The following is a 62,681-nucleotide window of genomic DNA, read 5'->3' as shown; positions in this document are numbered from 1 at the left end:
CCTAACTCTACATGGTACAAGGTTTTTCGCCTTACTACAAGACCTACAACAAATTTCTCCGGAGTGTAAATGGTCAAATTAGCACCAAACCCACCCAAAGAGCCTAGACAATATTGTAAGACAAAGTGACCTTAGAACTTATCCGGGAAGATTTTCCTAAGCAATGTGGGACTAGGTGCTTTAACATGAAACATCCATTTCACATAATGTACACTTATACAGATATCTGATGTAGCTGTATTAATTTCTTATTTCCTAACTGGCATTGCGATGTTGTCGTTTACTTGTTTTTACGTTTAGACCGAAACTCTGGTCAACCATTTTGGCATAAATTGTCTATTTGATGGAAAGCTCGCTAAATTTATATCATGTTTGTTCAGGGCCGTGCCTGGGAATTTAAGGGCCCAGTGCGAAATTTGAATTTGGGGCTTTTTGAAAAAAAAAACTACAAACAAAATTTGGACAAGCTATAATTTCTTTGTTAAGATGTATTCTTTCTTTATACAAGATATAATTTAAAATCTAAAAGTAGATTTTCGAATGTAGCATTTTGTATCATGATTTTCACATACATACCTTCGAATTTTTTTTTTTTACAAATTTTAGACATCTATTTCTAAAAGTACTTCAAAAGATGAAAGAAATGCACCCAAATACATAACAAAATGTAAAAAAAAAAAGTGTAACAAAGTAAAAAATAAAGAGTCAATTAGCAATGTACAAGGAACCTTAATTACAAAATTAGCTAAAGGAGTAAAATTAATTTTGCTGTCAGTGGGTGTCGAATCCTCGCCAAACGGATGGAATAAGAAACTTCCAACCATTCCAGCTAACATATGGTTTTGTACACATCTTTTTCTTTATTTTATATACAGTAGGTATTAGGATATTATTGCAAACGGGCCCTTGTCGGTGGGGGCCCTGTGCGGCCGCCCTGCCGGCACGAGCCCAAGCACGGCCCTGTGTTTGTTACACGCAAATGATTTTCGAGCAATCGTCAAGTTTGGTGGAGCTTAGCTCTGGCTGTTGGAGTTTATACATGCATAATAAGTAAAGAAGAGCTCAAGAAGGCACGAAAGTGTTTAATTTGATTGTAATATTTTAACAAGAACACAATTGGAATTCAAGTTGTAGTTAAGTGGTTAGAATGTGATTTGTATGTAAGCGGTTTAAGGTGTGTCATTTTTAAAACGTGACTTATGGCGTGTTTGGTTGCAGGATTACGATCAAAAGTAAGATTTGGTAGGATTCAAGAATTCTTTGTCTATTTGGCTACCAAGAATCTTGGGACTCTTGAATCTTAAATATTCTTAATTTCAAAATTTCTATTGGATTAAAAATCCTACTCTACCTCCTGTAATTTGCTAGGATTTTGGATCAATAAATCTAGATTTCAAACTTAAAATCAAAAAAAAAAAAAAAAAAAATTCCTTCTACAAAATAATTATTTTAAAATGATTTTTTTTTGTCAAAAAATGTGTTTCCCGAAAATCATTTTTTCATTCAAAAAAATAGTTTTTTTCCTTAAAAAAAATGTATTTTTCCTTCAAAAAAATTGTTTTTTTTTTTTTCCGAAAACATATTTTTTCCTTGAAATAGTTCTTTTTTTAGCCGAAAATCGTTTTTTTTTTTCAAAATCAGTTTTTTAGGTAACTGAAATTTCCTGGAAATTTTTTTTACTTCATGAAGACCGGTTTCCCCTAATTATTTTTGTAAAGAAAAAAACGGCTATCGAAAAATACAAGTGATTTTCGAAAAAAAAATGATTTTCGTGAAAAAAATGTTTTTGAAAAAACATTTTCATGAAATCTCAGTTACCGGAAAAAATGATTTTGAAAAAAAATCGTTTTGAGAAAAAAATATTTTTCGGTAGAGAGGGTTTTCGAGGAAAAAATAGCTTTCGGGAAAAATTTGTTTACAAAAAAAAATTGAAACAACGGTTTTCGAAAAAAGAATTATGAAAAAAACTGAGGGTTCTTGAATGCAACGATATTTGAAAAAACGAATTTCGAGAATTAGATTTTATTCAGTATTTTTTTTAAAGAAGCGTTTAAAAATACTAAAATAATAATGATTGATAGGATTCTTATTAGGTGGAAATAAACTAAAAATATTACTTGGATTCATGAATCCACGCATTTATGAGTCCTTCGGGTTCATGATTCTTTCATCCAAACACAACATTAGATTTTAGCTCCACTTTGTGCACCCCTAATACCTAGGCCGAGCTTGATGACAGGAGGATCTCCAATGCAATACTCAAGAAAAACTCAAAAGTCTTAGGTGTAAAATGTGAAAAATAGATCTCTAAATTTTCTCTTTCCTACTTAATCATTTAGTGATACTCGATTAGAAAGAGTTCTCAACCAAAACATTAAACACTCAAGGAAAACTATAAAACTTATTTTTTGACGATAGAACTATTTGGAGATGGTTTCCAGAAAAAAAAAAATTCTACCTGATAGTAATAAAATTCGAGTGGTGTATCCCAGACGCTCCAAGTGCTACACTCATTATGTTGATTTCAACAATAAAAGTAAATCATGTTTAGAGTGATTTAGGTGAACGTTTCCTAAGACTTCGGTCACCGCAGGGAACTAAGAGCATCTCCAATGCAACGCTCAATCTAAGAAACTCCGAGTGCCACTTAGGAGTTTTTCTTAAAAATCATCCCCAATGCAACACTCTATTTGGATCTCTAAGATGACGTGTCGAGGGTGGAATAGAGATATTTCAAGAGGAAATAGAGTGTCCTCTTGAGATATCTGTAATTGTCCAACCCATCAATATTTTATTTTCAACCAATAGAAATCGAGTATCCTATATTTTCTAAAATAACTAATTACTTATTTACAAAAATAACTATGCTAAATAAGTAAATAAAATAAGTTTAGAGTTTTGCATTGGAGACAAAAAAAATTGAGGATCTCTATTAACGCCATCTAGGAGTGAGAGTCTCAATTGGAACTTGACACATAGGATGAATAGAGATTTTTTTGAGTTTTGCTTTGGAGATGCTCTAAATTTGCACAGTATCTCAAAATATGTGGTAAATATGAAGCAACTATTTATACATATATATATATATATATATATATGTAATATTTAAAACAACTTATTCACAAAATCTCTCTACTAAGTTGGGAAATTTAATAGAGTTAATTCCTATATGGCCCCCTACTTTGTGACCACCTTCCTTTATGGCCCCCAAATTTCTGTAACCCTATTTTCATGGAAATGTCATAACTAACCTTCCCATTAATATATTTTCAAAATAAAATTAAAAATAAAAACCTAAATATCACCTCACTTCCCTCTCCACCACTCATCTCTCTCCACGTCACCTCTCTCTCCAACTCACCTCTCTCTCTCCAAGTCAGCACTCTCATGAAGGTCGCCGGCCGGAAAATTTTCCGGCCGGCGACCTTCAAACTTAATTTTTTTTTTCACTCATCTCTCTCTCTCTCTAAAAATTTCGGCGGAGGGAAACCCCCTTCGACAGAATTTTTAGAGAGAGAGAGAGATGAGTGAAAAAAAAATTCTTTTTCTTTTAAGTTTGAAGGTGACCGGCCGGCGACCTTCATGAGAGTGTTGACTTGGAGAGAGAGAGAGAGGTGAGTGAATTTTTTTTTTTTTTTTCTTAAGTTTGGAGGTCGTCGACCGGAAAAATTTCCGGCCGGCGACCTTCATGAGAGTGCTGACTTGGGGAGAGAGAGGTGAGTTGGAGAGAGATGAGTGGTGGAGAGGGAAGTGAGGTGGAATTTAGGTTTTTGTTTTTAATTTTATTTTGAAAATATATTAATGGGAAGGGTAGTTATGACATTTTCATGAAAATAGGGGGCCGTATTTGAATTTACAGAAATTTGGGGGTCATAAAGGAAGCTGGTCACAAAGTAGGGGACTCTCTCCAATGCAACACTCAATTTGGATCTCAAAAAGATGTGGCATCATTTAATATTGAGATATCTCAAGAAGAAACTCAATATTTGAGATTTCTTTTGAGGATCTCAATTGGTCACTCAACATTAAAAGCAAATCTAACCATTTAGGAAATGACACCTAAGTTATTTTTAGATTTTTAGAATGTTGCATTGGAGAGATGTCTTTTGAATTGAGGATCTCAACATTGACATCTAGGAAAGAGAAACTCACTTGAGCCTTGACACATAGGATTATTTGAATTTTGCATTGGAGATGCTCTTAGGGATTTCAAAAAAAAAAACGGGATCTTAGGGATTTTGGATCCTAACCAGTAATATATATAGTAAAACTTTCAATTTTTGTCATGGGCTACTTAAATATTATTACGAAGTGATTTGTCAAAAGTGCAGATCAACAAAATAGTAGAAAGAATACAGGTCTAAATGCTATACAATCTTTGTAAAGATGTTGAAAATCTTGATTTAAATTTAAATATGCTAAAATATATAGTCCCTAGAGACCTTATTTATAATAGTAGAAGCCATTAGTATCAAACTGTACTCAAAATCTTAGATTGATCAAACCAACACAACTAGGAGCAAAGATGAAGGTTACTACTATTAGTCTTGTTTTTCTTTTGGCTCTCATGGCTTTGTCCACGGACGTGGTTCGTAGCGGTTCACCACGTCTTCCTTATGTTGTTAATCTGATTCAGTCTGATGATTTAATCAACCCTGAACGATATGGCGGTACTACTCTCTATTCCTCTTATTATGTTTACCTTTTTATTAATTCTTTTCATTTTTCAATTTTTTTTCTCACTTGAATTTCGACAGCTTGCGGTGATTGTAATAGATGCTGTATATGCCTTTCGAAACTTGGAGAACGTCGTTGGTGTGCCTCCTGCTGCGAAGAGCCAAAGTCTTCGACTTCATCACAAGACGAGAAGAAACCACTCCCATAGTCTTGGTTTACATATGTCTATCAGCAATATACTGAATCAACGACTACATTAACTGCAACTTTACTTTGTCCTTTCATCAACATTATAATAAAATAGAGTTTTGGGTGATGATTGTGTTTGGGGTAAAATAAATAAATAAATCATTTATGAGAGCTTCGTTTTTGAGTTAAACAAATGTTTATTCTTGTTAGAGCATTTTACACTTACTAAGTCTTATTTAAAGCTCCAATTGCATCTAGGACCTTAAATATATTGACAAGAGGAAACCATAACAAATCTTAGTTTGATTGAACCAAGAGAGTAAGAATGAGATTGAAGATGAAAGTTGTTGCTCTTACTCTTGTTTTTACGATGGTAATGATTGCAATATCTGTCGATATGACCCAAAGTAGCTCGTTTTGTTTAGTCAAAAAAGTATGCCAGGTCAGTCTCTCGGTTGAATCCCAGGTGACGTGGCCGGACAAGATCTAGCGAGAGACTGACTGGGCATAGCATCACGACTGTATTCCATAAATGAAAGCGAAATTCTTGGCAATCTCAAAATACATATCTACAAGGATACTTCGAGGCTCAAGTTAGTTGAGTGTTGCAGGTTGAAAGGAAAAGTAATTGGAGGATAATAATCAAATTCATTTTCAAGACAAACCAGTTTTGTTTATATAGGTTTAGATAACGGTGGTGAATTATCTACTCAGAAAGTCACAAGGCAGGGCCGAGATTAGAACCTTTCGGATCGTAGCTGATACAATCATATTTTGTCCGGACTATATCCCGCTCCCAAACTAGACCTGATTTTGAGTCTGACGGACCAATTTGGCCTGTCCCTGCAATGATTTCGAGTTGGAGCAAAATGCACCAGCTAAGAAAATAGGTAAGTTTCTTTTGCTTCTAGAAAAATCATTAATAGACATACTTATTAGGTTATTCATATCAGTGATAATCATGAATTCTTTCTACTTTTAGTAAGTAAAAATATTCAACTTTCCCTGATGACAATACCATGCCTATGACTTATAACTTTTCCACTTTTAACTTGTCAAAATTCAACCCACATTAGTTGTACCGTCCCCAATATCTTTTAAGTTAAGGAAGAAAAATTACTTTTACCATATGCTCTTAGAATACATATTACAAAACCATTTTTGACATTCAATTTACGTTCCATCTCCAACTACTTACTGCATATATAATATATAGAAGAGGAACCATTAGAAGACGTTCAAGACAATCTTAGATTGAGCAAAAACCAGAAGAGAAAGAGCAAGATGAAGATTGCTATTAGTCTTGTTTTTGTGTTGGTCTTGATGACTTTGTACACTGATTTTGTTTGCAGCGGCTCACCTCGCCTTTCCTTTGTTGCGGATCTATCCGAATTCAACAATTCAACCACACCAAATGATCGAATTGAACGTAATGCTCTTCTTCATTCCTCTTACATTACATCTATATTACATGTTTTTCGAAACGGTTCGAATTAATTTGTTTTAGATAATTTAACTTGTTATATTTTTTTTTGGTGTGTGATTTGTGCAGCTTGTGGGAATTGTAGTAGATGTTGTTTATGCGAGTCTCGACCTCCTGGAGAACGCCAAATTTGCCTAAACTGTTGTGACAACCGACCACCAACATCAGCAGCCGATGGGAGGAAATCACTCTAGGTTCATTTTAGCCCAATCAACTTACGAAAAGTAATGGAATTGTACTAGTAATGTTCACAAACTTTAATGAAATAAGTTCTCTTTAAACTCTTTTTTTTTTGTTTAAATAAGTTCTTTTCAAACTTGAAGAAGGGAAATTATTTTTCGAACTAATTGGGTAACCATATGATTAAGTTATTTTAGACAAGTGGAGAGAGATGTTATTCAAAGGATAAAATAACTGTGTGTTTTGAATGCGTAATATTTACAGTCTGATGAGCTCTCCCTATTTATGTCTTGATCTCCTAAAATTCCTCCCAAAAAGAAGAATATGGTCTTGGTCTGGAGTTTTACAATATTACTGACATTACACTATATAAATTATGCAAATGCACCATTTGGGTTTATATAATAATAAATGTGTTTTTGGTGTACACATGTGGTACAGAGGTTACCAACGTCGTGTGTCGTCTCGAAATAGACTGGTACAATCTGTTTATTTTTTTATTTTTTTTTAGAAGACGACTACGATCTACGTACGTCGTGATATTTGACATTCGATACATCATAGATGTGATAAGCTCGCTAACCGCCCACTTAAACACTAACAAGACCGGGCCTATAACCCAACAAGATAATGGCTTGAAGTCCAACAACATTATTTATACCCTCGTAATCCCAATTCAAATAACTCAAAGATTCCCCACCTTCTCTAAGATTCGAACCTGGGATCTCAAGGACTTTCTGGAGTTTATGTCAACACCTTGGAACCACTTGGACTACATGCACTCATGCTTGCCACACCCCGTTTGAGAACTGGCCATGACCTGACACGACTTGTTCGTATTTCGTATGCGGCCCCATTTCGAAACAGGACATAGGTCATGAGCCATTACATATTTAGTACACAACCCTAGTTTGAAATGGGATAAAACTCTAAGTTGGCACATAATGTATGTACTTCGTACGCGTCCCCTATTTGAAACGATCATGACCCGACGCGACCTGAATTTATTTCGTACACAACCTGATTCGAAATGGGGCATGGGCCATGACCCTACAGGGCGTGTATGTATTTCTCATGCCGTTTCATTTCAAAATGGGTCGCCCGTACGTATTTCTTACAAGACCCCGGTAAAAATGACATGGTTGTACGGATTTAGTACGCTTATCCTAAATCAACCGTTGGAGGCTTGGGGTTGATTTTTTTTTTTTTTTTGAGACTTCAACTACGATCTACGTTAGTCGTTACAAGACATTGATACGTCATGAAGATGGAATAAACACTCTAACTGCCTAATTTAAACCAAGAATGAAAGAAGTCTAAAGCCCAACAACAAAGAGGCCTAAAGCCTGACAAATTATTTATAACCTAAATTACATGAGATAAATATTGATGGCAAACTACTTCCACCAAAACTCGATCCCACAACTTCATGGACTTAAGAGGGTGTCCAACCACTGCACCAAAAATTGGTGGACAATGTTCTAAATTACGAGGAATTGGAATTCTCTTCCAAATCTAAGTAATATGGGGGAGTTGGTTTTAAAGGCACTCCGTATAAGTGTTATAGGCATTTCCTTCCAGGTAAATATGAGGGGGAATTTGTGAGCTTATCACATCTATGATGTATCAAGTGCCAAATGTAACGACATACGTAGTCGACTTCCAAAAAAAGAACACTTACAAAAGGCGCCTTTAGAAGTGGTGGCCACTATATGGACAACATAATTTTTTATGTGGCCAACAGAATTGGGTGCAACTAAATTTATTAGGTTGACAATAGAATACATGATCTAAAGTAAAATAATCATTTTGTTTTTTCTTCTTCCTTCATCGTCTTCTCATTCGCTGCCACAAGTCACCCCGGCCAGCCTCATTTTCTGAAACGACCACCATTGTTAAGTGTTCATCACCAAAAATTTATCTTTTTTTCTCATGCTACCAACACATCCTCTTGTATTTCCCTTTTTTTCTCTGAAGGGTTTCTTCTTTGCAGGGCGGGCTTTTTCCCCTTCATCTCCCTCTGTGTTAAAAAAATCCTAAGTGTTTTTATTGTTTTTGTTTTGCATTTAAATCATTTTTTTTCTGTAAGGGTTCCAACAAATTGTAAACCAAGGTGGTTTCAGTAAAACATTGACATGAGAAGGTTTTGGAGAAGATTTGATATTCATTCCTTCTCAATTAAATTAATTCATCTATTCTTAGAGAGAAAAAGTGAAGAATTACATTCTTAGAGAGAGAAAGTGAAGAAGTAGCTGATATTGTTAGGGTTTCCTTGAATTCGGTTGAATGAGATGGGATGTTGTTGAAGCTCTTACTTATTAAAAATCCAATTCTCAGAATTGTTCATTAAAGAAGAAGATATTGAATTGAATATTCGCCCACATACCCTCGCACAGGAAGCAATGACATGTTTCTCCATTATCGAAGCAACTCTGTCGGGATCATGGTTTAACAAACCCGTTAATAGCCTATTTTTTAATATGAAACTCAATTAAAACTTAACTAATCCTAAAAGTAAATTAAAAAGTAATATTACAAATATTAAACTATTTGTAATAGAACTTACTTAAAAGAAAATAAAACTTATCACGTAGTATTAAAGTAATGACTATTTACCTAAAAAAATCGAACTTACCTAAAGTAAATTAAAACAAAATGGAACTTACTTAAAAATTTTATAGTATTTACTAAAAATTTCTTCTCTTACTCGAAAAGAAAAGATTTTCTAAAACTTACACAAAAATTGTTTAATGAAACTTACCTATATTCTTTTTATATTCTCTAACTTAAAAGGGAAAAGATTTTCTAAACTTACATAAGGATATGAATCATTAACATAAATATAAATATTTCTTTCTAACTCAACAACTTACCTAAATTTATTTTTAGATAAGATTTTTTAAAGCTTACCAAAAATTTCTTCTCCAACTTAAGTTTGTTATACTTTCTAAATAGGAATAAATGATTAGGAGGAATAGAAATATTTAAAGAAAGAAAGAAAAATAGAATAAGGAAAAAAATAAAAACAAGTTGCCGGGCTCAATCCGGGCTTTTCCGGGCCGGGCCTAGCCCGTCGAATCCAAAATAGAAGCCCAGCCCGGGCCCGGGACAGAACCCGGGTTGACCTGGCCCGTTTTCCGTACGGGCCAGGCCGGTCCGGGCATGTACGGAACGGGCCGGCCCGGCCTTTTGAGCACCTCTATCAATAGGTGGTGATCTCGGCTGAAAACAAGTTAACCTAGTCAACTATGGAGACGAAGATGAAGAAGTATAAGAAAAATAGGTCTTTATTGTTAGACCCTTGAATTTTGTTGTCCCCAACTTTATTATGGTGGCCAATATATGAACAACTAAATTTCTTAGACGGACAACAAAATTAGGTGGAAGTAAATTTTGTTGGAGGCCACTAAATCTAAGGATCTAAACTGAAATATCCAACCTTGTTATTTGTTCTTTATGATCATCATCTTTTTCGATTACAAACGACCACCATTTTATCCGGCAAGACCACCACTAAATCTAGCAAGGGCCATTTTCTCCGACCATTACACGTGTTGAGATTCTTCAATCTTCATCAGCCCCTTCTCATGTTGTTTATAATGTTCTTTTTTTTACATTACAGTAAACCTTTTTGGGGGAGTTCCAGTCATGGGAAAGTATGTGATTTTCAGGTAAAAGTGACCCTTTATAAATTGTGGAAACAGAAGATCACAATTGCATTCCTATGCAATCCAATTAATTGTGAGAAGAAGAAGAACAGATAGTACTAATCTTTTCATTTTGAAGTTTGATTAAAGGTTTATAGTCAAAGAAGGGGATGAATCCTTTCTTCGACTGGAGTCTCTGAAGCCCACACTGGATTAGAATGACTAATTCATAGAATAAAATCATTGTAGAAGATATTGGATTGAAGAACCCGATCTTCCAGACCTTTGGATAGAATCAAGAATAAAAATTTGAGATTCACCATGAGAGTTGGATTATGTACAATCCAACAAACCCTAACAACATAAGCAATAACATGTTGAAACCCACTCCATTGCTGAAGCAATTTGCGGGAATCATGGTCAAACAAACCCTCAATAGGTGAAACCAGGTAGTGGTGGTGGTGGGAGGTGAAACCAGGTAGTGGTGGTGGGGGCGGCTGAAAATAGGATGAAGATGGTGTGATGAAGATTAGGAAGAAAAAGAGAAATGAGTATTTAGTTTTAGATCCTTCCATTTGATGGTCTCAAACTTAGTTTACTTACCCCCAAAATGTGTTTGTCCACCTAAAAAAAGTGGTTGTCCATATATTGGTGGCCTTTATTATAAGTACACCCGACCAGTGGTTGTCCACCTAAAAGATTTGGTTGTCCATATATTGACTACCTTAGAAGTTCCCAATAATAAACAGGTGGACTCCCACAGTCCCACTCTACTTGAATCTTCTTCAATCTGCAATTCAAAGATAGAGAGAAATGGAGAGCGATAAGAAGAGAGTGCTAGTAACATTTGATATAGATGCAGGGCCGGCCTTGGGCCCAAAGCAGACAAAGCGTCGCTTTGGGCCCCCAGATTTAGGGGTCACATTGAGGAAGAATTAGTTAGGGGGTGCTTTTATAATTTCACGCCAGGGACAAAAATTTGTAGAATGAGGGCCACACTAATGTTATTTAAGGGCCCAAAACAACTTGATTTGAACAATTTATGGGCCCCACAACAAAGGCTTTTGTACCCTTGTCAGTTCTCAGCCTCTCCTCTGTCCTGCTCGGTCTCCCACCCTTCTTCTAACTCTCCTGAGTAACTCATTCTTCTCTCCACTCACCATCTCTTCCTCTCTTACATAAATGTACTTTAGTATATTAATTTGTTTAATTTTCTTTGACTTCTTATTTTGATTTAATAGGTATACCCTTGTGATTTTATTGTCGTTAAGATTTAATGTTATCACTATCATCTTTATCAACATATCATTATCAATATCAATATTATTATAAATATAAATTTTTATTTTGCAAGTTTAATAGCAGTCATAATATAACAATACACAACACTATTTTCTTATGTAATCTGATTAACAACTCAAATTGACAAGGTTATTGTTACAAATATAGAAAGTTGCTACAAGGTCATCGCAAATACCGATTGACCCCTACTGTGACGCCCCGTGTTCCGAGACACGGTTTGCCCGGCAGTTTATAAAAGAAACTAAGTCTCAGTCTCGCTTAAACAGAGTTTCTAAAATAAACCAAAGCCAACACACTTATCTCTGTTATCAAACAAATAAAATGAAGCAGCGGAAATCTAATAAGAAATCATAGTTTTTGAAAACGAACTAAAAGTCAAAAAGACGAGACTAAATTTCGGCAGAATTTCCTCTGTAAATTGAGTCTATAAAACCTGTAAAACCTGCCAAAACATACATATATACATGCACATAAACTCATATCACGACAAAACAAACTACAAACCCCAAACATCTCGCACCTACTATATACTACAGTGATACATATATATTCTTCGTTCTGATAATATACATAACTTCAAAATATACAAAAACAAATCGATCTCACATCACCAGTTGCTCACAAGCAAGATTAGATCGATCTGGAACTATAGTACCTGAACAAAAACAAATGAAGGAGTGAGATAACTCGAAAGTTAGCTCAGTAGGATACCTAGACATCCTACCCGCACCACACATCAACCTTTTAATAAAACAATAGTTTAGGTGATACAATAGTACAAATAGATATTATGCACATCAAGCAAGGCAATACAGCAAGATAATTCTTCTAGCTTACCAAGATCATGACTGAATACGCCCTCAGTCGGGGTCACCTACTATTCGGCTAGGAAGAACCGTTAGGCCTTTGTTAGTACGTAGGCAGGCGGCGCCTTATCGAACAGTTGACTACTGCAGTGTACACATGGATCCACGTAATACCCCGGTAAGAGCTTCCGTAACTCTCCCTTCGTCATCATCGCCCATCGGGCTAACTTGTGATCTCAATACGCATCGAATAGTAAATCTCACTCAAACAATGATACGCTTAGAATATGTCATGACTTACCCAGACGACTATAAGAGTATCGTCGCTTAGTAGAGCCATATACCCACGGCGATACAATTATCTCGTCTTGAGGCGCGTCCTATCTCCGGCCAGATCTGACGCTTCCTCGCAAGGTAACTCATTGACCATTCGAAGAATACCCAAACATATGCATGAACCTATAATAATATTAAATGATCTGATAGGCTCCCAAAGCTACAAGAACAGAGCCCTCCTAAAGGTCCCATCAACCCAAAGGAGAAGAGCTTTCTTGTCTCTCAAGGTAGGGTAAACCCTGTTTAAAGCCAAGCTTTTATAAGTGTCCACTTTAAGGGATTAAGTATTTTCTTATTACGAAAACTCGGGTAAGCACCCTATTTCATTTCGGTGAAAATGTTGTAAGTATCAATCACATATCATACAGAATTCAAACCACAAACACCAGTGGCTTAGCAGAATAAATAAACAAACATGGCACTGGTCAGTCCCCTAATCACTCCAAGGGTCGGAATACCCAAACTCCCAATCTCTCTCGGACCCCATTCTGGGTAAACTGGAATGGTCGTTACCAAACGGCTGCGCATGCACCGAGTGTAACCCTTGACATGAATTCATGGCTAATCCATAACAGAAAAATAAACAAGGGGACCAACCAATGCCCGGCGTCAAACAATCAATACACGTAACACAGATCAAGCGATTCCGCTTCCATGTTATACACGCAGCTCAAGCGATTCCGCCACCACGTGTTTATAATTCACACAAAACGATCACACAGATCAAGCGATTCCGCCTCCATGTGATTATTTTTCAGAAAAACCAATTTGTTTTTAAAAGATAAACATCCATAACACACAACACACCACATACATTCCCACCATAGCATATTATGTCATAATTTTAACTAAAGAACGGAAAAGAAAAAGAAAAAGATAAAAACTAAATATATATATAAAATGGTGTAACGGGGAATACCCGTGCTCCAAGTAAGATTCATAGGATCCTACCTCAGATGTAGTACACTTCCGGTTCGTTGTCGTCCACCTGAGATTCGGACTCCTCGGGTCTCTCCTCTACGTAGTATTCGCTTCCTGCTGAAAGTACAAGGAACAAGAGTCACCTTCACTCTGACAACAAGAATATCTTATTCACACCCTTAATATACAAATCCAACCTATATTAGGTCCCGTTATAAACCAAACTATTCCGAAGTTGTTCCTTGTAACGAAATCGACTATACCGAGTACTTTCGACCATTTAAAAACTTTCGTTGTCATACTCAATTAAGTTGAATCATATATCGCTTAAAGTATATTTATGCCCTTTAACATTTCTATCGGTTCTCTTGCTAAAATCCGAATGAACCGTATCCAAAATGCATAAACACACAAAGTAGTCTTAATTGCGCACTGCGCACTCAAACAAACAATACTCTTTAGTCTTTAATCCGATTCAACTGATTCTTAAGTTTTCGGAAAGTTAACTTCACTCCTAGCGTTTCATTCTCAGGTGTCTTCTCCTAATTACGACTAAAACATGCCGGAAAAACCTAAAAGATACGCAGCAGTGCATCAGTTTTACTGCTCGTATGCTGCATACTCTAACCATCATATCGTCCTCATACGAACTCCGAATAATCATTATAATATGTTTCTGGAATCGGAACGAGACGAGCTATAATATCTATGAAGACTCGAAATTCTTCCGAAGCCTTTAAGACTGTCTAAACACCCAAAAACAGTAGCAGTTTTGTTCTTAAACCTACTGTTTTTCATCAAGTCTTGACCTATTCATCCACTTGATTCTTCATACATAACTTCATAACTCTTTAAGTTAACTAACATCATAGAATCACACATAAAGGTAAGGAAATACCCTTAAAAATTCATTATACAACCATAGGGATCAAAATTTCTTACCTTGATTCCAATAAAATCGATTTCAATAGCTTTCTCTTGATTATTCTCTCCCAATTCCTCCTCAATTCACCAAGTTCTTCAAGTAGTAAAGAAAACTACCATTAAAACTCAATTCAACATCATAGAGAGAGAAAATTAAGTTTCCATCAAAAACCTAAACAAAAAAGCTTAAGAACAACACTTACTTCTTGATTGAACTCAAAATTTCTCTTTAAAATTCACCCAACTCTCAATCTTAATCAATTTCTTCCCTTGAGCTTAAGCCCTAATCTCAGTCGGTTTAAAGAGAGGAAGAAAATCTGATTTTTTTGGTTTACAACTTATCCACTCGAATTTACAGTTTAGTCCCTCAATTTCTATAAACTTGCAAAGCAGCCCCTAAATATTTCCTGGTCGTAGAAAACACCCTATTTTCTGCACCAGTTGTTGATTTAGTCCTTGTCCTAACTTTCTCTAAACTTCAAATGGCCCTTCGCCTAACCTTAGTCTTATATTTTCTGAATCGAAAGCACGGGACGTTACACCTACCAACATCTCGCAGGCTCATATTCCTCCCTCTTTCTTTTCTCTTGTTCATCTTTATGTTCGACACACACACACACACATACACATCTCCCTCGCCAAAAAAACTAGAAGAGGGAGATAAGGGGATAGAGAAAAATACTATATTTAGTTGATCGTTGATGCTCTGTTATCATGTTGGTGATGGTGAAAAAGACGAAAATAAAAAGGAAGTTGTTTCGTAAAAAAGCGCAAAGAAAATTTAGCGATTCTCAAATGAAAAGTCATTTTCTCAAGCAGTCGCAACCATTTTGCATACTTCTTCCAATCAGTTGCATACCTCTTGTAATCAATTGCATACCTCTTGCAAACACTAAAAATGTTCGAAAAAATCTCTAAGGAGCAGAAGACTAGAAAAAAAAAATTTAGGGATCATTTTTCACCAAAAAAAAAAATTTATACGGAGTGTTGACCAAATTTCCTTTGTCAAAAATTATTTGAGAAGGTATACATCTAAAATTTGGGGGCCACATTTGTGAGTTCCGCTTCGGGCCACCAAAATGTCAGGACCGGACCTGTATAGGTGGAACCCTAATTCAGAGCACAGGCAAAGCTTCCAACAAATTACATCGACGAGCTTTCACTCACGCTTTCCTTGATGTTTTCGGCATTGAAGGCAACATTGATGTCATTCAGGTTCTCTCTCTCTCTCTCTCTCTCTCTCTCTCTAGAATCATCTCATCATTCTCTAGTTATTACAGTTCCAAATGCATTTATGAGATACCCATTTCCTGAATTTGTTTGTTTTAGCAAATAATTGGTGAAATAAAATAAACTAGAACCCCCCGTTAGGGTTTTACATAGTATCCCAGTGTTGAAATTGAGTGTTTAATCATTAGCTAAAAGTTCTCAAAAGAAGAAAAGGTTGCATTTTTATATGTTATTTGTTTGATTAGTAACTTATGAAGTTGTGTGTTTATTTTATGGCAGCATCATGGGCAAACTGACCCTGGAGTTCTTGTGAATACTCTAGTCCACTATGGCTTTCCTTCTCAAGTAGGTTTCATTTCTATACAATTTTATATGCAATTCAGTTTATCCAAATGCATATTCTTGCTTATTATCAACCAAAGGTTCATGAAGTTTTTTCCACGGAGCTAGAAGAGAGGGAGTTTTGATTAGGACGGTTTTCTTGGGTTTAGTTTTGAAAAGAGGTAGTATTAGATGAATATGGTTTTAAACAAAAGCGGTTTTGGTGGAAGAAATAAGGGCGGTTTTAGTGATTTTTTGGTTTTGAGAAGTGGTTTTTGGCTATTAGAACTACTCAACAGATATTTTGTGATTAAAAAAAAAAGAAACCGGGTTTTGGCTATTAAAATTTGAAAAAAACGGTTTTAGTAATCTGGCAAGGGAAGTTAGAAACTAGGAAGGTTTGTTTGGCTGGTTTTTTTTTTTTTGGAAGAATTTAATGGCAGTTTGGGAATCAAAGGTAGTTTGGTATGGGAATCAAGAGATGGTTTTTTTTGGAGGGATTGATTGGTGGTTTTGGAGGGTTCATTGACGGTTTTGACGGCCGTTTGGAACAGCAAGACGGTTTTGATTTGGGCGATTTTAGATTTGGAGTAGGCAGTTTTTAGTTTTGGATTTGTTAGCTGTTTGGAGAAGAAGGGTTTTGATTTGGGGGTTTTGATTTGGGGGTTTTGAAAATTTGTTTGGCTGTTTTGATGAAGGCCGGTTTTGGTTTAGACTAGAAAGTTAAAAAAAAAAAAAAAGGTTGTTGGTTTGCTTAGTTTCGTTACTCTTCACGAAATTTTTGAATATAAAAGAAGGTGGAATGATATTGAGTGGGAGTTTTGATTTGATTGGTAGTTTTGAGTGGCCATTGAATGGTAGTATTGAATGGTTTAGGAGGTATTGAATGATAGTTTTGGCTGAGATTTGATTTGAGTGGTTTTTGGGTAAGTTGGTTTTGGAATTTGGAGGAGGTGGTGTTACTGAAATATATGAAAGTGGTTTTGGATTTGATATTGAATTGGTTGGCAGTGAATTTGTTGGCAGTATTGCATTTGGATTGTGGGCAGTATTGCATTTGAATGTTTGCAATATTGCATTTGCATCTTCTTCCTTCTCCTTTGGGCAATATTGCATTTGCATCTTCTTCCTCCTTTGGGCAATATTGCATTTGCATCTTCTTCCTTCTTTGGGCAATATTGCATTTGCATCTTCTTCCTTCTTTGGGCAATATTGCATTTGCATCTTCTTCCTCGTTTGGGCAATATTGCATTTGAATCTTCTTCCTTCTTTGAGCAATATTGCATTTGAATCTTCTTCTCTCCTTTGGGCAATATTGTGTTTGCATCTTCTTCTCTCCAACGATTGCATCTTCTCCGTTTGCAGTTTGGCAGTAATTTGCAGTATTGAATTTTGGTTCGTAGTATCGGATTTTGGTTTAGCAGTTTTGCAGTATTCGATTTTGGTTTGCAGTATTCGATATTGGATTTTGGTTGGCAACATCGAGTTTTTGGATTTTGGTTGGTATGATCGGATATTGGATTTCGGTGGCCAATATTGGACTTTGGTTGGCAGTATCGGATATGGGATTTTGGTTTAGCAGTTTTGCAGTATTCGATTTTGGTTTGCAGTATTCGATATTGGATTTTGGTTGGCAACATCGAGTTTTTGGATTTTGGTTGGTATGATCGGATATTGGATTTCGGTGGCCAATATTGGACTTTGGTTGGCAGTATCGGATATGGGATTTTGGTTTAGCAGTTTTGCAGTAATTTGCAGTATTTGGTTTAGCAGTGACTTGTTCACCAAGTCACACTCGGTTCCACGCTTTCGTTGCTTAGTTAGCAAACTCTCGATACTTTTCAAAATCGCATCGTGAGTTTGAGGGAGGGTGTTAGAATAATATATGTAATAGTTAGGGGTTGTTTAGTAATTTGTCCTTTAAGGGTCTTTTAGTCTTTTATCATTAGTATATATTTGTTAAGTTGTAACCCTAGTTTAATAATTGAATGAAATCCATAGCCTCCACAATGTTTCTCCTCTTCCTTCTTCTCTATGATTATTGTTATTGATTTTCACAATAAGTACTTCAAATCAAAACATACATCTTTAGATCAATATTTTAGAACAACTTGTGGGTAGCACTAGGTTTGCTCCGGGGAATGTCGAGTCCACAACCTAAACATGCCCTTCCTCCGTTCCTCGTGCATGATTTCTAGCTCCGAGTTTCATTCGTCCTTGTGATAAATCATAAATGTGGGATTGGATTATTTGTCTTGATGAAGGCTTAATGTTGCAAAACACACACTATTCGCAATTGTACTTTTGAACAATAGACCAAATAATATTTTGAATGACATTTATGAAAGTGAAAAAAGAAGAGGTAGTAAGCCTTTGCCCTTTTGATTGTCTTTATATTTTTTATTAATTATCCTTATTCTATTGTTTCATCCTATGAAGGTTGCTACCGAGAAACTACCCATTTTGAAGTCAAGGATGGTAGAATATACAAGAGAACATGCTAAAGATGTCGGAGAGGGCTTAGAAGTGATTCCTGGAGTCGAGTCTCTTCTTCAAGCTTTGTCCTCGGAGGACAATGTCACCATTGGTTTGGTACTGATAAAAAACTTTTCTTTGTATTGTAGTTCTAAACAAATACGATTGAGCATCTGGAGTGGAGCAACCCCCAAATAATCACAAACACTTATTATTCAAAATTATGAGTTTTAAAATCTAATATGGTGTCATGTTTCCAGGTCACAGGTAACTTGGAAGAGATTGCATGGTTGAAGATGGAAGGTCTGGGTCTCAAAAAGTATTTTACATCTCCCAATTTTGGAGGGTGAGTTAGAACCATGTAGGTTCAGACTTCAGAGCTACCCCTCTTAGTCTATATATTTTTGTGATGATATTCTTGTACCAGATTTGGAAGTGACCACATTGACCGAGGACATCTCGTGAAGATCGCAGCAGAAAGGGGCGAAACGCTCTTTCCTGCAAAATTTGACCTTAGAGTGCACGTTGGAGATACGGTATGTGAAGCTTCTCAAAGTTGTTTACCTTGTTTATGTTTACTTTGTGAATGCCATTCTTGTGGTAGAGTCCATTTGATCTTGAATATCGCACACAGAAGCTTCATATGATCCATGTTAAACCCAAGTAAACAGCAACTACTTCACACTAAAATTACCATTTGATCGAAATACATAGTTACCCTCTGGCATCAACATTTAATCAACAACATACTTATGTCACTTTAGTCAAGTGGTTCCAATTGTGATTGTGATAGTGACGAAACCCCGTCTCAGATCAGCCATATTGTCCGTCCTTGATTTGGGCACCACCAAGAACCACTAGCCTAGTTTCACCTGGTACAAGATTTTCCGAAGAATGTGCCTGCTCCAAACCGCCCCCAGGCTTCTCCATTTGACCAATCTAGGCACCCTATCCCACCCAAAAGGCCTAGATGGTATGTAACACAAGGTGCTATGTCAAAATCTAGGTTTGGAAGTTTTCCAAAGCTATGTGGGACTAAGTGCCTTGTACATGAACATTCCTCACTTTAAGAAAATAGAGAAATTGTATTGATTGTATTGATTTCCTAATCTATTACATAAGTCTTTATAAGTAGATACATAAGAGAGAAGTTTTATCTATTGGGCAATGTGGTACTATATTTTCTAATACTCCCCCTCAAACTAATGACTTTTGCTAGTGAAAAATTCATGAGTTTGTTAAACAAATTGTAGATGTTGGACTTGATTTGAACATGAAGGGGTCATGTGAGGTAGCTAAAGGCACCATTGCCAGGTATAATCTCTTATTTAAAGAGAAAGTGGTCCATGGTGGTTGTAATAGCTCCACACATGGATATTACTCCATATAAAAACAACCCTTAATCTTGTGATTTTATCCTCTTTCAAACACTAGCAATCACCATTCTTGAGCTTGCCCACTTCAATTCATCTCTATAATCTTCTCTTATGACCTCTTCATTTGATCTTATGAAAGCTAAGGAACAATAGCTTCAGAGTTCTCAACTTGTATACACGAAGTATGAGCAAATCAACTAAGAGAATGAACTCTTTTGCCATTAAAGAACCCAACAAACATGTTCACAAAACATCAAAAAAAAAATAAACCTCTTTGAGAATAAGCTTCATTTCTTTCACACATTTTACCAAACACTTGATGTGCATACTTTGGTTAATGAAAAATTGGAAAACTAGAAATCTAATTGCAAGATAAACATAGGGTGGATATATAGCAAAAACTCTATGAAATCTCTCCCCCTCTCTAACATCTTTCCAATTTCTCTTTGTTTGGACATCTCAAATAAGGCTTCATTTGAAAGAGTATTGAACCACATAGATTTCATGTTGTGGAGAACTTGAGGCATTTGAAATGCTTAGATCTTTCAAGAGCTTATCTTAAGATTGCTTCAACAAATCACTCTTGTTTGATCTTTCTTCTTCTTGTTAATCTTCATCATGTTCAAATACTATTGAGAAAAGTATTGAAGTATAACTAGATTTCAAACATAAAAGAAAACTACTCTTTTTGGAAAGACAAAAAAAACATTAAACTTGAAGCATAAAAGCTAAAAATCGATAAAAGTCCAGCGGACGTAGCCATTAATGGGACTACCGCCGCCGGCTAGCGGAAGACTATAACGACTAACCCAAGAAAGAAACCTAGAAGCTTTTATACCATGTAAGAAATAGAGAAATTGTATTGATTTCCTAGCTATTACATAAGTTCTTTATATAGAGTTGCATAAGAGAAAAGTTTTATCAATTGGACAATGTGGTACTATGTATTCTAACATTCATATATTCTAACATGTTAGAATATATGAATGTTAGAATACATAGTACCACATTGTCCAATTGATAAAACTTCTCTCTTATGTATCTACTTATAAAGACTTATGTAATAGCTTAGGAAATCAATACAATTTCTCTATTTTCTTACATGGTATAAGAGCTTCTAGGTTTCTTTCTTGGGTTGGTCGTTTATAGTCTTCCGCTAGCCGGCGGCGGTAGTCCCATTAATGGCTACCGTCCGCCGGACTTTTATCGGTTTTTAGCTTTTATGCTTCAAGTTTAGTGTTTTTTTTCAATAAAGAGTAGTTATCTTCTATTGTTGAGATCTAATCATTCTTCAATAGTATTTAAAGATGATGAAGATTAACAAGAAGATGAAAGATCCAAACAAGAGTGATTTGTTGAAGAAATCATATAATATACTTTTCAATGATTTCAAGCGTTTCAAATGTCAAGTTCTCCACAACATCAAATCTATGTGTATCAATGGTCCATGAAGATATATTTTGAGAGAAATTGGAAAGCTATTAGAGAGGGGGAAAAGAATTCATGGATTTCTTCATTAGAATAGTTATATAACCCAAATTTATCTTGAAGCTATACTTATAGTTGTCCAAAATCTTGATTACAATATGATGCACATTAAGTGTTTGATAGAATGCATCAAAGAAATCTTGCTTATTCTCAAAGATGGTTTTCTTTTGATGTTTTGAAAACATGTTTGTAGGTTCTTTTATTGCAAAAGAGTTAATTCTCTTAGTTGATTTGCTCATACTTCTTAGTTGAGAACTCTCACACTATTGTTCCTTAGTTTGCATAAGTTCAAATGAAGAGGAGATTATAAAAAAAGTTGAAGTGAGAAAGCTCAAGAATGGTGATTGCTAGTGTTTCAAAAAAAAAAAGTATAAAATCACAAGATCAATGGTTTGCTTTCTATACCATTGATGATGGAGTAATAATCATGTGTGAGGGTTATGAAAAACATCAAGGGAGTAGATCCCGCCCACCCGGACAACGGGTTATAGTTGTCCAACTTCTCTTTAAATAGAGAACATAATTCTCTTTAAATAGAGAATATACCTGGCAATGGGGCCAACCTGGCAATGGAGCCAATAATACCTGGCAATGGGGCCAACCTGGCAATGGAGCCAACAATACCTGGCAATGGGGCCAACCTGGCAATGGAGCCAACAAAACCTGGCAATGGAGCCAACTTTTCTTCAAATGGACTTCCAATGGAGAAAAGAACAACAAAATCAACAACAACAACAACAAAATCAACAACTTAGCAACCTCACAATGATGCCTTCATGATCAAATCAAGTCCAACATCTAGAATTTGTTTAGCAAACTCATGAATTTTTCACTAGCAAAAATCATTAGTTTGAGGGGGAATGTTAAACATATATGAATGTTAGCATACATAGTACTACATTGTCCAATTGATAAAACTTCTCTCTTATGTAACTCTATATAAAGAACTTATGTAATAGCTAGGAAATCAATACAATTTCTCTATTTCTTACACTCACATCAGATACACATACATATATTGGATGTGCTATTGTTTATATAACATTTTCTCGTCGCAATATTGTGATTTTCTTCTTTACGTTTCAGACCCAATCTCTATTTAACCATTTTGGTTATCTGTTCTATTTGTTAAAACAGTCGTTAAATTTCACATCTTGTTTTCTTACAGCCAAATGACATCCGAGCAGCTGAATATGGAGGAGCTGTCCCTGTTGGAGTTTGCACAGGCATATTCAGTAAAGAAGAGCTCGAAAAGGCAAGCAATGGAAGTGCTATTATCCTACCAAATCTTTGTGATACAGGAAGTTTTCTGAGCCTTTTGGGCATTCATATCTAAAATTGGTAAGCGCTTTGCTCTTACGAGGAACTTGGTTCAATATTAATTTGTGATATGCTCTCATTTTATTAAAGAAAAGAAATTTATATTTCGTCTTAGTCCTACGCTTTGTATGGACGGATCTTGATCCGAACCTGAAAAGTCGTTATGATCCATTCTTAAAATGTGAAAGTTTTATCATGAGTTTATGTATTGATTTTAATTGTCTGCCTGGTTAGTCTATATTTGTATAACTAAGTTATGTATAATATAGTTTAGTAAGTTTGTTTACGCATCAACCCAACCCATCTCGGCCGTACCTCCGAACCCGACCGCCCTGACCCGAGCTGTCCAAATCTCTGAAATTCTACAATATTTCCTCCCCTTTTTCGGTTGGGTATTCTTCGTATTCAAGCACCTGAAAATCGGGTGACTTTCTTTCTACTATTTAACATTTCCAAGGTCCAAAGATAGACTTTAGATAGAGAAAGTTACTATTACTCCATATAAGTCTAGACCAACTACTTTTTTCTTCAACTACTCCCAAACTTCTTCATGCATTTACTCTCACATTTAAGCAACCTCACTTCACCACCTTACCTTGACCATAAAGCTGACTTTGCAATTGCTGGGTCTATGTCAGTTGACCATGATTTCTTTGTGAACCATAACTTTAGTTATAGAATTCCAGTTGAATCAATTGATGTTCAACTTGGTTGGTTCAAAAGGTTTTCGGGAAGTCATGGATGTCTAATTAGGGTTAATAAAATGTCCAGAAAATGCAGAGTTTTAATGGAGGGTGCATTCTTTTGGGTTGGTGAGATTGGAGCTAATTTGGTTCTTCTGTTTCTTCTATTACTACTATTCAAGATCACCTGGTGACCCTGGGACAAAAGATTTGTATATACATACACCAAAATTGTTTGATCCAATAAACATCTTATATATGTTTGTGTGGAAGGATTAGCCATAGGTTGACTCTCCCACAACCCAGGCCAACCTGCAAAACAAACATTTAGCATCATTGTGAATTAAGAAATTGTTTTCCCTCGTTTTCAAGTGTTGCAGAAAAGTAATAAAATTACCGCTAGAGAGCGTGAAATCAATTCCGGAATAGTATCCTTTTTTAAATTAAACCTAGAATTTCGGCACTCGTGATATATCCACAAGAGTATAACCCTTATATCTCCGATCATGGTGGGGTGGGTGGATCTCAAACTATTGGTTGGATGAAGAACAAGTAAGCTCTTGATCTCATGTTAAATACTATAGAAATTGCTCATGAATAAATTATAAAAATAATAATGAGCAAAAGAAGATTTTTCTTTTGCATCAATCCAACCCAACTCGACTCAACCCGACTCGGCCCAGACCAACCAGTCCAATTCACTGAAATTCTACATCATTTCTTCCACTTTTTCAGTTGGGTTTTCTTCTTACTCACACCTGACAATCTGGTGAACATTTTTCTACTAGAATTTAATATTTCCAAATTCCTATCCATAGGTTACTTTTAGGGTGAGAAACTTACTAGTACCCAACTACTTTTTTTTTTTTTTTTTTTTTTTGTTCAACAAAAAAAAGAAAAAACTACTTTTTTTTTTTCTACTACTCCCAATACTTCTTCATGCATTTACTCTCACATTTAAGCCACCCTTCCACCTCACACTTCCACCGCCACACCAACTACTTTTTTGGAATAGACCTAATTGGAAGGGACTAAGGGAGACATAAATTTCAGAACCAGGGCAAAGGTAGGTAAGCTCCATCAGCAAGATGTTATAAGCACGATACATTAGCCATCAGGAAGATGTGATAAACATGATAGTCGTATAATTTAAACCATGAATAAAAGAGGCCTAAAGTCTGACAACATGAAAAAGGTTTAAAGTCCGACAAATTTATTACGGTATTTATTTTATTTATAACCTAAATTACATGGGATAAATCTTAGTGACAAACTCTTTCACCGAGACTCGATCGTACGACCTCATGAACTTAGGAGGAGTGTCCAACCACTGCACCCAAGGCTGGTGGACGAAAGAGATTCTATCGATACAATCTTTTTACAGCAATTATAAAACAAAAATTTAAGTGGCAGTACTCTAATTTACTTTCAACTTTGATGTCTAAGTTGCCAAAAAAAGGTCGAGAAAATAAGTCACCCTTGATCCAACTTTAAAAATTCACTACATTTCATGTTACGTCAATTCGAACTAAGTCAATCTGTTCAATTGCGACATTCTAGTCTAATTATTGTCTTTGTCTTTAGACTTTTTAGATACGTAAGTCTCTTCATTTCATTTTCACAGTTTTATTCTTTCCAAGTAATTACTAAACTATTTTTATAACAAAACTAAAATGACCATATATCCAACGGTTAGACGTGAAGATTTGCAACTATTAGCTTTGATTCAAATATGACACTACAATATGGACTTTTGTCCCCCTTATGGGTAACTAGCAATCAAGAATATAAAGTATAGGTCCTCTCCACCCATTGTCAATTGGTGTTGAGTTGGATGGCCACAAACTTAACATGGTATCAGAGCTAGGCCCACACGTGATAGGCTTAAAAGCCACACGTGTTCCACGTCACCCGTAAAGAAAAAAAACACACGTGTTAGGCTCAAAGAACGCCACACGTGAGGGGGCGTGTGAGAATAGTCCCACATGGGAGAATGGGTAACTAGCAATCAAGAATATAAAGTATAGGTCCTCTCCACTCATTGCCAATTGGTGTTGAGTTGGATGGCCACAAACTTAACATAAACCACATCTCACTTCGTGAACCCTTAAATTTGTTCAATTTGTTTTCATAGTTTTACTCTTTCAGAGAAACAATAAACTATTGTTACAACGAAATTACAATAGTGTTATGGGTATTATTTTATAATGAAACGATCATATATCAAACTGTTAAAAGTGAAGATTTGTAGTTTTTTTGTTGAAAGGAAGATTTGCCGTTATTAGCGTCACATTATCATATCGACCTCTCTAATTAGAATATGTCATTTGTTTTCTACCGGATCCTCGGGGAAAAAAACATGTCCACAAAAGCTCCACGCCTAAAATAGAGTATTTTAATTTTTTTTTTTAATATTTTTATTTTTTGTACAGAGTATTTTAGTTGGGTGTAGTTATTAAGAAATTGAGTGCCATATCTACCAACCCATTTTTGACAAGACACTACTTTCTCCTATATGTATAGAGTGCATAAAAAAGCTTGGTATAAGCTCTAAACAAACATCAATGGAGTCCAATTGTCTGACTACCCACACTACCATCATCATCTTCTTCTTCATTGTTATCTCATCATCTTTCATAGTCAATGGGACAACTCTACCAGGCCGATTCACGAAAATTTACGCTTTCGGAGATTCTTACACTGATACAGGAAACACTAGACCAGAAACAAGATCAAACAGCAAAACACCAACAAATCGTTATTCCAATGGAAGAATAGTAATCGATTTTGTAACGGAGTTTCTTTCTTTACCATATTTACCACCTTATCTTGACCCCAAAGCTGATATCTCTCATGGTTTAAATTTTGCAGTTGCTGGGTCAACTGCCGTTGACCATGATTTCTTTGTGAACCATAATATTAGTTATAGAATTCCGAATGAATCAATTGAGGTTCAACTTGGTTGGTTCAAAAGGTTTTTGGGAAGTCATGGATGTCAAATTAGGGTTAATAAAATGTCCCAAAAATGCAGAGTTTTAATGGAGGATGCATTGTTTTGGGTTGGTGAGATTGGAGCTAATGATTATGCTTATATTATTGGTTCTCCTGTTTCTCCTAATACTATTCAAGATCTTGCGGTTACTAAAGTTGCAGGAGTTTTACATGTAAGTTTTGCTAAAATCCTTCTAATTTTTTGTGTAAGTAACAGTACGATTCGGACTATGGGCGAATCAGTAAAGATACACACATATTACTATCTGACCAAAGTACGATTAATGATCTACAGAAAATAAATCTACTAGATACTAGCTTATTAGAGTCTCACGTCTCCTTAGTAGGGTCTGACACGATGGAACCCAAAGTTCATGTCGGTTGGTTTTATGTGGGTTGGTCATGTCTAAGAGGTCCACTTGACACCGTTATATTCTATACTAAGGTGTTTTCTGTTGTTTTTGCCTTTTGCATAAATCCGAAGTCTGAAATAATTTAAGTGTAAAAGATCTGAATGTGCATACACCCGAATTGGTTGATCAAACAAACATCTTATTAGATATGTCTATGTGGAAGGATTGGCCACAGTCTACTACAACCGTGGCCAATCTGTAAAACGACACTTCCATGTATGAGAGTTGTATGTATAGATAGGTTAACGGTTGTCGTCGTGGGCAAGGGCGGAGCCACTAGTAGACTATCCCTGGCTAAAGCCAGGGGTAGTTCCGTTAAATTGTCAAAGGGATAGGGTCAATTTAGTAAAGCAAGCCAGGGGTCCTTTTTTTCCTTTCTGTTTTACATATCTCGGCTAAGAAGGAAGAACTAGAGAGAGAAAGAGCCGTGGGCGACTTCATTCCAATCGAAGAGAAAGATAGAGAGATCAAATCTTGAATATGACCGAGAGATCTTCACAACTTCATCAGTTTCTCCTTCTCTGCTTTCCTAAAATTATCATCTCTTTCTAATGGTTATATAAATTGAAGATTCAAAGTGAAATCTAGGGTTCTTCATATTTTATTTTGTAAATAAAAACCATAAATCAACTAATCAGTGATTAAGACTTGATTATCTACTATCTAGGTAAGCAATGTTTCTTTAAGCATTATTATGTCTATAATTTTGATGATGAGTCTGAAATAACTAAGTAGATCTTGGATTCCAGCCTTTTATCATCTGTGAGAAAAATTTCTCTCTCTCTCTCTCTATCTATCTAATTTTGTGTGCCATCACCACCATTAGTACATGTGGTGATGTTAATCAAAAGAAAGTTGCTGAAAATTTGACACTCAAGTATACCATTAGATCATATAGGATTTTAGCAACTCTATATGGTTTCTGATTAATAATAAATCCATGAAAGACAACATTTCTTCTTCTCCAAATTGAATCCTCATCTTCTTCATTGCTTAAGTAAAACCCTACATCTAGAAACACTTGGCTAAGAATTCTTTTACACTTTTTCTGATTACTAATAATCTATAGAAAACCCTATGTGATCTGATACTTGACTACTTTTTGTGATTAATAATGTGTACTGGCTGCCCCCAATTTCAACCATTTTGAGTATTCTTTTTGTCGAACCCATTTTGAGTACTTACAGTAGCATTCATCTAAAAGTTCCGATTTTGTTCGTTTCTTTTGATTTTAAGTTCGGACAACAAATCCAAAGTGTTCTTCTAAAGTATTAAGTATTGTCAAGATAATTAAGTTAGGCCTTCTCCAAAAATTGTATGCCCGTAGATCCTTTAAGTATCCAAACGAAGGAAAAAACTCGACCTATATTTACTGTAAGAAGAATTTGATTCAGAAAAAAATCTAGGTTAGTCCGGTATGGGTTCAAATCCTGGCTCCGCCCTTGGTCGTGGGTCATAGTATATATACTTGGTAATGAATTTTTACATGTCTTGAACAGGAATTATTGGATATGGGAGCCAAACATGTTATAGTGGAAGGTCTACAAACAACAGGATGCCTGCCCTTAGCAATGACTCTTGCTCAAACAAAGAAGAGGGATAAAATGGGGTGTGTTGGGAGTGTAAACAAAGTATCCTATATCCACAATGCCAAACTCCAAACTAAGTTACTGGATTTGAGGAAACAGTACCCACAAGCCATGATTTCATATGCAGATTTGTGGAATGCATATCGGACGGTCATGATGGATCCAATCAAGTATGGGTTCAAAGAGCCATTCAAGGCTTGTTGTGGGTCAGGTGATGGACCCTACAATTTCAACTTATTGGTTCCATGTGGTTCACCATTTGCTTCAAGACCTTGTAATAATCCTAGTGAGTATGTCAATTGGGATGGGGTCCACCTCACTGAAGCCATGTATAAAGTTGTTGCTGACATGTTCATCCACGGTGGATATTGTCATCCTTCTTTTGATGTTACGCTTAGTAGTTAAACCTCATAGGATTGACTTTAGTCAAGACTCTGTTTCTTTTTGTCGAGAGTAGTCAAGACTTATTACCGACTAGTCTAAATAACTTCATTATATCTTATGGTTTAGATTATATTTTCCATCTAAAGTGTTTGTTAGTCATTTTAGCATGAAACTTTCTCGACTTGTAAGAGTGTGTGTTTTCTCTGTATTTTGAAATTATCTCCGTAGTCACTTGTTGACTACAAAAATCAGAACAAACTACTCATCTTATGTGTTTTTTTATCTTCATTTAATTGACGGGTTGAATGGTACTCTTGTATTATTAGACTATAAAAGAAATTTGTTTTTAAGTATTTGGTCGTTATCTAAAGCCTCCTACTGGTGGTGACAACATATACGTCTTTTTATTTGGGAGATTACCGTTCGAGTTTCAGTGGACCTGAAAAAAGAATTGTGTTGTTTTAAACTCATATATTTCTTGCGTCATGTCAATTCGTCGGTCTTAGATATTTGTCCCAGAATCACATATGTGAAATAAGATTCACATTTTCTATTACTCTAGGGAGGTAACACAAATTGAACATTCAAAAGGAGGATAACCTAATTCCACAATAGTAGGAAGGGGTAATCCATAACCCTAATATTCCTTTTATTTAACTTTTCTCAAATATCAATAATCGACGCCATAAACTGTTTTCACGCATTCTCATTGGTTTATCTCCAATTTCTTCTAACCCTGGAATGAATCCTGGTCGTCCACTTGTCCATCGCTCAGACAACCAACAAATTTCCCATCGTCATTTAATCCTCTCATTTTCTCTCTCAAGAAATCTATATATTGTGAAGTTCTTCACCCCTGAAATTCAGTGAGAGAAAGTATCAAGAAATCAAATCAAGAAAAATCGAAAGATGAAGAAAGAAGGAAGAAAACAACATGGGGTTGTCAAGAGATCAATCGTTTTACCTGTCCAAATCAACCCAATGATCAAAACTAGGGCTTCTAATCAATTTGATTCTCACCTGAGTTCTGGATCTGTTGCTAGGGCTTCCTCTAAAGCAACTAAGAACATCTACTTTGGACATCAAAGCAAATCATCAACTTGGACAGATTGTCATGTTCATCCTATTGTTAGATCTAAGGAGAAGACTAAAGGGTTTCAGAAATCTAAGTCTGTTCTTAATGTTGTTATGAATAATAGGATTTCAGATAAAGGGAAAGGGATTAATTACAGGGGAGCTTCTGCTACTGAAATTTTAGGGCAATTGGGGGAAAATGAATATTGGAATGATCAGTTGGATTATGATGATGATGATTCTTATGATGAGGGTGAAAATGAAAATGAGAATGTTTTAGGAGAGGAATCAAAGGAGATTGCTATCTACTTGGTCAAAGAAGAAAACCCTAACCCTAGTTTTCCAGATACTGGAATTGAAGATGATGATGATTACATGTACAATTACAACTACAATTACAATCACTCTGATGATTCTTATGATGATGGTGGAAAAGAAAATGAGAATGTTCTAGCTGAGGAATCAAAGGAGATAGCTGTCCATTTCCTTAAAGAAGAAAACCCTAACCCTAGTTCTCCTGATACTGGAATTGAAGATGAAGATGATGATCATATGAGTTTCTGTGATGTGGGTTATGTGGTGGATTATCTGGATGGAGATGAAGATTGGTGCTTGGTTGAAGAAATGTAGAAAAACTGGTACAAAATTGACTTCAACTCTTTAAGTTTGATTAGTAAGTTGTTAATAAAGTTTAGAATTGTAGTAGGGTTTGTTAATATGATGATCAAACTTGTTCTTACTCTGTTCATATATGATCTTGCTTGGTTGTCAAAACAATGAAATTGATCACAATCTTTTACTTGTTGATTTTACCCCTAATTGAGATCTTATCTTTACCCTAATTTGCAATCTAACTATTAATTTAGTTGGTTGTTTGTTTGCTTAATCTAACTATTAATTACTTGTTCAAACACATTTGATTATTTTTTAGGTGCTTATCAACTCTTAGAAGTCATTATTGCTATTCAATTTGACTTGGGTTCTTTATTTGTTAGAACTCTTAGAACTTCATTTATGCATCTTAATCTCCTTCACTATGGACTCATGTACATGGAGAGAGAGGGAGAGGGAGAGACGGTTTGATATATCGTACATGAAAGAGCGGTTTGCAAGTTGCAACCTTGAGAAAGAAATTATACTCATAGTCCATAAATTACATAGAAAGATTAAGGGGCAAAGTTTTAGAGTAGAGATTAGTTGAGAACTTGGAGAAGGACAGTCTAATACATATAGATTGAAGATTGTTTCTTTGGTATATACCCTTGAGTAGTGAGTGTTGTTCGGTATGTGCCTTTGTTTTCAAAGTTTTCGATCTTTGTGTTGTTCTTAGATGGAAGTACTATTTGTCATCTTCATTTCATTGTATTACTTTGAACTTTTACCATCTTATTGTTCTGAGTGTAGCCGGAATCCATATTCCGTTCTAGTCCAGTACTTTTGGGTCGTTTAATTACTTGTAGCTCCAGATCAACTCTGCTTTACTTAAAAAACACAATAATCCTTGAGCCGAGTTAGCACATAGAATAAAATCGCCCAGCTCCGGTACTTCTTAAGTTCTTATTTTGGGAATCCATGAAGTTCCCGAGCATAAAAACTAGTTCTGCATTTTATGACATCCATATACATTTACTAAGGAGTATTTGTTTACTCTAGCATTTTCCGTACACAGAAAGATTTGAGCCATGATCTCTCCGGTTGAGAGATATACATGTGACTAGGGCTGGGAAAACGGTCCGGAAACCCGCGATCCGGCCCGTTCGGCCCGAACCGTGAGAGACCGATGACCGAAGCAGCCCCGAGCCGGGCTAGTCCGGCCCGATATAACGGGCTAATAGGGCCGGGCTCGGACAGGTTCTCAATTCCGAGTCCCGGCCAGTTAAGCCCGTCCGAGTCCCGGCCCGATGCATAGCCCGACGACCAAGCCCGACGACCAAGCCCGACGACCGAGCCCGACTACGAAGCCCGAAAGATAGCCCGACAGTGTACCCGTGTTTAATCCGCGTGTCATTTTAAATCCAACGGCTGAGATAGGGCGCCCCTTCAAATCACATCTCAGCCGTTGGATTAAGTTGACGAGTCTATAAAAACCCTCACAGCCGAACCCTAATTCATTTCTCCTTCTCCGCCTCTCTCTCTCCTACCACCATCCTTCTCCGAACCCTAACCCTCACACCTGTAACCCTAAAGCCATTAACGTAAATGAAAGCTCTCTCTCTCTACCAGTAACCCTAGTAGCTACTTTTAGTCTTCATCTCACCTTCATCATTCAACAGGATCTACAAAAATGGTTAGTATTTTTCATCTACTTTAAGTCTTCTACTCTTTCTACTTCTGCATGCGATTGGGTCTCGAGTTTGGACTTCGGAGAAAGGAAGTACAGTGTCTGGATCGGAGGTTCCATCTTGGCCTCTCTCAGTACCTTCCAGCAGGTAAATCACTTAGACATGTATATGGAGAGAGATTTTTTTTGTTGGTTTTGAATATGGATGGTTACTCTTAATAGCCTTCTTCCAACTACGTGAATATTGATAATTTGTTGATATTGTTTTTAACTTTTTGCAGATGTGGATATCGAAAGGGGAATACGATGAGTCTGGTCCATCGATTGTTCACAGGAAGTGCTTCTAGGTTCACTGGCTATTGTTTTTTTGTTTCTTGTTTTTGTTTAATGGGATCTGTTGTTTGTTGTGGTACTATTTTTATGATAAGAGATTTTCAGGTTGTGGGATGATTGTCTGTCAGTCAGGTCTTGGTTTGGTTTGTTGGTAGTATTATTATTCTTCTTCTTTATCTTTCTCTTCTATCTGGATAATCTAGGTTATGTGTACTTATTATGGAAGTTTTTCTTATATCTTAATATGTCATGTTTTTGAAGTTCAAAGAAGAGAGATATTGGTTAAATCAATGGTAATGACATGCCTTTTCAGCAAGCTCCTCTAGCTATGATGATGCTTGGTCTTGAAAATCCATCTAGCTCCTGCCTAACAATTCCTGTTAAGGATGTTTATATGAAATTTTGTTGGCCTACTTTCTAAACCCTAATGTGGTTTTATTCAAGCGGATAGTTGATCACATTATGAAGATACATTGTCGAAATACACATCAAGATTGGATGCATAAAGGATGAATACATACTCAAACATTTGGATCCTTTAATATTTTAATCTTAGAAATAAACTAGTTCTATCAAGATTCAAATTTGCACTTTCATAAACTAAAAGATGAGAATCAAACCTAAGGTCTGTGTATAAACCACGTTGTGATCATGTTAAGCTCTGTTTTCTAGAGAGAGAAAGTTAGAGAGAGAAATGAGTGAGAGTTGATGTTATTTTATATTTTTTTTATAATTCTCTATAACCCGAGCCCGTCCGACCCGAGCCCGTCGAAACCCGTTCGGGTAGCCGGGCTCGGACGGGCTACGGGCACTTCAATTCATTAATACGCCCGGCCCGATCCGCCCGGCTCACTACCTCGGGCTCGGCTTATCCGAGCCCGATCCGCCCGAGCCCGGCTCGTTGTAGCCCGAGCCCGTCCGCGCCCGCCCGATTCCCACCCCTACATGTGACTACTCAACTAAAATGAGCTTCACTACTCTTCAACATTTCCGCTTGTTATATAGTAATGAAGATAAAACGAGAGAAGTATTAACGGAGAAAAAACTTCATTCATCTATCACTGTCTCTCACTTTCATTTTTTCTTGTATGCAAATTGTTCACACATCTCTTAAGCTTTATGTGATTTTGCTACAACAATGGGACCCCTTTAGAAGTCATGGGCGAAGATTTCTCATCTTAGTATTGTATGCGAGACTCCCTGCAAAGACAACCATACGAGAAATTACTGTTTTTGCGATTAGTATATTTGAACTGACGAAAAAGAGAACATTTGAGGAATGGCCGAATGGGAATATCATAGAAGTCATATATCTGTTAAATGAAAAAGGATACAAAAAGCTTAAAAAACGTTGAATTTCTCATTAAACGATCTGAATTACATTTATGGAACTAGCTCAACCATTGGATCAATGGTATTAGTAGCAGACACTTGATTTTGAACATCGCCACTCATAGTTTTCTTGAGACTAATCAACCACTTAACAAACCCTAAAACATAATCATACAAATTAAGAGCTACATATACCATTAGTCCACCAATAATCCCATTAGACAGTGAAGATGTTAATGGCATTAACAACATTGTAACAAAAGCAGGAACACCTTCTTTAATATTTTCCCAATCTATATCCTTGACAACCTTCATCATCATCATCCCAACCATAACAAGTGCAGGCCCAATAGCCCATGGAGGTACACTAGCAAACAGAGGTACAAAAAACAAAGATAAGAAGAAGAAAAGCCCGACAACCAACGTTGTTAAGCCCGTTCGACCTCCTTCTATTATTCCGGCCGTTGATTCGACAAAAACCGCAGTCGGTGATGTTCCGAGAACGGAACCAAAAACTGTCGCAACTGCATCCACTATAAAAGCTGAATATTCACCTTCAAATCTTCCTCTTTCATCAACAAAACCTCCAATTTCAGCAAGGGAATATAGGGTTCCTGTTGTTGATATAACATCTGTATATAGAACTGTGAACAAAGCTACCCAAACTTCATTCCTATTGAAATCAGTAAAACTTATTGCCCCTGCTGTTTTTTGAATCCCTTGGAAATCAACAATCTTCTTGAAATATTCAAATTTTTTATTACCAACTTGGGTATTAGGAAAATATGTCACACTAGTTCCTCTAATCCATGAAACTAAGGTAACAAAAAGAATACCATAAATCATACTACCTTTAATATTTTTCATTAATCCATAACTTATGATTAAAAAGCCACTAAAGCCAAGCCAAAACGTCGGACTTCTTAGCACACCGCCCTCACATTGGCCGGTAACCGGGTTGGTTCTAGAGCAAGCGGCGAGAGTTACCAATGTAGAAGAGCTAGGCCCAACAAGGCCCACACCTTCATGGGCTTGTAATCCAGTGAAGGCAATGAAAAGGCCAATGCCCGCTGCGCAAGCAAGTCGAACTGGACGAGGCATCAAACGAGCAAGCTTAGCGCGAAGTCCAATCAAGGCTACGACAAGAAAGGCGCACCCTTCGACTAAGGCTACAGCTAATGCAGATTGATACTTAATGGGGCCAGACCCATGAAAGCCCACTAGGTTATATGCAAAGTAAGCATTGATTCCCATGCCTGGTGCTATAGCTAGTGGTAGGTTTGCAAATATTCCCATTGCTAAACAACCAAACATTGAAGTCAAAATTGTTGCTACTATAAGATCACTTTTGGTTTTGGAAAGACAATCTTGGTACCCTAAATTGGGTTTGAATTTGCAATCTGGTCCTGGGCTTTGACCCACAAGGTTAGTACTCGTCGGAGAACAATCGGCGATGGAACATGTACCACCGGAGTCGGCGAGTATGGTGGCATTAACTATGATTACATAAGCCATTGTTATAAAGGTGGTCGTACCTGCAAATATTTCCCTTGTGAAAGAGCTGTTCCTTTCTTCTAATTTGAAGTATTTTCCAACTTTGCTTTTAGAAACTGCTTCATTCATTGACTTATTGTTTCTCCTCCATGATTCTCCCAATCTTGAACACAACCCCCCTCCTAACTTTGCACAAAACTTACCACCCATCTTCTCTCTCTCTCTCTCATGAAAACACACACACACACATATATATATTATAAAGCTGTAGCACCAAATGACTCTATTTTTTTTTTATCTTGGAATTCTACAAGAGATTTTATTTTTAAACTAGAATCTGTAAGAGGTGAGGGTTTAACTTTGATGGGTTAAAATTGACAATAAATGTAAGACCATCTCCAATGGAACACTAACAAAAACTCTAAAATCCTAGTTGTCTAGTGCGAGTTAAGATTCTCTTCCTATTCTGATGGAGATCTTTAAAATTTCTCTACTTAGAGCATCTCCAATGCAACACTCAAACTCTAAATCTTAGAGTGCCATATATGAGTTTTAGAAGTTTTTCTTTTAAATCCATCTCTAATGCAAAACTCAACGTGAATCTCTAAAGTGATGTGTCAAGATTTATTTTAGAGATCCTTAAGAGGACACTCTTGAGTTTCTCTAAGTGCTACATAAGCAAATCAATCAGTTTTAAACCAAAATATAGGTTTTTAGAGTTTCTCTTGAGTGTTGCATTGGAGATGGTTTTGAAATAGAGTGTCTCTAAATGACCAAATACGAAGGAGACCATTTAGAGATCCATTTTTCGCACTTCACACGTAGGATTTTTAGAGTTTTTCTTGAGTCTTACATTGGACATGCTCTTAGTAAAGTTGTCACTCTTAAACTCAATAAGAAATAACCAGTAAAAAAAACAAAGTTTTCTATTGGTTAAACTTTTAGAGTGATACTTAGAGAGTCTCAAGAAGACACTCTAATTTTAAAGTGTCTCTTTTGAGAGTCTCTATATTAAATACATTCACATCATTATAGCGAGTTAATTATAGTGTCCTGAGAAGATTTTTTGACAAAATCTATAAAGATACCCAAATAAATGTTGAGAATAAAGTATAGACCAGTCCCATACTTACCACCTTGACTTTTTGGTGTAAAAAACTGTTATTTTTTCTTTGGCCTCTTGCTCTCTGTGGCTATTTTATTTCTTTTGCTTTTTATTTTTTGGTAAATTCAAATTTAATCTTGTTTTTTTGTTGCTTTGTCAATTAACTTTCATGAAGATGTTATAATTACACTTTTTATAAATATATATTCAAAATAAAATTAATTAAAAAACATTAAGCCATCTCATCTCTATTTTTTACTTTGACATTCTTCTAACTTCATAGTGCGCATACCCTATGTTGTTGACTTTCTTATCATGCCATTGTTTCTGCTTTCTCGAAGGGGTTAGGGGGTTTCTGTATCTCCTCGTTACTTGAACGAATCTAATCCAATTTTGTAAATGTAATAGGCTAGTTTAATACTAATTACTACTCTTATCCTGCATTAAAAGGATATGTTTTAGTTTAATTTTATATAGTGATCAAACCCCAAGACACTGGTAACCAAAATTAAGTAATTTAAATTTAAGCATGCGCGAGGAGAGGATAGGATGTTGTTTTTTTCTCTGGTGTTTTTTGTTATTTTTATTTGTTTAATGGTAATTGACTTGCTTCTTTTGAGAACAATACACATTTTTATGTAGGTGAAATATTTTAAATCTCCTTGAAATTCGGCAAATGAAGAAATGATTGTTCAAGACTTATCTACTCTGCTAATTCCATTCCCCGTGGATGTGGGTACTGCCAGATTGCCAGTACCTTCAGTCACAAAACTTCTACTATGATTACGATCAATGCGGTCCAATACGTTTTTGAAATACTGGTTGTGATACCATTGGGAAAGACTCTCATTAAAAACTGACTTGCAAGAAAATATTCAGTCAAGACTTATCTATTTTACAAATTCTAATATCCGAAGTCCATACCACGTGAGGTAATATCAGTTTTTCTTTTTTGAGAAATCGACTACGATTTACGTTAGTCATTACAAGGCATTGATACATCATTAAGATGTGATAAGCACGATACGATCTACGTTATTCGTTACGTTGTAGCTAGTATAAACAACTTTTTTTGTTGTGACACAAGAAAATATTCTGGGGTACAAAATGTCAAAGGGTGGGAAATCCAAAAATAAACTCCAAACCACCATACAAGTGTCGTTTTCCATCGAAGGGATCTTCTCCTTCACTAGAACGGATAGAAAAAAGGAAGAAGAGCGAGAGAGAGAGAAGACATAGACGAAGGAGGAGAGAGAAATAATGTGGTAGTGGTGGGCAAAGGGAAAGAAAGAAAGATGTGAAAAAAATGTAATGGAAGTGTTGTGGGAGTTGATTGTGGTGATAGGAAAGGAGATAGAGGAAGAAAATGAAAAAAAAATTAAGTGACCGTGGTTTTTAGAGGAAACAAAAAATTACAATAAAAATTCGTTTTCACCTAAAACTTTGTATTCCTTAATTTTTTTTTCTTAAAACAACAGGCAGGCATATTGGAAAACTTAGAAAATGGATCAAACTTTTTATTTATATTTTCAAATTCTAACTATTTTATTATGTATAATTTTTTTGGATATCTAAATTTAGTTGACTTTGTGGATCAGAAGAAGACAGAGCTTACACACTAGTACTACAGCTGGTTTTCCAAGTAAACAATATGGAAGTGCAACTAATTAAACAATAATTAACCCCTTAATTAAGATGAAACAAACGAATAACATCAAAATGAGCCGAGATCCAGGGGTGGGTCTACTAATTTTGTAAGTATTAGCCTATTAATAGACCATCTCATTGACCTCAATTTTAACTTAATTTATGTATTAAGATTATGTGAACAAGTCTATTATTGGTTGATTGTTTTTCATCCGAAACTCTACTGTTTCATTGATAACTAGAAATTTCGTACCACTTTTTTTTTTTAAATAGTAGGATTTGAACTCTAATCTCTCAAATAGAATAGTGCTTATGCTTACTTCAACAAAAAGAAAAAAATGCCAACGCTTTGGGGAAAGCAGAATAGTTTCCGGAGTGTGAAGACTTGGTAAAAAATTGGTCAATTTTATAAGTTTTTATAGAGAAATAAAAATAAAAAACCCTCCACCTCACCTCTCTCTCTCTCTCTCTCCACCTCACCTCTCTCTCTCTCTCTCTCTCTCTCTCTCTATCCACCTCACCTCTCTCTCTCCCCACCACTCTCTCTGTCTTCTCTGACCAGGTCGCTGGCCGCCGACCTGGAAAGATAAAACAAAAATAAAAAAATTTCACTCTCTCTCTTGAAATTCCGGCGAAGGGGTTTCCCTTCGCCGGAGTTTCTAGAGAGTGAGAAAAAAAAGTAAATTTTTTTTTATCTTTCCAGGTCGGCGACCTGGTCGGAGAAGACAGAGAGAGTGGTAGGGAGAGAGAGAGGTGAGGTGGAGAGAGAGAGAGAGGTGAGATGAGGTGGATAGTCTTTTATTTTTGGGCGCCTCTATAGGCGCCTCCCCGAATTGCTATAGGGGCCTCCCATAGCTGTTTGACCAGCAGTCAACACCTGACACCTGTAGGCGCCCCCCATTCGGGCAGACCAGTCCGAGGGCCACAATTTTGTCTCGGACTGGTCCAGCCCGAAACAAATCAGACTGGAGAGTCCGACAGTCGTCGGCCTGGTGAGTCCGACAAAGATTAAACCTTAACCAATTGGTTTTTCAAACTTCCTTCTCTGTTGAGTCCAATAGAAGCAGACGATTCATTCGAATAGGAGGAGGCAACGACATCATCTCCTGTCAAACAAATCTATAGAACTCATTGAATCTTGATTCGTGACCCACCATTAATGAAGATCCAAACTAGTAGAAAGCTTACGCAGAGGTGATGATGTTCGAAATCTTACTAGGTTTTACCAGAGGAGAATAAGAGGGGGGGGTGCTCGGGAGGCCCCTATAGTCGGTTAGGGAGGCGCCTACAGAGGGGAGGCCCCTACAGTAGTTTTGGGAGGCGCCTATAGACGCACCCTTTATTTTTATTTTGAAACATATTTCCTATAGAATATGTTTCCCCAGAAAATTTTTAAAATTTTGCATATTCTCTTTAAAATTCACTTTCCGGAAACTATTTAGCTTTCCCTAAAGCGCTAGCAAAAAAAGATAGTGCTTATGCTTTTTTGTCTGACTGAAAATCATATCGTATTTTTCTTTATCCCCACTTTGCCCAATTCAAAACTAATCTACAATCCATATGCGTTGTGTCCATCAATTTATTCGGCTGATCAGACAAATCGCTGCTTAAAAAACTTTGGCCAAGATATTGTTTGTGTTGAAATGCTTACATTTCAGTTTGTCCAACTAGTCGACTCAATTATTAGGTTGTGCAGCAACTCTTATTATTTTAGTCTTAATTCTTTTTTTTTTGAGAAAGAGGTAAAAATTTTAATCTTTTTTTTTTTTTTTTTTTTTTGTTGAGAAGTAATAATTTTAATCTTAGTATAGCGTCTTCAAGTTTCCAATCGAGCCATTTGAAAGCAAAAAAACAGGCCTCTTCATACATTTTGTACGCTATGTAACGTATATTATGTACATATTTGTGAGGAATACTTTCAACCTAAAATATTAGGCTGCAAATTATATTTGATATAGTATTTATCCCATTTTCATGTACTCATGTCCTTGTTGATAAGCTTCTTTTAATTATAACAATATCAAAAGAAAGTATCACTTCAAAGAATTTTCAGTAGTGCATCTAAATATTGAAAATAATTTTTCTTTTTTTAAGAAATATTGCAACGGCCATGTTTGGGCCATGGGTTATTGTTATACACACCAATAACACTTGCACAAGATTTTAACCACACCCCATTATGGATAATAATAACTCAGGGTGTGTGAAATTTCTTATTATGTTTTAGCCCTTAATTCCAAGGCCCGACTTATTTGGAAATTCAAACTCCTCATACAAAGGAAGGTTTTAGTGACACTAGACTTAATTGTTAAAAGGCGCCCCCATTCTATCTAGAGTCACTTACTAGTCTACTACATCAAAATATGTGGGCATTCACTTAAAAAGGTGCCTTTAGCGAAAGTGAGGCCCTGTAGGAGCCTGTTTTTTTTTTTTTTTTTTTTTTTTGCGGAAGTAAAACAACCACTGATTTGGCTTCTAAATGTTTTAGGCCGTGACTTTGGGAATCCTAAAAAGTCTTCGGAAAATAAAGACTTTGATCAATTATAATGAAAGCGAGAGATATACAGTAGAGCGAGAGAGACAGAGCTTGCAAGAGAGAGAGAGAGAGAGAGAGAGAGGTGGTCGAAAATGGTGCTGGTGGTTGGAAGTTGGGGGAAGAGGTGAAGATGAAGATTAAGAGGCAAAAAACAATGAAATGAACTAAAAAATAAATATGCTTTTAAGTCAATCTTGATTACTAAGTCTTTATTTTCCGGAGATAGTTTTAGGATGTCCCAAAGAATCCACCATATGTTATTAGCCCTAAGAAAATGTTATGGGGCAATGAGAAATTCTAAAGGCACTTACCATTTTCATTATATACACTCACATCTAAAGTATTTTTTGTTCAAGTAAAGGAGATGCCGAAGTGTATGTAAAAAAGCCCCTGCCAAACTAAAATTACAGACTCGCAGCAGGAAAGATATTAAATTACAGACAAACTCAAAGTTAAAGCAAGAACATAGTTAAAGGCGTAACCATTTCTAGAGGCAGCCAGGCACCCCGAAGAAGAAACATATGGGGGTTCATTTAAAAATGCCGCCTTTAGCCAGAAAGTAGTCCCTTTAGAAGCCCCTTTCAATTTTTTTCCGAACAAAACAAACACGACATCGCTTTTAAATATTTTGTTAGATTACCAATTTATTTGGAAAATGAAGGAGTAAAGGACCATTGTTACTAAAGAGTATTAGTTTATAGTGATAATTCTTCTCGAATGTTTCGACGAGAGCTTGTTAAGATTGCTATATTTTCAATTAGAATGTCCTATTAATGAGTAACAACCATCTTGTCCTTTTTTTTCCACCAACAAGATTCCATTAATCCCTCATCAAAAAAAAAAAAAAGATTCCATTAAGGATGGTGCAAGGAAATCCTGCCCCGATTTATTATTGACAACTCAAATAAGCAAGGCAAAAGACAGATTTATGACTTATCTTATCCAAACTATAGATATACAATAATGCAAATAACAATGTGACTTTGATTGGACTTAATATAATTAGCAATTTAAAATAAATATTCTGTTTAAGAATGATTAAGTAAATGAAAGGCAAATTGGAAAGGATATTCAAGAGACAAGGCATCCCTTTCTTGACTTGAAGTGGAGTTTTAGATGATTTAATTCTAAGCAAACCCTTCTCTCTCTCTCTCTCTCTATACCCAAATAAATTCTCACCTTTAAAAGCTTCCTTTTTGTAAACAAGCTTGCTTTTGTTATTTCATTTTTCCTTTCCCTTTGTTTCTACCAAGAAAACAAAAGGGAGAAAAGATGGGGAAAAAACAAGCAAATAAATTGTCTTATAAAGAATCTATCAAAGCTCTTGAAGTTGATATACATCATGCTAATGCCCTGTAAGTTTCTTCTTCCCACTTCATCTTTTTTTGTTTTTCTTTTTGCTCATGTCTATTTTGTTTCTCATTATATTTCTGCAACTTTTGTTGATTCAATCTCAAATTATGGTAAAACCCATACCCATACACATATTAGAGAGAGAGAGACAGAGAGTCACATGAAGGTTATGTTGATTTTCATCCTTTCTAAATGTCATGATGATCAAAGTTCCATATGGAGAACACTGGCCCATTTCAACCTACATGTTTGAAACACTTAACTTGATCTAATATAATTTTTTCCTCATTTCTTGAGAGTTTCTTGTTGAAAGTGCTTTGAATATAGGTCGAAAACCAGAGAAACCATTAATAAGGAATTGGTTCTCTATTGTCGTCGGGGGCGCCCTGGACGACCAGAAAATTTTGTCAGACCGATTACTTATGTTTACTCTATCTAGTCTTATAAAGGGCGGCTATCAAAGTAAGGAGTATATCATATTTTTGTGTTTTGAAGAGTAGTGGAGTCCCAATGTTACGGTTACAATTCTTAAGATATCTTTTGGAGCTTGTTCTTCGTACATGCGTGATGAAAATCATAATGTCATTGTTCGTCGTGGACGTATATCTCACCAACGGAACTAAGTAAATATCTAAGGTTTTGTGTGAATTTATGAGTGTTTACTTTCTTTAATTATTAGTTTTCTAGTTTCATTAGATCTTCCCCGCGACATTTCTTATGTGTTTACCGTTAATTGAATTCCTAAGGTGATTAAGTTGGATTCAATCATCTTATTCAAAAAAAATTAAGTTGGATTGTTAGTTCTTATTTGGATGAGCTGACAAATTTGAATTTGGGTACTGATCATTTGTAGGGCAGTTTCTCTCCCAAGAGATTATGGTGGAGAATACCTTCAAATGAGATTATCTTATAGTCCTCTTGCTCCATTCTTTATGTTCTTGATTGAATGGATGGAGTATAGTTGTACAGACAGTCTCCCCAATTACTTAGGCCTTCTCCATATACTTATTTATAAGGTGGGTTGCCATCTTTTTTCCTAGTACACTTCTCTTATTCAGTTACTAGTTGAAGTTCACGAGGTTTCCGCTTTCGTTTAGTATCTTAATTGATCTCCTTTCTCGACATTTAGGTACATGTTGATGGGAAGACAACCATATCTGCGCATGAAAGGAGAGCCAGTCTAAGAGAATTCTACGGTGTGTATTTACGAATTCTCCCCAAAGATTAACCCAATTTGGGTTGTCTATACTTGTTTTCTGAATGATGACCATTTTGCAGCTGTTATATATCCATCTCTTAAGCTCCTAGACAGTGACTTAACTGAATTAGAAGAAAAAAGTAAGATGGGTAGGTGTTCTGAAGTTTCCGGCAGGAAGACAGTCGAAGAGTCTAGGATGAGTTCCAACAAAGATCCTAAGATAGAAGATGAATGTGGAATTTGCATGGAAGCTTGCACAAAGATGGTCTTGCCTAACTGTGGTCATTCTCTTTGCCTCGACTGCTTTCATGATTGGTAAAAAACCGAAACTCTATTTTCATATTGTCAAAAGAGTTGCACAAGATAGTACCACATTGAATATTCTCCCTAAAATCTCTCTTGTGGAGCTTTGGTTTCCCACAATGTGAGACTAACTTGTGGAACTCTCCTTATCCATTTTGTTAGATCTCTAATAACATTTAACAACTTACTGATAAAATGAAGAAACATGTTTTTTCCTTCCATCAGGAACATTCGTTCTCAATCATGCCCTTTTTGCCGTGGTTGTTTAGAGACAGTTAGCTCAGAAGATTTGTGGGTTCTCACAACTTACAACGATGTTTTAGATACAACAGCAATGGCAAAGGAGAATTACCGATGTTTCTATCTTTATGTTGACTCCTTGCCTCTTGTAGTTCCGGTCCTTCCTGACACCCTCTTCTTTGTACATGATTATATGATCTAATTCATAGAAGTCGACCGACAATGTAATTATATAGCCGACCACCCATTGTAGATAGAGTCTGGCATGGATAAGTCTGGTTGGTCATCCTTGTTCGAGGGTGAAACAAGTGGGTCTGAATTGCCCGGTATTCCCTCAGAATAAATCGATGATAAAGAAGGATTTATAATGTAAATATAAAGCAAATGTAACATTATATACTGGATAAGGTATGTTTCATATCCATTCTCAGCTTTTTGGCAACCTGAGAAATTTGAATGAAACTAGAAAGAAAGAAAGTATTATACTTCTCATAATGTATAATTGTATATAAGTTAGTATACTAATGTATGATATATCCTTGTATTATGTTGGCATAGTTTTATTACGAAACGAGTGTGGTGTATACATCGCATTTTCATTAACACTGTAAATTCACGTCGGCTTTGGTCATTAAGCATTTAATTTATACTTGAAATAGTTTATCTTAATCTGCTAGGCAAATTCAAAAATTTCAAGAAATCCCTACAACTTCAATCAAATTCGAAAAAAGTATGTTATTATATCAAGAAATCGGGTTTTCCAATTTACAGTGGGAGCAAAGAGAAAACAATATAATTTATACTTGAAACAGTTTGAATCCTATGAGAAAGGCTATTTAAATGATTTTCTCATTGTTTGAATCTAATTCATTCTGACTAGTCCAAATATGAATCGTCTGACTCAAATAAACCCCAATTAACCATTCAAACGAGTAAACATTACGAGTGAGACAAAGACAAACATTCTAAAATCAGATCTGAGCCAATTAGAACCTCAATTTAGATTTCGTATCCTGACTTAGAACTTAACAAAAAAACGACATTACATTAGCAATAGGCTACCTACAATCTTGTAAGACACTCTTGAGTAATAACAGAAAACTCTAGCTTGCTTTAGACAAGAAACAGACCGGATTCTTGTTTACAGGATAATGGCAGATGAGTATACTTGCCTCCATTGTTGGGTAAGATGGTTTCAACTATTCTCTGAAAACAAGTACTCCTACTACTATCATCAACAACTTCATTGCCATTTCCATTTTCACTCCAATCATCTCCGCAAGTTGTTTTATAGAGCAACATATGATCAAGATCTTCCAACTCTATACTCTTGAATAAGTTTTTTCGGCACTTTCGAGCTATGTTGAAAAAGTCGGGACTAGTCCCCTGCTAGTCCCCGACTACTCCTCAGTCCCCACTTTGCCGACTCGCCTAGGGTTGAAAACCCTAGTCGGGCCTAATTTCGCCTAAAGCCCCGACTCGGCCCGACTAGGGTCGAGTTGACTAGTCCGACTAGTCGGGACTTATAAGGGACAGCATGTATTTTTTATTTTATTTTTCTATTTTCCAACGAGAAGACTGCTCTAGGGTTTGAAGCTTTGCCTTCTTCACTCATCTTCTCATCTCCAAACATCAACCAAACAAGATTCAAGTAGATTTTGAAGCTATCCTCTTCTTCAAACAAGTTTTTAAGCTAGTTTCTCTCTTTATTTTCTTCATTTTCTTTTAACTACTCTTTCGCTCTCTAGAGACCATATGTTGTTTTTTTTACTGATTTCTTAGTCTTTTAAAGTTGAAAGCATGTTTATAATTGGAATGTAGTTATTAGGGTTTGAATATATCCGTGATTGTTGAATGATTTCATACCGTGTCATTTAATATGATGTTAGAATACTTTGGTTGGTTTGAATTTGTCTCAAATGTTTATATTTATACCTATAATAATTACTTATACAAAATAAATTATATATTTATATTATACGACTAGTCCCGTGTAAATACGACTATTAGCGACTAAGCCCAGTCCCGGGTCCGCCGACTAGTCCCTGTTGCCGACTTTTTCAACATAGCTTTCGAGTAAGAACATCATCAAGTCCTCGGATAAATAGTTTTACCTTCTCTGCAATTGATTCGACGAAGCAATGTTGTATAACAAGTTTTATATATTCTTCTCTATTAATGCTATACACACCCATTGTGCTACCCCCTGGACACAACTCCACAATTTTCCTCGTCGAACCTGACTCTTCTTCTACTTCTTCAGTTTCCCAAACAAAGGTCAATCCCAAACCATCTGCATCTATGAACTCGGTATCCATCTTTAGGATATCTTTGCAGCTTTTATACATGTACGGATCTGCATCACGTATATCTTCCAAAGTGATTGTAGATCCGGCTAATTGTAAGAAAAACAAACGATCAAATCCAATGCCTATTTGCACGTCATGCATCATTGCTAAACCGATCATTCGACCACAAAACCGATAATATTCAAGTTGTTGAGCATCTACTTTTGTTGAGTGAATTCCTGGATTAGGAAAGAGCCTCTCTTGGTTATGTTGATAAGACACAAAGAGTGAATTTTGTGGAGTGAATAGCTGTTGACATACCAAGCGAAGCCACTCACCGAAGACACAAGGACCTGCAACAAGTTGCCCATTTTTGAACTGAGGTATGATTCTGTTCCGCAAAGAAATGGGATTTGCAAGCCCAACTTGCTCAAAAGAATCAACTACTAACTTAGATCTGTCAATGCTCATTGTTTGTATGTGACTACCATTCTGAACTTGGTCAGGGAATATCATCTTAATCAAATGTCTTCGAGATTCATTACTAACTAAACTCTTATGTCTAAGAAGCCATCGATGATCATCACCTCTCTTCGACTTCATAATAAGTTTGTTTATCGAATCTTGGTGAGAATACAAGCAAGAGGAGAGGTTCTTTTCTGCAGGGTGATAAAGTTTAGAGATAGCATCTAATTCCTTGAGAACTGGGAGATAATAAGACCACCCGTGATTAAACTCACACTGTGTACATCTTGTGTACTCAACTCCATCATCCATATAAGTCAGACCGAGATCAACGTTGTTCAACAAAGTATCAAAATCATCGTAAAACGGTATAAGCTCTTTCACATAATACTCATAACAACCATTGCGCAGAACAGCCCACGGAGAAGCCACCATAGGAAGAGAGTCAAGTGACAAACCTTTCGATCTCATATGTTCCTCTATGTTGGTACATATATGGAGCGTAAATAAAGAGAACTGGCTTATATCATTCTGAAATCGTGATTTTACCTCAAAAGGAACTCGGCAGAAGCAAGACTCTCTTATCAACTTCATATTCACAACCAACTGTTTTGTGAGCTCATTCATAAAAGGGTGAAGCTCACGAATTAAAGTCTGTGGCATTAGATTAAATGAAACTCGAGTGTTTGAAGAACCAATTGATTCAAGTAAAGAACCATATGTATGACGACATGAATAGTACAATAAACGTTCAGAAGTAGTTGTTATTTTGTCACGGAGAAGCACGCAAAAACGTAGAACTATATTACCTAATTGATGTTGTTTATAGATAGGAAATGATTGAATGTTAGGATAGATAAATAGACGAATTGATTCTTCAGCTATCTCTTTATTATTTGGAACGGGAGACTGGTATAAATAGAATATATACTCTGGCATTCCATACGCTTTAAATAGGCGGAGGTGTTCTTTATTTTTACGGACATCAGAGATCATACTTAAGTACTCGTTAAGATATTCTAACACGTATTTTCCTCTACTCCTTTCATGAATATCTTCATCGTTACTATTAATAAGGTGTGAAATAGATGCCACCAAATTTCGTAGAAGTCCAACCGCTGGCTGGTGACACTTCTTTCTTACATAAGATTTTACTCTGGAATCAATGAATTCAATCTTAGGTATGAATTCAATCTGTTGTAGTTCTTCTTTATTCATAAGGCATTTTTCCATCTCCTTTGGGTAAAGAAAAGAATAAAAAGGTGAATACTACACTCAACCAATAATTAAATAGTCAAAGACCTAATGATTGAAGTATATATGTTTAAACTTCAATCACATACCATAGTGGGAGAATCACTAAGCTCTTCGTCACACTCTTCGAGCATAGATACCAACCATCATGGGATCGGAAAACCATCCCTTTGAACCTGCCATCCAGGCTCCGGAAGTATGCTTCCGAACATACCAAATGTTCTTATGCATATCTTCTTGCTTGTCTTCTCAAGCTCCCAAAACACATCCATTTGCCCCTATCACTAGGCTCTTGGAACATATCTCGTAAGCTATCAACCTCTAAGTCCATCCATCACTAGGACCAGAGCAACATGTTCGTTTTCCTATCACATAGGCTAAGATACCAATTGTTAAATGGGTATCAGGATGTAATACATTTTCAACCTATACATCTTCATCCTGTAGCTCAGGCTCTGATATCCATTTCTCATATGGGATCAGAGCACAATACTCTAGCCTGTCACTCAGGCTCTGATACCAATTGTCAAATGGATATCAGAGTGCTATACTTGTTGGCCTGTACACTTTCAGGCTCTGATATCAATTGTCAAATAGGTATCAGAGTGCTATACTTTTTGGCCTGTACACTTTCAGGCTCTGATACCAATTGTTAAATAGGTATCAGTCACATTGATGTTCCACAGCCAGATTATCATCTTTATAAAAAAAATTCAAAGTGAAGCCGAAATATGTTCAAGAAATAGAGAAATAGAGATTCGGGTTTCCCATATACATAAGTATATAAGGGAATATAACAATGACATCAGTGACTGATTCTGGTAGGTGAGGATGAAAGGTTCACTTTTTCTGTCAGCTATCTTTTATGATCGGTATGTTTGTAATTTTCATTTTCTTTGAAAATGTATAGGGTTCTTGGAAAAATTTCTATCACTATCTTCAAATCTCATCACTCTTATCAAAACAACACTCTTATCATAACAACGGGGTAAAAATTATTGTTTGCTTTCCTGATTAATGTTTTCTTGATCAAACTTTACTTTTGATTTGGCTTCCTAATTGTTTTTTTTTTACTTGTAGGGTTTTAGAGAAGAAGATGGTGATGAAATGTGGATTGTTCTTCGTTTTTTTCTTTTGATATTTTTTTACAGTTGTATATGGACACAATTGGTGTTAAGATAATAAAATGTGGCTTGTTCTTTTGATACTTCTATTTGGTTTGTTTAGGTAAGAGAATATGAGTGAAGGAGTGGATTTGTTTGTGGGCTAGGTCTTCGTAAGCACAGTGCCCACTTGCATCATTGTACTCAGAAACCTAAGACCAGCCCCTATGGCTTTGCTGGAAAAAGACCGACCCCTTGGTAGCTCGAATAGTGAAAATTTCCCCAGAACCAAAAAGAGTTAACACGCTCTTGTATTTCTAATATCTTTGGGTTAGTATAGCACTTAAAATGCTCTACAAGAGCATCCGTGCGTGCCGGAGGCACGTGTCCTTTTCAAGGCGACTTGCCTACAAACTACTAGGCGCCTAAATTAAATTATATTGATAGATGCATTTTAGATTAAGAGGTCGAAACTTGACGAGAGCAACAAGAAGAAATTCAATGAAGAACATATTGTAACTCACTCTATTCCCAGCTATATGCCACCTCTCCTGCTGAATGCCACAAATAAGTGAACAGAGTCTTGCTATATGCCACCTCTCTTGCTGAATGCCACAAATAAGTGAACAGAGTCTTGTCCCAGACAAGCTTCACATGATCTTTCACCTGTGATAGCATAAGACATCTTCATGAACATTTTAACACATATAGATAAGAGCCATACATCACAGTAGAGCAACAGTTTTCCCATGAAATGATATCCAGAAAAGAAACTCTTATGCTTGAGGTATTCAGGAGGCAAATGGTTCCTTTTGATTAGACTTGAACTTTTTCGTTTACTCTCTAGATTCCCTTTTCCTTTCCTGTTTGATATACTGCAAGTGTATAATGAGGTAATTTACAAGCAGAATTTTGTGGTTGCTCTATTTGGGACTTGTTGAAATGTTTGAACCGAAGTGTTTGATTATCTCGTCTAAGCTTGGCAGTTCAAGTTTTTATTATATGTCAATTCAATTGTCAGTAGTACTATTTTCGCATTGTGTGCATTTTGGTTCCCAAGACTGGTCGGGACTTAAACACCTATATGTTGAACATATAGTGGTAGTGGCTTAACACCATATTTCCATGCTTTCATTAGTAATCTCATGTCCTTGGGATGTCGCCGCGATTAGCTAAGAAGAATGACACACAACAAATGAAATTCAGCACTATCATCAATGGTTGGAATGAGCAAAATCTATTAGGTTGGCACCCTGGCGCATACAGCCAAAGTTCTCCCTCTCCTTTCTCCGCGATGATTTCTTGTTTGCTCAGCAACACAGTTCACCCGACGCATCTCCTCTCCCTCACTAAAAGCCACTCTGAAATCATAGACAATATAGTTATTGTTTCATCATTATCCTAATAGTAACTTCATCGTTTGTTCTCTCAATTGTTTGTATTTTCTCTTTGATCATTTCTTTGAATTCGTTTTGTTTTATGTTCATCATTATCCTAATAGTAACTTCACCGGATGCTCTCCTCTCCCTCATTCATCATATTATTCTACACCTACAACCGTTACTACACCTTTTGAAAACGAAAGAGGGAACATTGAAAGAGAACTCCTAATAGAAATCTTACCACCGCAACCGCCTATTTTCTCTTTCCATCAGGAAGACGATGTGATTATTAATTCAATTGCTACGACTACTAGGGTTGACGTTTGGACCATGCCGCTAGTGTTTTTCCTCAAAAAGATGACTGTAGAATATCCCATGGCCCTTCAATGGATACCGCAACGGCGAGACCTCTCGTCACCATCCAGAACTCAGAAGAAGAGATGATTGAGGAGACAAGGACGAAGGAACTAAGTAGGTCAACAATGGAACTCGATAATCTCTATTTTCCTCAATCATTCCATGATACAACCATTAATGAAATCAAAAGAAAACCCACTCCTCTCGACCTTCTCTCCCGCGACACCGTTGTCGTCTTGGAACAGTACGAATCTCCACTAAATCTCGATGAATTTTCTGAATTCGATGCATTACAAGAGGATTACGAAATCAATCGGCATTTAAATCATATCAGAAGCTTAAAACAACCGACTACTAATGAATTTCTATCTAGGTCGGTTGCAGTGAGGAATAAAAAACGAGCCGATTTGGACGAGTTGGTAATTGAGGGAAATTACTTCTCTAAACATGGGATGAGAGATAGAGAATCTTATTTGCATTATGAGTATATTGGTGAGTTTCAGGATCAAAGTGGAAGGGGTAGAGATAAGCCAGAGGAGAGATTGTTTGATACGTTGATTAAGAAGTCTGAATAAGCTATTTTGGTTGCTAAAATTAGAGGTGACCAACAAAGATTAGGGATTACTGAGAAGAATTGGGCTGATAATGAGAGAGATGAAGAAGAGATGGAAGAAAAAGAATCAATAAAATTAAAAAAGGAAGAAGAAGATGATGACTATGATATGAAAGTGGAAGTAGAAAAGAAAGCAGCTAGTGACCACAACCCACTCTAATGCCGAGAAAAACTCAAACCAACCCTACTACACCAAATTCAGGAAATCAAAGAGGTAATTGAAGAAGATATTTTGAATTTAGACAACTTCCTTTCCAAATATTTGTAAGACTTCAAATACCAAACTTCAATGGGAGAAGCCTCGAGCACGTTTTTAGAATGTTTTTATTGTGGACATTAAATGATGAGAATAACTATCACTTACTCAGTTAGTTGGTACAACTAAGTAGAGTCCTGGGTCATAGTGGCTAGAGTTAAACTAAGACAACTATATTGTTGTGGTCTGTATCTGATACATACCCTTGCACTTAACAGTAACTAAACGTGTAAATGCGTCTCTGCCGAGATAAAAAGAAATCGATGATGGTAGTTTGTAATAGAGTATAATGCAAATTGGTGGTTGGACAAAGCCTTGTACATCTCAGCTACACTTGATCATGACAACTCATGATCTGTTTAAGTCGTTATGGCTGGACCAACCTCATCCACTCTCGTTTCATATTAACCTAACTATCTAAAGTTTGTTATAGTTAGGTAGAGTTAGTTATGAGTTAGTTTTTCTGTTTCAAAGTCTTGTTAGAGAAGTGGTTGTAATCTCTCTTTAAATACTCTTGTACTTGATTCATTTGAAGCTAATGAGAATCAAATCTTCTACGGTATCAGAGCTAAAGCTCTTTCTCGCTTCCACAACTTTCTCTCTCTAGATTTCTCAGTCTTCTTCTTCTTCATCTTCCTCTTTCTCTCTCAGGTTTTCATCTTCTTTCTTCTTCATTTTCTCTGTTTTCTCTTCGAATAGCATGGATCGTCCTCGAATTACTTCTTTAGCCATCAGCTCAATGAGCAATATTATACCAATCAAACTTCAAAGCGACAATTATCTCACTTGGAGATCATTGTTTCTACCAATTCTGAAAAAGTATAAAGTCCTTGATCTTGTTAATGGCACTCGTCTTCAACCAGATCAATACCTAGATAGTGAAAGGAAAGTATTGAATCCAGCTTATACTGAGTGGCTTGATGAAGATCAAACATTATTGATTTGGATTAATTCAACTTTGTCTGAATCAGTAATTCCTTATGTTGTTGGTACTTCTTCTTCTCAAGAACTTTGGCAAAACTTAGAGGATTCATTTGCTTCTGCTTCAACTGCTCATATCTTTCAACTTCAAGAAAACCTAAGAGACTTGAAGAAAGATAATGATAAAATGCCTGATTTTCTTACAAAAGTGAAACGAATTTCTGATTCATTAGCTGCTGCTGGAAGTCCAACTTCTAGTGCTGAATTGGTGGTGAGTATTCTATGAGCATTACCTTCTGATTATGATTCTTTTTCTGCTGCTATTAGATTGCGAAAACCTCATGTTTCAGTCACTGAATTACAAAACCTCCTAATTAGTGAAGAGATTACTATCTCTGAAAGGCAAAAGAGAGCAGCTACCACCATCAATCAAGCACTATTCACAAATCCTCCTTCTTCTAATAGAATCTCCCAAAATAGATCAAATCAGGTCAATTCCTCTAATATGAATATGAATCGATACAAAGGAACAAGAACCTTCACTAATTACTCCCAAAATGGAAGAAATTTTACATCTCCTACTGGTACATCTCAAAATAAACCTAATCAAGGTTCAAGAACTAATAATGGTGATCGTCCTGTTTGCCAAATTTGTCATAAAATTGGTCACACAGCTGCTGAGTGTTATCATAGGATGAATTTCTCCTATCAAGGTCGTAATCCCCCTAATAATCTTGCTGCTATGATGGCATCTGCTAATATCTTGGGAGAAAATCCATGGTTTGCTGACACTGGCGCATCTCATCACATTACCCCTGATGTTTCAAACATAGCTTCTTTATCATCTTCTTCCTATAAAGGTAAAGAGACCATTTCAGCAGCTAATGGCCAAGGTATGACTATCACTAATATTGGTAATTCTTCTTTTCACACTAAGCATAATACTTTCTCCCTCAAGAATGTCTTAGTTGTGCCTCAGGCCTCTCATAATCTTCTCTCAGTAAATAAGTTTACAAGAGATAATAACTGTTCATTAACATTTGATCCATTCCAATATTGTGTGAAGGATCTGGCTTCGAACCAGACACTTTTCCAAGGGCCTGCTAGAGGAGGACTCTATCCTATTCATCTTCAAGATAAGCCTTCCCTTCCAATAAATTTCCAGAATAAGGCCTTGAGTGCTCGAGCTACATCAACTACTCTTTGGCATAAGAGACTAGGCCATCCTTCTTTTCAATCCTTGCAAAAATTGAAGCATGTAATTTCTACTGATTCTCTCAAGCCAATCTTCTGTTCAGATTGTCAACTTGGTAGAAGTACAAAGCTTCCATTTCATAACTCCACAACTGAAGCTTGTCTTCCTTTACAACTTCTCCACATTGATCTATGGGGTCCAGCACCTGTCTCATCCAATAGTGGGTTTCAATATTATGCTAATGTTGTAGATGAATTTACTAAATTTTGTTGGATTCTTCCTTTAGCTAATAAATCTCACTTTGCTTCTGCTTTTATTTCTTTTGTGACTGGTATTGAAAATCAATTTGGTCATAAGATTAAAACTATTAGGACTGATGGTGGTGGAGAATTTATCTCTAAATCATTTAAATTCTTCCTTCAAGAAAAAGGAATATCTCATCAAATGTCTTGTGCTCACACTCCTGAACAAAATGGAGTTGCTGAGTCAAAACATAGACATCTCCTTGATATTACTCGAACTCTTCTAGTTCAATCATCTCTTCCTCAGTCATATTGGCTAGAAGCTTTAAACACAGCAAATTACCTTATAAACAGACTTTCATTACAAAGTTTACAACAGATCTCACCATTAGAAAAACTCTTCTATTCTCAACCTGATTATAACTTCTTAAGGGTCTTTGGTTGTGCCTGCTACCCCTGGTTAAGGCCTTATGCTAAGAATAAACTTGCCCCAAGAAGCAAAGAATGCATTTTTATTGGGTATGCTCATAATAAAAAAGGATATAGATGTCTTGACATTGCATCTGGGAAGGTGTTTATCTCGAGACATGTGGTGTTTAATGAAAATCATTTCCCTATGCATAATTCTTCATCTAATGGTAAGTCTATCTCATCTCCTACTTCCAATTCAATTCCTATTACACCTCTAATACCTTCTTCATCACAAATTGATCAACTTCCTATCACACCTCTAATACATTTTGAGCCAACTTCATCAGCTGCTTCTGAGTCTGCTCCAACACAAACCCTTGAGCATACTCCAACATCATCTCCAGAACATGCTCTCACACCACCTCCAGAGCATGCTCCTACACCTATTCCTGATCCAATAACCCCTCCTGAACCAACACCAGTACCTAGCTCTACATCTCTGCATCCAATGCAAACTAGAGCTAAGTCTGGCATTCACAAACCTAAAACCTTCCTTGATGCTACCAAACATCCAATTCCCTCTGCATTAGCAGCTATCTCTCTTCCTATCACACCCACTTGTTTCACACAAGCAAATAAAGATCCTAATTGGAGAAATGCTATGCTTACTGAGTTTAAAGCCTTGGAAGACTTAAACACCTGGTCCTTAGTTCCTCCTCATCCTTCTCAAAATCTTGTTGGTTGTAAGTGGGTATTCAAGCTTAAGCAAAAGCCAGATGGTAACATTGAGAGATACAAAGCTCGACTAGTTGCCAAGGGGTTCCATCAAAGAGAAGGGATAGATTATTCTGAAACTTTTAGCCCTGTTGCTAAGCCTACTACAATCAGGGTTTTACTCACTCTTGCAGTCCAAAATGATTGGGAGATTAAACAACTGGATGTTAGTAATGCATTCCTTCATGGGAAATTAAAGGAGGAGGTGTATATGGTGCAACCACCAGGGTTTCAAGATAAGTCCAGACCCAATTTTGTGTGTAAATTGCACAAATCTTTATATGGGCTCAAGCAAGCTCCTAAAGCTTGGTATGAGGAATTAGTGGATTCTCTTATAGCCTTTGGTTTTCAAAAATCACTCTCAGACACCTCTCTCTTTGTTTACTCAAAAGGTAAAACACTTCTTTATGTGTTAGTGTATGTGGATGACATTTTGGTGACTGGTAATTCCTCTTCAGCTTGCTCTTCTCTTATTCATGATCTAAGCTCTCAATTTGCAATGAAAGATTTAGGGCCTCTTCATTATTTTTTGGAGATGGTTAGAAACAAGTCTGGCTTGTTTCTCTCCCAAACTAAGTATGCCTTGGATCTATTAACTAAAGCTCAGATGGTGGATGCCAAGCCTTGTGCCACTCCTTTATCACATGGTACCAAATTGTCTCCTCATGATGGTGTCTTACTTGAAGATCCTACTTATTACATAAGCTTAGTAGGAGCTCTACAGTACTTAACATGGACAAGACCAGACTTAAGCTATTCAGTCAATCTGGTTTGTCAATTTATGAGCAAGCCTACTACTATTCATCTTGCCTCTGTTAAGAGAATTTTAAGATACCTCAAAGGCACCATTTCCCATGGTATTCAGTTTACTAAGTCTGCTTCTTTTAACATCCAAGGCTTTGCTGATGCAGATTGGGCTGGCTCTTCCTCAGATAGTAGGTCAACTTCTGGTTTTGTCATCTATTTGGGTCATAATCCCATTTCGTGGTCTGCCAAGAAGCAGCCAACAATTTCACGCTCATCTACAGAAGCTGAGTATAGGTGTCTTGCTCATTCAGCTCCTGAGACACTTTGGATTTGTTCTTTGCTCAAGGATCTTCATATTTTTCTATCTTCTCCACTTTCTATCTGGTGTGATAATGTCTCAGCTATAGCACTAGCTTCCAACCCTGTGTTTCATTCAAAGATTAAGCATCTAGCATTGGACTTTCATTTTATTCGAGAGCTTATTGGGAATAAAAGGATTAGACTATCCTACATTCCTAGTAAGGAACAACCTGCTGACATTTTAACTAAAGCTCTTCCTGGCCCTTCCTTTGCCAATCACAGGTTCAAGCTTGGTCTTCGATCCTCAGCCAACCTTGAGGGAGGGTAATAGAGTATAATGCAAATTGGTGGTTGGACAAAGCCTTGTACATCTCAGCTACACTTGATCATGACAACTCATGATCTGTTTAAGTCGTTATGGCTGGACCAACCTCATCCACTCTCGTTTCATATTAACCTAACTATCTAAAGTTTGTTATAGTTAGGTAGAGTTAGTTATGAGTTAGTTTTTCTGTTTCAAAGTCTTGTTAGAGAAGTGGTTGTAATCTCTCTTTAAATACTCTTGTACTTGATTCATTTGAAGCTAATGAGAATCAAATCTTCTAGTTTGAACTTTAGATCAATACTAGCCAAATACTTTTAGACTATAAGCTACTTCACTTGATACTAACCGTGGAATAATAATACCCTTATGTTTAAATCAACCATTGAGTTATAATTCCCATTAAGTTTAAATCAGTTTTAAAGCCACGATTTTTTCAAACTGGCCAATGTTGTTAAATTTCATATGTCATATTGATTTGGAACGGCCGAATGCTTATGTTTCTTGAATATGTAGAGAAGAACTAGTTTGTTTTGTTTTCCTTTGATTTCTTTCTTTGAGCAGAATACAATAGCTTATGCATATCCTTTTCTTTAATTTGAAGATTCATTCTTAGTTATGAAATCATGGCAGGGGGAGTTGAAAGACACCGAATAGACTCGATCATGAGTTAAGTATTTGCTTTAAGTTTATATAGTTGGGTGGAAGCAGGGTGAAGAACTAACGGTGATGACCCTATGGAAAAAAACATGCAACTTCATATCATTTGAATGCAAGAGTTCCATATATTGTGCATAGGATGAAAGTTTAAAACATGTAGGACTTTTGTTGTCATTGTGTTTATGCCAATTGAGGTGGTGCTTAAACCGGACATAAGCAGGTTATAAGGTTGTATGAAGCATATTAGTTTGTGCACAAATAAAATTAATGCTTGGAGTTAATTCATGATTGTTGTATACTTGTATGATATTTATAGTTACACCAATCATTTTAAGACTTTCACTCCCTTCCTTTTGGTACTTTAGAGAGAATTTTTTAACTTGATTGTTTATAACAAATCATATATATTGCAATCTATCTAATTTTCTAATGATTTCACCTTTATCACTATTTTGATCTCTCTTATTTTAATCTACCCGTCACCCTGTCTCTTCAGAAGTTCTTCAACTTTGACGAACTTAAACTATAAGTCACCTTTTAAAATGAAGTAAAATTTATTTGTCACTAGAATAGTGAATTGCATGATAGTGATGCTATTAGTGCATTGCTAGGAAAATCCCAATCCAACCATGTTGAAAAAGTTAAAGCAAGTGAAGAAACAACTCTAGGGTATATCCGGCTTCAATGTTTAAGTTTTGTTCTGGCGGACTAATTTGATTAGAAGAAACATATATCAACCTATAAACACATTTTGGATATTGTCTGTATGGTTAATTGTTGTTTTATTGTTTATTGAAAAGGTCGCGGTTTTGGGGAATAAATAAAATTCTCCGGGGAATAAATTCTCGAGGGAATCCAGATTTTTTTGAAAGTTCTCCAGGGAATAAATTTTTATGGGGAATACATAATACATTTTTTTTAAAGTTCTCCTCCATCTCATCTGTTCTCTCTGCCACTTCATCTTCTCGCCACCTTATCATCTTCTCCGGCGAAGTTCACCGGTCGGCGACCTTCAAACATAAAAAAAAATTAAATTAAAATTTTTTTTTCTCTCTCCAAGGTCTGTTCGTGATCTACTCTAGATCTGTTCTAGAGAGAGAGAGAGGAAAGGAAAAAAAAATTGGAGAGAGAGAGGAGAGAGAAAAAAATTAATTTAAATTTTTTTTATTTTTTTTTATGTTTGAAAGTTGCTGGCCGGAAAATTAGTTGGCCGACGACTTTCTCCGGAGAAGATGATGAGATGTCGTGAAGATGAGGTGGTAGAGAGAGGTGATGAGATGGAGGAGAACTCCCAAAAATTAGCAATAAAAGGAAGATTCCACTTTAGCTGTTTTGTGAAACTTTGATATATGTACTTTTTATGTTCAGGAGAAATTTCAGTTGTTATTGTTTCTTCATTAATTTCACTTCCTTTTTTATGTTTATATCATGTTGTTATTTGAGTAGTAAAAGCAAGTTACCAATGTTGGAGATGAGCTTAGAAAGTTTGTAGAGTTTCAATTTTTCTTTTTCGAATTTGCCCTATCCCCTCTGCAAAACTTACTATTTTATATCTACACATCTAAATTTCGTTCAATTACCTTATAAACTTTTTATTGTCTTTCTTGATCATATCAATATGGGTCCGTGGGTATATAGACCAAAATAATATTCAAAAAAGGTTTATGATCCAATCTTCCCAAAACATGGATATTTAGTCCTTTTACATTATGGACATAATAACCCATTCTTTATGAGAGAACTACCGTCCATGTCCCTCCTACAAAAATCACGGGATTTTTAATTTTCTAGGGTGAATTTGGAATGTTTCTAATGTGGGCGTGATTTAGGGGATTTAAAGCAATTAACGTATAAATCCGAAATTTATTTATCTCTATCTTCTAACCGTTTTGGAAAGCAAATCTATTTCCAAATCAATTCACAACAAATCGTAACCAAATCAATTTTCTCTCTCTTTACAGATTTGGAAACCAAATCAATTTTTTCTCTCTTACTATGTAAATTTTTTTCGATTCAAATCAATTTTCTCTCACTTAACTTTCAGATTTGGAAATAGTATATTTTCTAGGATCAATTTAGCGTGATTTGGGGGTTAATATACAAAACATATATATCACTTTCTCTCACTTAACTTTTAGTTTTGGAAATAAAGATCCTAATTGTTTCACACAAGCAAATAAAGATCCTAATTGGAGAAATGCTATGCTTACTGAGTTTAAAGCCTTGGAAGACTTAAACACCTGGTCCTTAGTTCCTCCTCATCCTTCTCAAAATCTTGTTGGTTGTAAGTGGGTATTCAAGCTTAAGCAAAAGCCAGATGGTAACATTGAGAGATACAAAGCTCGACTAGTTGCCAAGGGGTTCCATCAAAGAGAAGGGATAGATTATTCTGAAACTTTTAGCCCTGTTGCTAAGCCTACTACAATCAGGGTTTTACTCACTCTTGCAGTCCAAAATGATTGGGAGATTAAACAACTGGATGTTAGTAATGCATTCCTTCATGGGAAATTAAAGGAGGAGGTGTATATGGTGCAACCACCAGGGTTTCAAGATAAGTCCAGACCCAATTTTGTGTGTAAATTGCACAAATCTTTATATGGGCTCAAGCAAGCTCCTAAAGCTTGGTATGAGGAATTAGTGGATTCTCTTATAGCCTTTGGTTTTCAAAAATCACTCTCAGACACCTCTCTCTTTGTTTACTCAAAAGGTAAAACACTTCTTTATGTGTTAGTGTATGTGGATGACATTTTGGTGACTGGTAATTCCTCTTCAGCTTGCTCTTCTCTTATTCATGATCTAAGCTCTCAATTTGCAATGAAAGATTTAGGGCCTCTTCATTATTTTTTGGAGATGGTTAGAAACAAGTCTGGCTTGTTTCTCTCCCAAACTAAGTATGCCTTGGATCTATTAACTAAAGCTCAGATGGTGGATGCCAAGCCTTGTGCCACTCCTTTATCACATGGTACCAAATTGTCTCCTCATGATGGTGTCTTACTTGAAGATCCTACTTATTACATAAGCTTAGTAGGAGCTCTACAGTACTTAACATGGACAAGACCAGACTTAAGCTATTCAGTCAATCTGGTTTGTCAATTTATGAGCAAGCCTACTACTATTCATCTTGCCTCTGTTAAGAGAATTTTAAGATACCTCAAAGGCACCATTTCCCATGGTATTCAGTTTACTAAGTCTGCTTCTTTTAACATCCAAGGCTTTGCTGATGCAGATTGGGCTGGCTCTTCCTCAGATAGTAGGTCAACTTCTGGTTTTGTCATCTATTTGGGTCATAATCCCATTTCGTGGTCTGCCAAGAAGCAGCCAACAATTTCACGCTCATCTACAGAAGCTGAGTATAGGTGTCTTGCTCATTCAGCTCCTGAGACACTTTGGATTTGTTCTTTGCTCAAGGATCTTTATATTTTTCTATCTTCTCCACTTTCTATCTGGTGTGATAATGTCTCAGCTATAGCACTAGCTTCCAACCCTGTGTTTCATTCAAAGATTAAGCATCTAGCATTGGACTTTCATTTTATTCGAGAGCTTATTGGGAATAAAAGGATTAGACTATCCTACATTCCTAGTAAGGAACAACCTGCTGACATTTTAACTAAAGCTCTTCCTGGCCCTTCCTTTGCCAATCACAGGTTCAAGCTTGGTCTTCGATCCTCAGCCAACCTTGAGGGAGGGTAATAGAGTATAATGCAAATTGGTGGTTGGACAAAGCCTTGTACATCTCAGCTACACTTGATCATGACAACTCATGATCTGTTTAAGTCGTTATGGCTGGACCAACCTCATCCACTCTCGTTTCATATTAACCTAACTATCTAAAGTTTGTTATAGTTAGGTAGAGTTAGTTATGAGTTAGTTTTTCTGTTTCAAAGTCTTGTTAGAGAAGTGGTTGTAATCTCTCTTTAAATACTCTTGTACTTGATTCATTTGAAGCTAATGAGAATCAAATCTTCTAGTTTGAACTTTAGATCAATACTAGCCAAATACTTTTAGACTATAAGCTACTTCACTTGATACTAACCGTGGAATAATAATACCCTTATGTTTAAATCAACCATTGAGTTATAATTCCCATTAAGTTTAAATCAGTTTTAAAGCCACGATTTTTTCAAACTGGCCAATGTTGTTAAATTTCATATGTCATATTGATTTGGAACGGCCGAATGCTTATGTTTCTTGAATATGTAGAGAAGAACTAGTTTGTTTTGTTTTCCTTTGATTTCTTTCTTTGAGCAGAATACAATAGCTTATGCATATCCTTTTCTTTAATTTGAAGATTCATTCTTAGTTATGAAATCATGGCAGGGGGAGTTGAAAGACACCGAATAGACTCGATCATGAGTTAAGTATTTGCTTTAAGTTTATATAGTTGGGTGGAAGCAGGGTGAAGAACTAACGGTGATGACCCTATGGAAAAAAACATGCAACTTCATATCATTTGAATGCAAGAGTTCCATATATTGTGCATAGGATGAAAGTTTAAAACATGTAGGACTTTTGTTGTCATTGTGTTTATGCCAGTTGAGGTGGTGCTTAAACCGGACATAAGCAGGTTATAAGGTTGTATGAAGCATATTAGTTTGTGCACAAATAAAATTAATGCTTGGAGTTAATTCATGATTGTTGTATACTTGTATGATATTTATAGTTACACCAATCATTTTAAGACTTTCACTCCCTTCCTTTTGGTACTTTAGAGAGAATTTTTTAACTTGATTGTTTATAACAAATCATATATATTGCAATCTATCTAATTTTCTAATGATTTCACCTTTATCACTATTTTGATCTCTCTTATTTTAATCTACCCGTCACCCTGTCTCTTCAGAAGTTCTTCAACTTTGACGAACTTAAACTATAAGTCACCTTTTAAAATGAAGTAAAATTTATTTGTCACTAGAATAGTGAATTGCATGATAGTGATGCTATTAGTGCATTGCTAGGAAAATCCCAATCCAACCATGTTGAAAAAGTTAAAGCAAGTGAAGAAACAACTCTAGGGTATATCCGGCTTCAATGTTTAAGTTTTGTTCTGGCGGACTAATTTGATTAGAAGAAACATATATCAACCTATAAACACATTTTGGATATTGTCTGTATGGTTAATTGTTGTTTTATTGTTTATTGAAAAGGTCGCGGTTTTGGGGAATAAATAAAATTCTCCGGGGAATAAATTCTCGAGGGAATCCAGATTTTTTTGAAAGTTCTCCGGGGAATAAATTTTTATGGGGAATACATAATACATTTTTTTTAAAGTTCTCCTCCATCTCATCTGTTCTCTCTGCCACTTCATCTTCTCGCCACCTTATCATCTTCTCCGGCGAAGTTCACCGGTCGGCGACCTTCAAACATAAAAAAAAATTAAATTAAAATTTTTTTTTCTCTCTCCAAGGTCTGTTCGTGATCTACTCTAGATCTGTTCTAGAGAGAGAGAGAGGAAAGGAAAAAAAAATTGGAGAGAGAGAGGAGAGAGAAAAAAATTAATTTAAATTTTTTTTATTTTTTTTTATGTTTGAAAGTTGCTGGCCGGAAAATTAGTTGGCCGACGACTTTCTCCGGAGAAGATGATGAGATGTCGTGAAGATGAGGTGGTAGAGAGAGGTGATGAGATGGAGGAGAACTCCCAAAAATTAGCAATAAAAGGAAGATTCCACTTTAGCTGTTTTGTGAAACTTTGATATATGTACTTTTTATGTTCAGGAGAAATTTCAGTTGTTATTGTTTCTTCATTAATTTCACTTCCTTTTT

General features: G+C 36.1%; 7 protein-coding genes and 2 long non-coding RNA genes across 12 annotated transcripts; 6 read left to right on the top strand and 3 right to left on the bottom strand.

Moving 5' to 3' along the window:
• Positions 1-10,956: 10,956 nt before the first annotated feature.
• LOC147542611 (uncharacterized) lies at positions 10,957-22,871 on the top strand. The gene is made up of 7 exons (XM_086634787.1): positions 10,957-11,035; positions 15,571-15,680; positions 15,975-16,040; positions 18,456-18,608; positions 18,752-18,837; positions 18,919-19,027; positions 22,524-22,871. The coding sequence occupies exons 1-7, from the start codon at positions 10,990-10,992 to the stop codon at positions 22,689-22,691; spliced, it is 738 nt and encodes a 245-aa protein (XP_086490913.1). The 5' UTR covers positions 10,957-10,989; the 3' UTR covers positions 22,692-22,871.
• On the bottom strand, positions 11,922-15,000 carry LOC147542612 (uncharacterized). 3 transcript variants are annotated; one of them, XR_015223410.1, is made up of 4 exons: positions 14,669-15,000; positions 14,484-14,578; positions 13,572-13,658; positions 11,922-12,133 (listed from the first exon to the last, which is right to left on the bottom strand). It is a non-coding gene; the product is annotated as an uncharacterized LOC147542612 (long non-coding RNA). The 3 variants fall into 3 exon arrangements; XR_015223411.1 differs by having other exon boundaries at positions 13,572-13,655; positions 14,484-14,559; XR_015223409.1 differs by having other exon boundaries at positions 14,484-14,559; positions 14,669-14,999.
• Positions 22,872-25,829: 2,958 nt separating the features above from the next.
• LOC147542610 (GDSL esterase/lipase At3g48460-like) lies at positions 25,830-29,005 on the top strand. Its single transcript, XM_086634786.1, has 2 exons — positions 25,830-26,522; positions 28,262-29,005. The coding sequence occupies exons 1-2, from the start codon at positions 25,923-25,925 to the stop codon at positions 28,754-28,756; spliced, it is 1,095 nt and encodes a 364-aa protein (XP_086490912.1). The 5' UTR covers positions 25,830-25,922; the 3' UTR covers positions 28,757-29,005.
• A 548-nt stretch (positions 29,006-29,553) lies between these two features.
• Positions 29,554-30,628, top strand: LOC147542609 (uncharacterized). The gene has a single exon (XM_086636930.1). It carries the CDS (start codon positions 29,645-29,647, stop codon positions 30,437-30,439), a length of 795 nt encoding a protein of 264 aa, XP_086493056.1. The 5' UTR covers positions 29,554-29,644; the 3' UTR covers positions 30,440-30,628.
• A 1,470-nt stretch (positions 30,629-32,098) lies between these two features.
• Positions 32,099-32,710, top strand: LOC147542608 (uncharacterized). Its single transcript, XR_015223696.1, has 2 exons — positions 32,099-32,238; positions 32,372-32,710. It is a non-coding gene; the product is annotated as an uncharacterized LOC147542608 (long non-coding RNA).
• A 1,056-nt stretch (positions 32,711-33,766) lies between these two features.
• AZG2 (Xanthine/uracil permease family protein) lies at positions 33,767-35,492 on the bottom strand. The gene has a single exon (XM_086636928.1). It carries the CDS (start codon positions 35,457-35,459, stop codon positions 33,807-33,809), a length of 1,653 nt encoding a protein of 550 aa, XP_086493054.1. The 5' UTR covers positions 35,460-35,492; the 3' UTR covers positions 33,767-33,806.
• A 6,114-nt stretch (positions 35,493-41,606) lies between these two features.
• Positions 41,607-44,178, top strand: LOC147542606 (E3 ubiquitin-protein ligase AIRP2-like). Of its 2 annotated transcripts, none has more exons than XM_086634947.1 (5): positions 41,607-41,892; positions 42,744-42,906; positions 43,020-43,086; positions 43,169-43,403; positions 43,617-44,178. In XM_086634947.1, exons 1-5 carry the CDS (start codon positions 41,810-41,812, stop codon positions 43,831-43,833), a joined length of 765 nt encoding a protein of 254 aa, XP_086491073.1. In that variant the 5' UTR covers positions 41,607-41,809; the 3' UTR covers positions 43,834-44,178. The 2 variants fall into 2 exon arrangements, with proteins under 2 accessions (XP_086491073.1, XP_086491074.1); XM_086634948.1 differs by having other exon boundaries at positions 41,756-41,892; positions 42,749-42,906.
• Positions 44,179-45,691: 1,513 nt separating this feature from the next.
• On the bottom strand, positions 45,692-47,617 carry LOC147542605 (E3 ubiquitin-protein ligase UPL5-like). Its single transcript, XM_086635319.1, has one exon. It carries the CDS (start codon positions 47,615-47,617, stop codon positions 45,692-45,694), a length of 1,926 nt encoding a protein of 641 aa, XP_086491445.1.
• Positions 47,618-50,509: 2,892 nt separating this feature from the next.
• On the top strand, positions 50,510-51,055 carry LOC147542604 (uncharacterized). The gene has a single exon (XM_086635318.1). It carries the CDS (start codon positions 50,510-50,512, stop codon positions 51,053-51,055), a length of 546 nt encoding a protein of 181 aa, XP_086491444.1.
• Positions 51,056-62,681: the final 11,626 nt, after the last annotated feature.

The sequence above is a fragment of the Eschscholzia californica genome, unplaced genomic scaffold (assembly GCF_041429995.1).
Source record: "Eschscholzia californica isolate CP2 unplaced genomic scaffold, dmEscCali1.0.p SCAF_4, whole genome shotgun sequence".
NCBI lineage: Eukaryota > Viridiplantae > Streptophyta > Magnoliopsida > Ranunculales > Papaveraceae > Eschscholzia > Eschscholzia californica.
This window is presented reverse-complemented; position numbering and strand designations above follow the sequence as displayed.

What these genes read in the sequence shown, in the direction of transcription:
- LOC147542611 (XM_086634787.1), top strand. Translation starts at nt 10,990, where the DNA reads ATGGAGAGCGATAAGAAGAGAGTGCTAGTAACATTTGATATAGATG. An exon ending in ACTATGGCTTTCCTTCTCAA is followed by an intron (nt 16,041 to 18,455) that starts GTAGGTTTCATT and finishes CATCCTATGAAG; the next exon opens with GTTGCTACCGAGAAACTACC. An exon ending in ACATCTCCCAATTTTGGAGG is followed by an intron (nt 18,838 to 18,918) that starts GTGAGTTAGAAC and finishes TTCTTGTACCAG; the next exon opens with ATTTGGAAGTGACCACATTG.
- LOC147542610 (XM_086634786.1), top strand. Translation starts at nt 25,923, where the DNA reads ATGGAGTCCAATTGTCTGACTACCCACACTACCATCATCATCTTCTTC. An exon ending in AAGTTGCAGGAGTTTTACAT is followed by an intron (nt 26,523 to 28,261) that starts GTAAGTTTTGCT and finishes TGTCTTGAACAG; the next exon opens with GAATTATTGGATATGGGAGC.
- LOC147542609 (XM_086636930.1), top strand. Translation starts at nt 29,645, where the DNA reads ATGAAGAAAGAAGGAAGAAAACAACATGGGGTTGTCAAGAGATCAATC.
- AZG2 (XM_086636928.1), bottom strand. Translation starts at nt 35,459, where the DNA reads ATGGGTGGTAAGTTTTGTGCAAAGTTAGGAGGGGGGTTGTGTTCAAGA.
- LOC147542606 (XM_086634947.1), top strand. Translation starts at nt 41,810, where the DNA reads ATGGGGAAAAAACAAGCAAATAAATTGTCTTATAAAGAATCTATCAAA. An exon ending in ATACATCATGCTAATGCCCT is followed by an intron (nt 41,893 to 42,743) that starts GTAAGTTTCTTC and finishes GATCATTTGTAG; the next exon opens with GGCAGTTTCTCTCCCAAGAG. An exon ending in CTCGACTGCTTTCATGATTG is followed by an intron (nt 43,404 to 43,616) that starts GTAAAAAACCGA and finishes TCCTTCCATCAG; the next exon opens with GAACATTCGTTCTCAATCAT.
- LOC147542605 (XM_086635319.1), bottom strand. Translation starts at nt 47,617, where the DNA reads ATGGAAAAATGCCTTATGAATAAAGAAGAACTACAACAGATTGAATTC.
- LOC147542604 (XM_086635318.1), top strand. Translation starts at nt 50,510, where the DNA reads ATGGATACCGCAACGGCGAGACCTCTCGTCACCATCCAGAACTCAGAA.